Source organism: Ambystoma mexicanum, chromosome 8 (assembly GCF_040938575.1).
Source record: "Ambystoma mexicanum isolate Mex_15411 chromosome 8, UKY_AmexF1_1, whole genome shotgun sequence".
NCBI classification, from domain to species: Eukaryota; Metazoa; Chordata; class Amphibia; order Caudata; family Ambystomatidae; genus Ambystoma; species Ambystoma mexicanum.
Window position 1 is genome coordinate 223,495,707 of NC_090929.1, and position 72,089 is coordinate 223,567,795.

The following is a 72,089-nucleotide window of genomic DNA, read 5'->3' on the forward strand; positions in this document are numbered from 1 at the left end:
GCTCTTCTGTTGACATTTTGCATTGACAACAGGCCAGTGGTTCGTGATTTATTTAAAACCTTCCACCCATCACTTTTTTGGTTGTCATGTGTCTCCCTATGTGAGAGAGGGTATGCCCAGACGTGGGTCCCTTTCTCGCTGTGCCATAAGGAACATAGCTGCACCTTGCTGAGGAGGTCCAACAAGGCTGAAACATGTCTTGGGTTGCTTGCGTTTCCATGCAAAGGGGACCTGGTTTAGCAGTTCGGGCCGGGCTGCTACCATTGGTGGCAGTACCTGACTGATTTGCATATGGCTGGACCCCTTTTTGCAATGGCACAGATGGGCAGACAACGGTGGTGTGGAAGGTTGCCCAGAGCATTGCCAGTGGGTCAGAAGTATTCAAAACCTTCCACCCAACATTTCTTTTGGCTGTCGTTTGTCTCCGTATGTGAGAGAGGGTCTACCCAGACGTGGGTCCCTTGCTCGCTGTGCCATAAGGAACCAAGCTGCACCTCACTGAGGAGGCCCAACAAGGTCAAAACATGTCTTGGGTTGCTTGTGTTTCCATGCAAAGGGGACCTGGTTTAGCAGTTTGGGCCGGGCTGCTACCATTGGTGGCACTACCTGACTGATTTGAATATGGCTGGACCCCTTTTGCAATGGCGCAGACGAGCTAAACAACAGTGGTGTTGAGGGTTGCCCACAGCATTGCCAGTGGTTCAAATGTATTAATTCCACCCATACTTTTTTTTGTTGTTAATTATATGGCTACTATGACATACCAATTACGGTACACTGATCTTGGTCGGATCCCAGACATCATAGTGTGTGAACCACCAACTGTTCTCCATGAACCTCCTACAATAAATATTGTATGTAAAGCTCTTCCCCTAATCCTGGGGGTTTTAGCCACATCAGATGCACTAAAACAATATAATATAATGCAGCCCTTTTCTCACAATTTCAATAATTGGCATACTCTTATGATGGGCCTGTAAAACATTCCTACTGGATAACTCATGAATCAAGCCCTCTCCACCGACATGGGGCATGCCCCATTTCTCTACCCCTCATCCTTCTAAGATTGATACATTGTTACTTGAGTACATTTAAGTGGGGGAATAATATAGCACTCAGAAGCTGGAGAAACCTTCCATTCAGTACTATATGAACATCTGACATTATTATAGTGTGAACTCATGGAAGTAGTGAAACGGTGACCCCAAGTGTTGCTAGTGCCCCAGTGAAGGGTACTTATTTAATTGACATCAGAAATACCAAACTCTGAGCCAGGTTTACAAAAGTCTGTGGGTGCAGTAATGAGAAGGCATATGCCCTCCCATGTCCACTCTGCACTGGCAGACTGAACCTTGCAGGTTATGTTTATAACGTTTCTCTACTGCACAAAATCACTACTGCAGTAGTCTCAGAGCGCCTAAGCTTGTCTGAAAAGTGGGGTGTTGTGCCCCCACAGTGGTGCCCTATTATCAATTCACAAAGGGATCATGCTAAGTAAAGAAAGGCCTAGGTGAGCGTGCAAAGGAGCTGCAGGAAGCCCCTCTATCCATAGTGAAGTGTTGGAAACTGAACTAGTATGTGAACATTTGTAGGATCAGAGACCATATGTTCAGCCTCTTACCCACGTGTGGTCAGTGAGTGCATTTCTAGAAACGGGCCTTAAAGATCAATTCACTACCAATACTGTTTATATATTCCCATCTTTGTTTGGGGAAGGAAGTTATAAAGAAAAAAACAACAATATGTCAAGCGTGAGTATTTGCATTCTTGGCAGGAGTAGTGCTGTCAAGGGATTACGATGACCGATGGCTGCATTGCGATTTCTCCTATGCTTTGCCTAAGATACGGCAAGGCAGACCGGGCCGAGGGGATAGAGATGCAGATCTGCCATAGATAAAAGCACATTCCCTTGTGAATCAGGAGGTAGTGTAAGCAGGTTGACATCTTGAATGGGAACCTAGCAGCAGTGGCAGATTGTCCCTGATGGGCGAGGTGGTCCTGACCCGTCAATACCTTCGCCCATTATGGAGGAGCCAAGACAGCCTAGTGTAAAAACTGAGCGCTCCATCAGCTGCTTTTTCCAGATGGGGATTAGGGTTTCCCTTGACAGTTTCTGTTCCCCAATGCACATGTCCATGGAAGGCCAGGGGTGTTTTTCTTCCCAAGCCTTGCTTGGCCATTGGGATGCAGACTGGGGAATCCCTGACCTACCCGCAAATTAAGACAGTCTGGAGTGATGTTTCAGAAGTGCTCAGGGCCTATGCACATTTGCAGGAACCAGGAAGTTCTCTTTGCTTCCTGCTTGCTCTTCCTGTGGCACTTGAGTCAGAAGGCGTCTTATGTGTTTCCTAGGAGGCAGCGAGGAGCAGACCAGACCAGGGCTGAAGATAAGAAGAAAATCTATTTTTATGCGTGCATGTGTGAATGAATGCGTGAGTGTATGATGCATGGGTGGGTACTGGGTGCGCATATGAATGAGCAATGGTATGGCCTATGGGTTTGTCAGGGAATTCTGTGTGAATGAGCGAGTGAATGATGCAGGAAAGTGTGTGCTGTGTGCTTGTGTGTTTGTGCTAAGTCGAGCCACTGATTTTGGTGGGGAGAGGGTGGTTTGGAGGGGGGGGGGTGTTTGTGAGGGAATACGAGCATCATGGCCATCTGACAAAGAAATCAAGATAAGTGTCATTATGTGCCTGGACTAGCATTTTGGTTCAGGCAGTCTAGCTATTTCTTTGGCATAGCTTTTTTTTACTGGGCAGATATAATAAAGCAAGCATGATAAGTGCTATTGCATGGCTAGACTGGCATTTTGGTGCACCCAATCTAGCAACTTCTTTGGCGTGCAAAGTTTTCATGGGCATTTATTGGGAATTTATGATAAAGCATGCATGATATGTGCTATTATGTGGCTGGACTGGCATTTTGGTGCAGCCAACAAACCTATTCCTCACTTTGGCCCTGTGTTTTTTACTGGGTATCTATGATAAAGCAAGGATGATGTTTTAATCCATGGCTACACTACGCCCCTTTGCGTATGGCCCTTTTTTGCTGCTAAACAAAAAAAAAATACAAACATTCATAAATAAGACTGGCATGTTGGTGCGGCCAATTTGGACATGTTTTCATATTTTGGTATGGCCTTTTTTAAGGGCAAAGCCAAAAGGAATATCTTCTATACTGTCAATATATTGGCAGATCAAGCGTGGCCAGGATTTTGTGCAAAATCAATGCAGGCATTGTGCGCAAAGCAAACATGAGCATGTTATGTTCGGGAATACTGCTATATATTGGTGCAGCCAGCATGTAAATGCATGGGCACAGCCGGCATGCACATGTTTTTATTGCTGGCATGCATTGTGTGCAAAGGCATCATGAAAATGTGTTGGGAAATGCTCTGGTACACTATTGGTGACTTGCAGCTCGTGGATTCTTTCATGTGTTATCCTACAAAACTGATTGAAAACTGTCTGGCTTTCTACTCAATTATTCACAGAAAGCATGCTATATAATGCACCATTTTTACCCATCATTCAATAAAGGTTCTTGGTTGATGAACCCCTCTGCACTCTTCTTGGTTGGTTCGGGTACCCTCGATGTGCTTGGTCTTTCTCACATATTTATGCCCCTCCAATTAGAACATTCATCAGTCAACACTCCAAAATGAAACATTTGACACTAGCCAGGTAACTTTTAATGAATCTAGAGAAAAAATAGTACAGAGTTAACAGCAGATGACAATTGAAATGTATTATCATGCTAGACTGAGACAATACATTCAGAATCACAAATTAAAACTCACAAAGAGAAAGTTTTCATGGAAAAGAGGAGATTGTCCCCAACCCCTGAGAATACTGCTTTAGAGCCCATACTTCGCAGAGTCATGCTTGTGGTTTTGGCATGCATAGCCATAATCAGGACATAGGGGGCACTGTGAGAAACCAGAAACCCACTAGTCCCCGGGGATCCGTCATCCAGGTGCCCCGGACACAGCCATCACTTTGGATCCAGTTCCTGGGGGTGGACCAGTGTGGGAGTGGGACACTCTATGGTGAGGTGCGGTATCCCCTTCCCTGTAATACCTTTACCCCATCGTACCAGGTAGAATATTTAGGAACTCTAACCCCCTTTTACAACACAAACACTTTCACACCGACAGCCCGCTGTGAGAGAAAACAGACTAACACCCGAGCAGTATACCTGAGGTGTCCCAATACAATGGTCAGGCAAGGTCAGTCAGTTACTGACCATTTTTATTTTGACAGACTTGACAAGGGCTGCGTTATTATCCCATCTTTGGATTTTGGATTAGATAGGTGTTTTTCAAACACAATTGAAGTTCAATAAACACCTTTGAACTGTCATCACTTGTGTCTGTCTTACTGTTTTATACCATGCTTTCCTTACTGCACCCAACATATCATTTCCTCTTCCCAAACTCACTAAGATATGGTGATCTGCATCTATTGGAGTAGGACATAGGGGTTCCACAATCATCAATGATAAATTTGAGAAGTGCCACGGCCACCATTTCCAGTTTTAACCCCACATCTTTTCCACGCCCTACCCCTTTGATATCGATTTGATATCAAGTTAATATAATTTTTATGTAAAAATGATATCAACATTTTCATTTCAATTTGATTGAATCCGAATAATTTAAGAATCCCAAGAATGTTTGATATAAAATGATGAAACTCTAAATAAGTCTGGGACGGTTCTAAGGCTCTGGTGGCATTGGTGCGAGGGTCTTATAATGCTGCTATATAGATTTTATGCTAGGTGAGCTCTTCCAGCTTCCCAGTTGCTATCAGGCTTGGTATCCAGGACATGACAAATATGAAACACTACAGTTATGATGAGGGAAAGCAGCCCCCTGAAACCCCTGGGGTTCTGATGATATGTATACCTCTGATTGTCTTATGTTGTATAACGGGATGGAAGAAGATCAGGATTTGATGGGTGACTATGAACAAAAGGGGCCTCATTACGAGGCGGGCGGAATGGGTTTAACAGCACCGATAATGGTGCCGGTGCCGTTAAACCCATTCCGCCCTAATACGAGGTTCCCTCAAGGGACCCAGAAAGGATGTCTGGTCAGACCAGATGTCCTTTCCGGGTCCCGCGAGGAGACCAGGGAGCTAACAACGCGCCCGTTTTTAATGGGCCCGTTGTTAGCTCCCTCCCCATTCCCATTGAGCCCTATAGGGGCTCAATGGGAATGGGGTGGGTAAATTGAATGAGGAATTACAGGTCCTCCAAGGTTGGAATGGCCTGGTAATTCCTCATTCAAGGAACCCGGACCCGAGTTTGGAGGCAGCCATGCCACAAATAGCAACATGGCTACCTCCAAACTCCTAATAGGCCCAATGATTTTTAGGAAGATGACAATGTGGTTGTTGAGCAGCAGCTGGTTGTGGTGCATGGGCGACTATCCAAGGGCAAAGTGAGCTCTGAAGACAATGACTATGAATCTATGGCTTTGCAGGACGATGCAGCTATTAAGCCAGAGAGTGACCCCGCCCCAGGGGACTTGATGAAAAACAGGACCCTCTGTGCGGGAGTGTGGAGCGCCAAACAGTAGCACAGACTATTCAAATTTACTGGGCCTCATTACGAGTAGGGCAGTAAGGGATACCAGGCACCGTTAAGGAGACCGGTGCCGGTAATCCTTTACCGCCCTACTACGAGTTCCCTTAGTGGGTCCCTCCTTCAACACCTGGTTTTACCAGGCGTTATGGACGGTACCCGCTAAGGGACTTCAGAGCTAATAACGGTGCCACAAATTGCGGTACTGTTATTAGCTACTTCCCCATTCCCATTGAGCCCTATGGGGGGGCTCAAACGGGAATGGGGAATGTTTTTTTTCAATGGGGATTTACCGGTCCCGCAGAGGTCGGACTACACCGGTAAGTCCCCATTAAACGAGACCGGTGCCGGTACTGTTATTGGAGGTAGTCATGGCGCAAATAGCGCCATGACTACCTCCAATCTCGGAATGAGGCCTACTGTGTTTGCTGTTCAAATCAACTTGAAACCCAGAGGGATCGTGTTAATAGCCTATGTAAACGCTATTTACACTATTATGTAAATACTGTTTACTATGTTAACGCTATTTACACTATTTATGTTTATGCTATTTACGCTATTTAGCCTATGTAAACGTGTTAATAGCCTATGTACACACTTTGGTGTAAAGCGCTATATAAACTAAATAAACATAACATAACATGTAAGGACTGTATTACGCTGATGGAGGCAAATATCATTAAAGGCAATGGGGTCATTACGACCCTGGCGGTAGGGGTTAATGGGGCCAGTAGAGCTGCCGGCCCTGTTAACCCCCTACCGCCTCATTACGAGGTCTCCTTGCGGGACCCGCTAAGGACGCCTGGTTTTACCTGGTTTTACCAGGCGTCCTTAGCCGGTCCTGCGAGCAGACCAGCATGCTAACAACGGGCCCGCCATTAACAGGCTCATTGTTAGCATGCTCCCCATCCCCATTGAACCCTATGGGGGCACGAATGGGAATGGGGGTGGGTTCCTGGAATGGGGAAAATACCGGGTGCTCCAAGGTTGGAATGGCCCGGTATTTCCCCTCCAGGAACCCGGACCCGGTACCCGGAATGGGGGTTACCATGCCGCAAATTGCGGCATGGCTACCTCCAGGGTTGTAATGACCCCCAATGTTATTATTCATTGGCTTGCTGTTCAAAATGAATTAAAAGCCAGGGGGATCAAGATAACAATCTGTATAAGAAGTGTATCTCTCTAATGCCGAGCAATACGGACACAACAGCTCTCCCCCATGCTTATACCAAGGCTATCCAGGGATTTAAAGTCCTATTGGCAGGGGTGTGTTTAAAACAACACTTTTACAGATGGTGCTCACGAACTAAAACTGCTGACCGCCAACAGGATGGTCATGAATGCTTGGAAACATCTTAGGCAGATAAATCGATACATAAAATATGTCATGTGTTGAGCCCTAAACGTCCTGTAGATTTGTGGCAGTTGACGCAACCGGTAACACAGATAAGGTTTGAGAAAGGGACTGAACAATGCATATTTAAAACATTATGGGCTATACAGTTGTCAAATAACTTTTAAAAAGGGAGCAGTTTAGACGCATGTGTCCGATTGGTGTTGGAAACATCGTTGAGAAAACAGTTTGCATGTGGGAGGGGATAAAGTATATCTAACTGAATTCCTAAAGGAGTGCCGACATGTTTGCTTATCGACACAGTGGCATGCAGTGTGTCGGTGCGGTAATCGCATGTACTAGAGAAGCCATAGCATGACTGATCTTCTTGCAGTAACTGACAAACCCAAAGGATTTATGTTAATACAAATCTGTTGTTTATAAAAACCTGGTTGTGTCTTTATGTTCAGCAGTTATGGGTGAACATGTCTAGGCATGAACCTATCAAAAATATATTACGATGAAGGGGGTGTTGGTAGTTACAGAGGGGTGTTTAGAGCTTTCAGCATAAACTGCAAAAAGAAAAAAGCCAACACTTGAAAAAACAACAAACCACCAGTTATGTTGTGTCTTAACTTACACAGTGTGATTAAATACATTCAAACTGTTTTTGTAGGCCCTCGCGAGTTGTTGACCTGTAAGTGATTAGTTGTTGACCTGTAAGTGATTTCAATTCAGAACTCCAACTAAGTCAATGCCTAGTATGAGATGCCCCTTGGAAACCCTCATTTATATTTTTTATGTCAAAAGTTCTTTTAATTCTGGATGATGTACCCTTATATAACGCCCCTCTCTTTGAATTCCCCCCGTTCTCACTGAACCACGAAATAGGTTTGTTTTGCAAATTAAAAGATTTATTTGAAGAATTGAACAATATATATATCACACTTTTATAAATATGGATAATATCTGCATATCACACTTATGAATATGAACAATGATCGGCAATGGGTCCTAATACAATATCAACAATCTCTTTAATCAATTAGGAGTAGGAATAGGAAGAATAATGTAGCAGAGAATAACTTTGTGTGGTTCAAGGAAATGCAATGATAGGAAAGAATGCAACACAGAAAGAAACTCGATATGAATTCAACCAAAGACAATATAATCACTCTTTCCCCCTGTTGTTACTCACTCCCCCCAATATACAATATGAATAGATGGAATGAGGGCACACAGGTTTCAGGATTAACAATCAACAATTGCAGTTTCAATCTCGATTCCCCCCCAGCAAGCTTAGAGAAAACAGTCATGATTTTAAAACAGGTCAATTGCTTTTAAATGTGGTTGAATTGAATGGGAAAAATGCCAAAATTATTTTAATTCACTAGATTAGGATTCAGAACTAGTGGGAGTGGCTATGGATTGGTTCAGATAGACACTAGCAAGGATTGTTGAATGGTTAGCAGATGGAAAACGAAATTCAGAAGTTGAAAACAAGAAATAGCTGTTTTTACAGGTGGTGAAATTGAGCCAAATGCAAATTTGCGGGAACTTTTCCACGTGTGGGAAATGCGACTACGGAAAAACTATAAGGTTTTGGGTTTGTTTGAAAGCTGTGGATGTTAGCTTTGAAATGCCATATAAATTTCATTCCTAACACATAGGGTTCAAAAGTTACAGAGGTTTTAGTAAAGGTTGTTTTTTTTCTCAAAAGGAGTCAAGATTTCTAACCAAATTGCACTTTGAATTACAGACAGGTTGGCTTACACTAACAATTATCACAGGATTAGATGGATGAGAAAGGATTCAGAATGGACAAAAGAGATTCTACAATGCAGTCTAGATATTTTGGAATGGGTTGGATGGATTACTTTAAACTAAGAGATGACTATGGTCAGTTCTACACTAAATACTCACAACTCTGGTTTAAATGGACCTGTCAAAGATCTGGTCAAAGGTTTGGACTGGACTTCGCTCACCACCGGACAGGATCAGGGCACCTGGACTCTGCTCTCAGCAAGGCACTCTGGTCTGCATGGCCTCTTGGACTGGATCTGACGGGCTTTGGGTTACAGCTCTGCTGGACTGGTCTGGATCTTGGGTTCTAGCACGGGTTCTTGGCCAGAAGCAAAACAGCTCAGCTAGGCCTCTGCTTTAGAGTTCTGGAGTCTGGATCTAGGTTCTAGAGTCTGGATCTAGGTTCTGCAGTCTGGATCTAGGCTCTGGAGTCTGGATCTTCCTGCAGGGTGCTTCGCCAGTGGATCAGTTGATGAGTGAAAGAGTGTGTGTTTTGCCTGTCCTCAGCAGTCCCTATTTATCAATTTTCCAAAGTGGGTGTGGAGGCTGATTGTCTATGCCCAACCCTCTAAGGATCTGATAGGTCAGAGACTTCCCTGTCCCCTGATTTGAGAAAGGAACAGTGTGTCATGAGGTGTCATCATGTGCCAGAGTGATGCTTCCATTTACAATCTAGGGAAGAACCTCCCCTTTGCTTTTACCCAAAAAATCTATTTTTCCCAAAAAACATTTTCAATATGCACAACTTGTTAATAATACATATACACATCACAGATTGCCTGAGGTACGTTTCTGTCAAAATCTTATCTTCCTACCAGATCTGGTTCATAAATGACAATTTCTCGTGCTTTTGGTTGGTTACACATTTTTGGATCTGTACGATTTTTTATACATACATGCACATACCACCTGGGCATATTCCTGGAATTTTTCATGTTCCTAACATAATCCCAATTGCTAGAATATGAACAATTTCATGGTTCAGTCCCTGAAGGTCTCACAGATTCCAGATTAGTTTTAAACTGTGAGCAAAGTTTTCATTTTAATAATCTTAAGTTTCATATTTTTGTCACTTCGGTACAATATTTTATAAGTCTTTTCCTTAAACATATATTTAGTCCAATTTCAAATCCTCATTTTCAGTCTGGCCCGCCTCCAAAGCTTGGCTGAGTCAGAGAGTCACATGGCTTGTCTTCCTGCCAGGGCAGTTGATGTCAGTCACACCCAAATTAACATTTCCATTCAGTTCAAGGACTCCATTGTCTCTTTCCCAGAACAGCAGAGGAAGTCTCCTCCCCCTTCCCATTAGCATCCCAATGCGATATCCTCTCCTTTTGGTGGGAAGGAACAGGGTGGGGTGTTCTCAGGGGAAGAAAGCCTCTTTTAAGTTTTAGCTGATTCAGGTTTCCTTACAGTCCATTTCAACATTGTCCCTTGTGCAAAATTACAGTTACAAATTTAAAATAAGCAAACATATCTTCAATTCCAGTCTTTTTCAACATGAAAATCAATGTGTGGCACCCTATCTTGCATTTGATGGAAGCCCCTTCCTTGGCATATTTAGCTTTTGAAACACAGTTTCTCGTGTCAGATTTAGAAATCGCCAGCATCTGACAGAGGCGAGGAACGGTATTGCACCCATTTTTGACAGATTTCTTTCCAGCAACCATCTTCAAAAGTGGACTTTGTTCAGATAACATATACTTCTGCTGACATTATATTTATGTGGATTCTTGAAGTAGAATGATGTTCAACACCCAAAAGGAGGTTGGATCTTTTGGGTGGTTTGTGAGCCATGATTTTTGCAAATTTGACAACCAAGAAAAAAACGGATTTTCACACAGCTCTGTGTTTCTTTTGCAATCAGCCTTGCTCTGTGGGCAGCCAAGTGATGGGTTTTGGCAGTGGTCTCCTGTGTTACCACTGACATAGGCAAAAGTGGATGGTGGCCTATTTGTTCAGAATTTTACTGTGCATTTTTGGGTGATTTTTAGCAATCGGCATGCTTTCCGGTGGCCATTCTGATGTTGCTGATGCAAGCAATGCACAGGAATGTTGCAGGGCCTGGACTAGTGGGGGAAAACATCCCACAGACCCCAGTAGGCAGCCATGCCCTCCATCAAAAGTAAGAAGAAATCTTATTTTTTTTAATAAAATGATTTTTTGCCAGCATTCTTCCACAAAACAAAAGAGCAGTTTTGGACCATTAATGACTAACCAGATGCAAGCGACTGATGACAACTGATAATCTTGTCTCCCTTTCACAACTCGTTATCGTTCGTGAAAGCGATGTTTATACTGCTATTTAAAATATTGTAATCTACATTAACAATTGCACGTACCCTCACAGAGCTGGTTTATTTCAGGAGAGTGAGCGCTAGAATCTGAAAGGCTTTGAACCGGTAGAGGCCTTTATGAAATTCACTCTATTCAAATAGTGGCCAAGCGCATAACGCTACCTAGGCCAACTTTATTTATGCAGCCAAATGTCAAATAGCATTGGCAACTTTTTTAAATGAGACTGTTACTGCCCACGCCTATTTTAGATACCCTGTGGAGCTTAGACAATATAATATAATAAATTTTAAGCCTGTTCTATTAGCGTTACAAATTGTGTGAATGATCGTGATTGATTTGCGATTAATCCATTTTGTCCAGTTGGAAGCAATGATCTGCAGTGGTAAATGGCCTTTTAATTTACCTCAATATCAAGAAATACAAGGGTCTTAACAAAAAGAGTGACAGAGGTGTATTTTCTGTAAAAAAAATACTAAGAGACCACACAATGTTTGTAGTCTCTTTTGTTCAATGTTGGTGACAGTCTGTCTTGGGTCTGTTGACAGAAACCTGCACAGAAAATCTAGAAAAATGTAACATAGGGGATCTATAGGTGATCTTATAGGATTGAACAGTTTTGTGCAAACCACACACTTTGTGGCTGTTAATTTTACAAACCTCTAAGGTAAGGAATGCTTGTGCTAGATTCCCCATATAGTATTGGAACACAAGCATGGATGTGCTTGGCGAATGAGATCCCGCTCCCCATAAGTCACTATGAACAAGTGGGGGATAATTGTCTACTTCAACCACTAGGTCACAAAGGGACTATGCAGTAATCAGAGCACTTTTGAAAATCTCAAAGCCTTCACCACTGATTCACAAACTTCCAGACTTTATGTCAAAGCATATGGACCTGGGGCCTTTTCACAACATGGGAATATCAGCTCCCAGATGTTCACATTCCCTCTGATGTTTAATATTGCAACACATGAAAAGTAAAGTGACAAACCAACAAATACACTTCAGACATAATTCAATATCTCAGCTTTTAGAAGCGTTACCATTGCTGAAGGCCACACAGCAACAGCCGTCAACACTCTTTTATGGAAAGTGATCACGGAAAGTGTTAAATTATGTATGGTGCAGACATTGCAAGGTGATCTTACAATACATATTTTCCATACAGTATCATTGTTATGCTCTTTGACCCTTTGTCCAAAGGTTGTAAGAGAGCAAATCGCCACATATGACTCACAGGCAGGGAAGCCAAGTAGCTTTCCCCCACTTCATTATCAGATGAGTAATTCTAATGTTTAAAGGTTGCTCTGACTAGTCAGTCAATGCAAACATCTGTTTTGCCATCTTTGGGGACAGTTTCCATCTCTACGCAGACACAGCCTGCTGGGTGCAGACCCCCCTCTGATTTGAGAATGAAAAGTATTTTTTATGGATATTTTCTGTTTCTTTTTTGGCACCCTGAACCAGACAACTTTCAGAAATCAAGGGATGACAAAGTGGAGGGTGGCCAGTATTGGAAGTGAGATCAATCGGCATATTCATAAACTGAATTATGGGATTTGAGTCACACCACCACCACAAAAGCAATGGGGGAAAAAGACCAAAATAATGAATACCTGTATAGCAAAGGCATATGCTATTGTAACCTTGGAAAGGAGCAAGCTGCAGGCATAGTGGGCACATGTGGGAAAACATTAAGAAAAAAGTGTATAAAGTGGGTAAGAGTGACTATTATATATAGCATGTTAGGAATATGCTGACTACAAATGCACAACTGGCATTATATCGTCTTCACAACCAAGTGTTTTAATGCATATGCAAATGCAGAACACTGGCTTGATTTTAACCCAGAAAAATGAATTCCTTATTTTTATGGTGTATAGAGCAGCTTCAAATTTCAAGAGAACAACCTTGAATTGAAATTCATTAGGAAGGTTCATTTCAGTCATATCAGAAAACAACATGTTCCTTTAGGAAGGCTATGCAGGGCAGTGTGCATGTAGTGATCCACTGTCTCAGAATGTGGCATGTATAGATTGATTATAATTCATGCTTGAAGAAAAAAGTGTACAGGGCAGGGGTCTCCAACTTATTTGGAATTTCGGACCGATTGGATTCAAAACCACTGCTTGAAGACCACACCGCTAGATCTATGAAAATTAAAAGTATAATAATACATTGTGGCTGCTAGTGAACTTTTTAAGCAGTGGGATAGAAATATTTTCCTGCAAATAAGTGAAAGTGAGGCAGTGAAGTGAGCCAGTCATAAACGACTCTTAAGGATTTGGAGGGGATTACCCTCCCAAGCTCTGTTTAAAAATGAAAGGTTGATATGTTACCTTGTACACCACACAATGCTAGATAAATTGTATGAAAGGTCATAGGATTTAAAACATTTCTACGGGGGGACATGTGATCTTGTATTTTAATAAAGATTGTAGACGTTTGGCTTGCTTGTAACAGTGTATACCAGGCATGAGTGATGCATCATGGGCCATTTCTGTATTTATTGCACTCAGAATAACTGCCTTCTTGGTTTATAAATGGTGGCTAATTCTGAAGGGTAGCTGCAGAAACAAATACCATTTTGACTTTGCTTAAAAGAAAAGAACTTTTAATGTTAAGATCACTGTTTATTTCTATGGTTATAGTCCATTGGGTACATTTTCACTTGTCACTCCGTTGTTTATCTTGGTTCAACATGCCATCCATAGTCCAGTTGTGCCCCCGTTGCATCTACACAGGATCAGCTAATGGTGAGAGTGTCTCTTTCACATTATGGAAACGTAGGCCACCACGAAAGAGGAGCCTCATCTTTGCTTTCCCCAAGTCTGAGGATGTTTTCCTGCATTGTGTACTCTGTGTGGGGAGCCTGTGCATAGAGGGCCCCCTTTATCCCAATGGCACTTGCTAGGTGCCACAATCCAGACACGCCCCGTTGCTGCATCTAAAGAAAAAATCCATCGTGTACTGGTCCCTATGATCCCTTTGAACCTAGCTGGGCGCCGCAATCCAGCCACCCCTCTTGCTGCATTTGAAGAACAACTCCACTGTGTAGAGGCCCCATCCATTCCATCGGCTGTTGCTGGGGGCTGCAATCCAGCCATGCCCCTTGCCGTATTTGAAGAACAACTCCACGCATACAGGCCCCATCCAATCTTTTGGTCCTTACTGGGGGCTGTAACCTTTCACTGCCCCTTGCCAATCCGACAAAAACATGCAATCCCATCCTCAGGCCCTCAAAACAGCTGATTACGTTGCATCAGATTCACAGTTGTCGGCTGGAACATTCCACGTCCAGAGTGTCTGCATGCTAAGCCATTCAGCTGTTGGAATACATGGTGTGTCTAAAAAACAAAAAGAATATATAATCAGAATAGGACATCTTTAACACAATGACAATCACCTCTTTGAAATATTCAAATATTACATAACACAATTTACATAACATTTTAAGACCAGTATGACACCCTGACACTTGCCCCCTTAAAAAATGTCATCAATTCCAGCACTTTGTGCAAATGAATCTCAGCTACACCATTTCGACAAAAATGTGCGATCTTCGACACAAAAAATCTCAAATCCCACTGTGCACTGTCTGCCAAAATTGGAAGTTTGCATTGCCAGTATTATCACTATTGTCCGAGCCACTGCTGGAGCTATAACTGTATTTAAAAAAGGCTATCACATTTTCTCTCACTGTTATCCAATAAAGAGCTGTGCGCCTTAGCAACCCATTGAACCTTCCACATGTAAAAGATGCAGCCTACCATTCGTGCGCTTCCCTTGCACACAGAGAATAGACACAAAAGTGGCATAAGCTTATTACCGCTTTGCGATCACAAAAAAAAAAAGAAATGTAAAATGTAATGCCTACTTGGAAATAGCAAATGAGTCCACTAGACCCACTGGACAGGATCTAAAATATGAACTGGTACAGTCGTTGGAACTTAAAAGAAACTGGCTTTTACACATCAACAAGCACCTCTTTGAAATATTCAAATATTACATAATACATAGCATCTTAAGGCCAGTGTAACACCCTGACACTTGCCCCATTAAAAGATGTCAACACTTCAAGCAGTTTGTACGAAAGAATCTCGGGTACAGTGAATTCAACAAAGGTAGCAGGCGCCCCTCTCTCGGAAGAACAAGGCATGATAACCTGTTCAGTGGTTGTTATCCACATTAAGAGTTTGCAGCCATCTGCTTTTTGCTCACTGTACCTTTCACAGATGGGAAATATCCATTTGCATATCAGTCTTTGTCCCGCCCACATGGGCAGTCCAGCACCAAAATGCTATGGCAATTCCTCTCTGAACAGAGCTTCATCACAATGTGTGCTCTTCGACAAAAACTCAAATCCCACATTCCATGGCCTGCCACAATTCGGGCTTCACAACAACCCCCCATAAGGTGTCCAATCGAGTCATAATCTTTGAATATTTTGCAAACTTAATATATGTTACCAATTTTGTTGGCTTGGGGGCTAACACAATAGAGCATGGGTGTGCGGGTCTGCAGATATGCCACCTCACAAATTACCATAGAGTCCCTTGCCTTTAAAGATGTGACTTGCGCTAGTGCAGTTGTGGTTTAATTCATGAAAATACTTTTTTAAATGTACAATGTATAAAAAACATTTTCAAACATGCACCGTTTTTGAAGTCATGCGAGCAGCGCTGATCATTGAAAAAGCACTCCATTGCCTAGTGTGCACGTGTGGACCCTCCAAAAGATGAAATTTTTCTCTAAAATGTAATCTCTGCAGGGTGCAAGGTTATAGGTTTGTAAGGTCTGATTTTGCAAAGAATTTCCATTATTTGAAATAGCCCAACCCCCATTTCGTACAGTTGGAGCAGAGTAGGCTTACATAATTGCACAGGAGAACATACTTTGGGTAAATGGCGAAGATAGGATTTTAACACATCAAAAAAGTCTGCATTCATTACCAGTTTCTCCATATGTGAGGCTCGTTAGAAGCGGGTAGAATTACTATTATATCCTCCTGCACCTCCCCTGGCGACTGAGTAAGCAATCGGTGTTTTGCTGTCATTGATGTGCTGCTACATTCTTTCGAACGTAGTATGTGTTCTGGTGTTTTTCAATAGGGCCACCGCTAGAGGGCTTGTCTTCTGTCTCCGTTTCCCGTTCCGCGTGTTGCAACCCGTTTGAAATTTCACTTTGGGTGAGATACTAGTTTTGCTAGTTTTCCTTACTACGAGCCTTTCTGTGCTCTGTCTTCCTATTGTGCTTCTCCTGGCGAGCCTTCGTTCTTGCCTCCTTCCTCCATGCCTTATTTTTCCTTGAACTCTAGCTTTCCTTTTTCTGGCTGCTCATGTTCATCCTTTGTTTGTTTTGTTTATTTTTTCTTTGTTGTGTTCCCAGGGCCATTCAACTGCATACTCCCCTACTTATCTCCTCATATTTCACCAGACACTCAGGGGTCTTCCTGCATGCTTGAGGATCCTGGACTTCTGTGTGCTGTGCTATTGTCTTCCATCTGACATCTCCCTGGAAGGATTATAAGCCTCTGTTTATTTTGGATCAAGACGACATTGCGATCTCTGTGGGTTTTTATGCCTCAAGGCTTTTTCCCCTATGTGGCTGCTCGTGGGAGGTTGCCTCTTATCTAGAGTACATATATTTCTGGCATAGTGGCAGCTCCTCGTGGCAGACCCTACCTCTTCAAGGAGAGAAGAACCATCTGGGGTAAGACATCTGCAGAACCAGCTGAAGACTACACCTCTCCATCATCGGTAGAAGGCTCTGATGGGGAGGAGAGGGGCATTCTTGACATATGATGATTGTGGCTGCATTCAAGAAATGGATTCAAACAATTGCATTGTTTAACTGATAAACTTCATTAATGTAAATTGGAACAAATCAAGCCCAAAACAATATGGCCTAACAGGCTTTAACACGGCCTCAACAAGGGCATCATTGATACACAGTAGACACATCACAACCTTTTAAAGAGAACGCTCCTGCTATAATTATGACCTCATCACAAATAAAAATGGTTAAACACGCTCCAATGTTTTGCAACCCCAGCGCAGCTTAGCATTTGGCATTAATAACAACATTTGTTTCTAGATCAATCCCTGCACCGTCTTTTAAAAAAAATTCAAAGTCTTTGAACCTCTAGACAGAGAATTCTGGGTCTGAACCATCATCATGCGCAGCCCCACCGAACTCCATTTAAGGAAAAGGCCATCGGCTATTCTAAACACATACAACTTTTACTTATAAAACACAGAAATGGCCTAACATTTAGATCCTCCTACCTATGTGTTGCAATTGTCTTTTCTACTAGCAGAATGCTGTTGAACATAGTTATACAGGTTGCTTTGAAAGGATACATTTACAAAAAATATAAAATCCCCTACATTGAAAGACAATATGTGTTTACTCTGAAAATAAAAAGCAGATCACCTTTTTATCGTTGCCAATCTTTAATCTGATCTGTAAATACAGGGGCTGGTTTTTAATCAAAAAGGCCTGTAGTCCTCTGCCCCCTGTCCCCTGAGTCACGTTAAATCCAATTAACTGCTTGGAGTTTCTCAGGCATGCAAGCAACTAGATCTAGATAGGGAAGCTTCCTGGCAGGGCTGCAATCAACTGCTTTCAGTTGGTGGTACAGCAGGGGGACACCAGCACAGGCCTCTGGCAGAAATTCACTCCAGGATAAATCCACACAACTCCCGAACCATTTCCATTGTTTTTAAGGGGTAAAGGCCCATACCCCTACCAGTGCTGTTTCCTGGGTCCTGAGTCATGATGCATTATCAGCAAAGCACAGATTTCCCCCAGATTTCCTGCACCCTATATATTTCTTGCTTACATTGCACAGGCAGGGCTTTCTGTGTCCTTGTAGAAAATCAACAATTATCTGTTTCCTCTGTGGATCACCACCCAGTCATCATTCCTTCATAGGTTGAAAGAAACCCACCCATCTCCGCTAACTACAGCTAAACCAGATGTAGTCAGCAGAGATGATGAATATTATCCATGTGTATTTTGGGAGCCTTGTAATCTGTCGAGTAAAGTGGATTTAAATATAGAACCCCTTAGCATTCCATTGTGTGTGAGTGATCTGCATTCTTTGCTTTTCAGTTCAGCATTCCAAATCAGCAGAGCTAAAATATACCAATCATGGTTCAGCGCAAAATGCAGAAATGCTATTGTGAGTTATTAGAATTCCTGGTATTCCTGCTTACAAAACCCCTGAGTCAGTGTAATGCGTCATCTGTGAGTGAGCTTCGCAAAAGCCTGAAACCCCTCCCCCTGCAGTGCTCTATTTATAGCTCTGTGTCTCCCCAGTTATTTCTCTGTTGCATGTGTCCCTGTAAGCTGTGTTCTGAATGCTGTGGAACTGTGCTTTACATCTGCATTGTGTAACTTTAAAAAAGCAGCACACATTACCAACATCCCATAATGTGGGGTCTTTTGTATTGTGAAGCACACTTGGCGTATAACACAAATTCACCTAGGCTTATTTTGCCCGCTGTCCAAGGTCTGAGGTTGCCACTCTAGCATCTATATTATATATAAACTTAATACCCAATAAATATTACATTCATATTAATGTAATATCAACATATCAATATCAATATTTTTATATCCCATTTTTGGGGGGCATTACATTAATTTTACTTCAAAATGTATACATTTACATATTATGTTTTATATTAATTTAATATTAAGTTTCCATATTAATTTTTATATTATGAATTTGTATATGCATTTTATATAAAAAATATAAAAAATGTTTTATATCATTTTTATTACATTTTAAATTAACTTTATTTCAAATCGATAACAACTGGGTAGGGCACGCAAAAGGGGCAGGGCTTAGACTGGAAATGGTGGACAGGGCAAATGTCAAATTTAACATGAATGATTTTGGTACTCCCATGTACTGCTTATTAGATTTGTTAGTGAGTTACCGCATAATGCCAATTATAAACTATCTGACTTTTTACCCAATTTTTCACTTAATGTGTGCTGTAAAATGTACCATTTTAATCCATTATTAAAAAAAAATTCGGAGGGATGGAGAACCGCCGCCCCCAAATCACACTTGGTTTGTTCAAGCTCTCTCACTATGCTAGGTCATTCAGGCATATTTGTGGAAAATATTGATGACCCTTCAAATTTTAAAAGAAATCACAAGCTGCTACTGCCTAGCAATAGATAAAGATAGGATTTTAAATAGTGACCGTCTAGATTGCACACAAATTTTAACCCACTGAACATTAGCCCACTGAGCTATTACACCAGCTGTCTACATTGTGATGCTAGTGCTACACCTCAATTTCATTTCTCATCTCAAATAAAATCTGGTACTTAAAATATATTCAAATCAATTTCCCAAAAGCTTTTCCGGAATAAGAAGAAAACATGTATTACTCTATAATGTGATATGCTAAATACTGCATAGATCTCCTTCTTCTTCCAATGCCTTTCAAGACGGATTTCCCCCAGTTCATTTTGTTATTATAAAACATAACATTTGCCTTATTCTATATGATGTTGTTCAAGATGGATGAGGAAAATGAAAGAAACAAGGATGAGAATGAAGAAAAGGGTGTTAGACGGGCTGATTTTCTAAATAATTCTACAAATTGCTTATTTGGTCTTTAAAGTGTTCATTGAGGAACATCTGTTTGGAATAGAGTAAACACTGTTATTATTTGACTGTATGGTCTATGGCCTGTTATAGAGTGCGAACGGCCAAAGCATCAAAGCACTGTTTAAATACTGAAGCGGATTTGCAGTGTGAGAGGATGAAAGTTACAGAAATAGGATGGTTTTCAATTCCTTCCTCACAGTCATGATGCTGCGATTGCTACGTAAATCCGTTGGTAACGCGTTCCAAAGCTTGACTGCCAGAACCAGGAATGTGTAAATGCTATGATGACTTCCAATGTAAGTACAGTACATTGTAAATGCCCGGAGGAAAACCAACAGCACATACAAATCATGGTAGTATCTTAACAGCCAATGTCATTTCACATTTTAAAGAGACACTTGGACACTGGCTGTGGCGTGGCCAACAAGAGAATCACACAATTGATACTTAATAAATAAATATAGCCAGTAGGTTAAACCAAATATATATGCATATGTTTAAAATAGAAACATAGTAGCTTCATCATTGGAGTTTGGGGGAGGGCAGTCAGGATGGCAAGCTGCATGAATGGGTGCCGGCCACGGAAGGAAACCATGTGAACAGAGAGAAGTGAGCAAGGGAACACGCAGAATTCAGGCTGATTGTTATATTAAGTAATACATGTCAGAGTGTCTATTGAGAGTATTATTTAGAATACTCAGGTAAGGAGTATAGGGTGAGTAGCATGACTTGGGAGAGAGTCTGTGGAGAGTATATTGTAGTATGTGGTTTCAGTAAGTCTGTTGTGATACTTATTAAGTAAGCAAATTTAATGAGCAGATAGTGAGTATCATTTATTATACTGAGGTAATGAGAGAAAAGTGAGTATTATTTATAATATCCTTGGAGCAAGCCTCTAGTGAGTATGATTGTGAAGACTCAACAGTGCCCCTATTCCGAGTGTGTTTAGAATAATTTGTCTTTGAGCCTAATGGGAGTATTATTTACTCACTGAGCCTAATGGGAGGATTATTTAGTTCACCATTTAAATGTGCTGAAGGATGTTATTATTCAATGTACCATGCTAGTGAGTTTGTGGAAAGTAGTACATAGTATGCCCTAGAAATTAGCTGGAGGATGTTTTATGTTCTGTTATAGAATCCCACAAAAACCAGACTTTCCCCAAAATAGTAGCTTCCTAGAGCTAAAGAGAAAGACTGTGCATAGGAAGACAATATAAAAAAAAACTATGTTGGGAAGATGAAAAATCAAATTATACATGATGCTTCTGATAATTTCTAGTAAGGAATTCCAAGGTTTTGGAGCAGCATGGAAAAGGAACCACCACCATACCTAGCGAGCCTGCATTGTGGGACTTGCATCATGGTTGTCCTTCCAAACCAAAGAACCCTGTATGGTGTATATTCCATTATTTTACTCCATAGCGATAAGTGTCCTAAGTTATACAGAGCCCTGTAAAGGAGGCAAAGGGTATGAAACTCGATTCTTTTTCCATTTGAAAGACAAGGGAAGGAGTGAAGACCAGAAGAAATATGGTCCGCTCTCCTTAGGTGCATTAACATCTGGACTGCAGTATTTGGCTTTAGTTTAATCAATACAACATGTACCCCTGAAGACCTAAACAAATCCTATTTACATAAGTAAGGTGTCAAATGAGTCGCACACTCGCTGCTTGAGCAAACATGGAAGAGTCCTCTTTAATATTCTTAAATTAAAGAATTCTTTCTCAACCACACTAGAAATGTGTGGTGCCATAGATAATTTATTATCAAATATAACAACAAATATAACGACCAGTAGTTTTACTATTTTTAGTGGATCCGTACATATACCTAGTTGCGCCGAAGGCCATGTTTCTGCTGATCATGTACCTAAATGGGTACCGCCAATACAATGTGTTTTTAGTGGTTTATTTTAAAATGCTTTTCACACATCCAATGGTCTATCGATCTTAAGGAGGCAGAAACATTGGACCCTGTTATAGAATATGCAGCTGTGTTCAAGGAAATAGTATGTTGGTAGTAGTTGGCATCATTTCAAACGTTTCCATTGAAGAATGAGTCCAGTAAATCAAAAGAGTACTGTGAACATGAAATAATTAAGTGGGCAGGGTGGAGCCCTGGGGGACACCACACATCATGTGAATCTCAGCTGATTTGTAAAGGGGAACATTGGAAGCCTGAAATCTGTTAGACCAAAAGGACCCCAGCCAATTAGGGTCTATCTCATTTACTCCAGAATTGATTTCTCACACTAGAAGGGTTGAATGGCTAAAAGTGTTAAAATGAAACTAGTACAATGAATCACTAACACCACCCACATCAACCAACCTTTTTAGGTCAACTACTAACATCGTTGCATGCACAGGACTAAAGCCGCATGTTCATTGTTCATAGTTCAAGAGACAACCAGTTTAAATAAGCATAACTTGGTATTGAGTCTCGGGTGATAATTATTTAGAATACCCTGGTAGTGAATCTATGGTGAGCATTGCTTGCTATACCTTAGCAGTGAACATATATAAAGAGTATAACTGATTTCTCTGTTTTTATTCTTCACATTTTCTTTACATGATGCAGTATTATACCTCAGCAATAATAAAATCAATATATAGGACTTAATGCTTTATCAGCACCTTGGGTGGGTGCAACCATCAATCGGTGGCTCAAAATCTGGCTGAGTTTCCTTATCCATGCCTGCATTCTAAGCAAGTTCTCTGCAACTCGCACGCATCCATCATCTTCTCTCCCTTATGCCATCACTTTCTCCATTCACTACTCCCCCCACACTCACCCTCTCGGGCCCACACATAACTTTCTGTGTCTATGGCACTGTTGCACCACTCGGTACCTCACAAACTTCTCTGGCCACCATTGAAATGTAAGAGGACCTCTGCATGAATCGCAGCCCTCCATTTCCATGGGCACCATGCTAGGTGAGGATTTTCAAACCATTTTATTGTTCTTAAAGCCTTCGTTAGAAACCTAGTGTGTAAATAGAAATACAAACGCATTCCCCCAGTTGTATCTGGTAGTACCTGCCCCAGGACCCTTGATAAAGGTCACTGCTATGCCTATGCCTATTGACTAGGGCCACAGGCCATTACCTCCAGTACAACGTAAGGAATTAGTGATTGTTTCTTAATTCTTTACTATGTTGAGCACTCTGATGATAAATGATGTAATTAGACATTTTAACAATACACAATGTATTAACCGCAGAAGGATAAAGGGCTGTGTCTATCTGACCGGAATTTGGTCTAATGTATGCAGATCGCATGTAAAGTAGATATCTGAAACAGGATGAAAGGGACGATTCAAACAATATCCTATTGGATTCCCAATTTGTTTTTCAGGATGGACTCAGCACTGCGAATCTGCTTTCAAATCTCTGCCTGATGCTTGCCAATTCAGTATTCATTAAGGAGGAGCCATTACATGTGGCTTTTATGTACTGTCCACTGTCTTTGACTCTGTTAACAGATCAAAGCTGTGGAGGGTATCATGCCAGCAGGGCCTTCCAGAGAATATGATTAGGACCCTGATGGAACTTCATAATGGCAATAGGGCAGCAGTTAGATTTGGGTATGCAGATGAGTGCACACCATGGTTAACTGTTGACAGTGGCATTCAGCAGCGCTGCATGCTTACATCCCCCCACCCCCTGGTTTCATTGCACACCAACAATTTAGAAAATGCACTTTTGGAAGTTCCAGTAGATAGCCCCATTTTTGGCTCAAAAACATTTCTTGTCCTGGTGTTCGCTGACAATGTAGCACTTATGGCCAGGACCCCTCGCTTCTTACATAAGTTGATAACATTAAACTTGTTTTAAATCTATTTATTTATTTGCATTTTAGTTTATATTAAACCTTTAGCAAAACATAAGGAATTATGTCCCACAGATTCATCTCCTATCATTTTCTTCCCCATCTTCGTGCCTGCTAGGCAGTGTTTCTTAAATTAGTTTGTACTGTCTCCTGGAGGCAGTTCATGAAGTAGTTAACAAATGCAATTGTCACAGATGTTTGTTCTCCTCTCAGCATTAATCAACACCAGTCCTCAGCTGGCATAGTTTTATATCCTTCTAAGAAATGTCCAATATACTGAGTCCTCACCTGACCAAGGGCTCGGCGTGCGGTAAACAGATAGAAGAGAGTTTCTATCGAGTCTATTTTATTGCAGAATCTACACGATTTATCACTGATTTCCGCTTTAGCTCTCACAGATATCACTTCTCTTGTCCTACAAAGATTAAGTCTAATCCTCATCAATATGGTTGTTATGTTCGGATCAGGGCCATTCCTTAGGTATTGTTGGATCTCACCTTGCTTTCTTACTTCAGATGCTAGGTGTTCATGCTAGGTATTGATAACTAGATACGGTGGGTTTATGGCCTGTCCCGCACTAAAAGTAAGCGCTGCCAAATCGGTGGTTGCCTGCTTTGCCCCCAAAAATATAACAAGAGGTGTTTCATCTCTGCCATCAGGCCCAATGAAACCATCACTGAAAAAGATAATTTCTCTTATTTGGTGGTGATTGTCACAAACAACCTGAGGGGTTCTGATCATTTGAGCTTAGCCGTTAGAAAGAAGAGGCATTCATGCTCTGAATACGTTTAGAACAACCTTTCAATGCTAGCCAATAACGATTATCGTGAGTATTTATACAGCCCATGTTAAGGGAATAGGGAGGTATGGTGCTGGGTTATGGGGTTGTGAAGATCCTTCTGAACTGCAGGTTATTGAAATTAAATTCTTTTTCCAGGATTCTAGGGATACCAACCTGTTCTTCGGGATATAAATTGTATATTGAATTAGGTATCTCACTGATCTCACAACTCTGGTGAAAACCCAGCTCAATTTGTGGTTATCAACACATTCTAACACCAAAGCAATTTTGTCTAATATTATTTTAGACTCTATCTCCCCTAATTCAAGTGTTAAGAAGATTCTTTGGCAGACATGATTTATTTTCTCTAGTTTCTGCCCAAGCTTTAAATGTGTGATCTAATAACTGTGAGTACTAAAGAATTGAAATAAAACAACTCATTGTGAAGTTGTGTGTCACCCTCAGAGGGATTTCGGATGTTGGTGTGGCTAAGGATGATGAGAATTTAGACTATCAAGTTATTTCCTATAAAGGTATTCAGACCTGCTTATGCTTCTCTGTGCATATGTTTGCACATTGGGCATTTATAAGGCTCCATTTTAATCTCCCTCCATTAAACACATGGGTTGCTACCTGGAGGTACCAAAATCCAAGGCCAAATAGTTATGGCCCATTTTGTCCTGATAAGGAGGAGATTACTTTTTATTTGTATGTCCCAAATATGTTAACAACCGTGCTCGCAATGTGTTTCCAATATTAAATCATTTCAATGGCAGGAAATGTTTACCTGCTTTTAAATCAATGATTGTATGTAATCAAATGTGAGTATTTATTTAAGAAATGCATTATGACTGCTGAGGAGCTGAACGTTTCAACATGATGTACAAGTGAATATAGACATTTAAATTATTAATAATGATTTTTTATCATGCTTAACTCTATTAGAAATTGTTTTTTGTACTTTCATTGATTTTCTCGCACAATTCAAATAATGTTTTACACAGGATATCTTAAGCAAGACCTTACCTCACTGAGATATCTTACCAGCAAAATGTGAAGCTTGAGGAAAATGTTTTCTGTTTTCAATTGATATCATCCTGGTGATGCATTTCTCCAAAGTTCAGCCACATACCGATGACGTAAGACATCCCACAAATACAGTTTAGACATATCGAGAAAGCTGTGGGTTGATGCATTGGTAAGTGAGCAGTGTGAGCATTAATTGCGATCTTACGGGCACAATTATTGTGTACATGATATATATTCTTTTAAATTATATATAAATATATGCTTTAGCAAACTTACTAACAATCTCATTAATATTTACAAACACAGTTTAATGTTACTGTACATTTGTTTTCCAAGGTTATTTGTTGCATTAATTCAAGATTGGTTAATTTGAACTGTTGACACAAACGTGGCTGCATCGCACATATGGCAAAGAGGGCAACACTGACTGCTAGCCCTCTTATCTCCAAATACAAGCCTAACTTCCCCAGTGGGATGCCACAAACCTCCACCATTGAAGCCTTGAAGTAGGTGGGCTCTTGGTGATGTGGAAGGGACCATACCCTCTTCTGAGTAAACAACAGACCCCACAGGACTCTCTTAGACAGTGAGGGCAACAGGCAGACACGCACACCAACAGCGATGGGGAAAGCTGGTTGTAACGCTTGGGGCCTCATCACAAGTTGGGCTGTAGCCCTTAAATGCGGTGGTAACGGTATTACCGACACATGTAAGGCTGGCCCTATCACGAGTTGGGCGCTAAATCTGCTGTTTTACCTCCAGCTTTTTTCTGGAGGTGAAAATCCCTGTTTTTGGCTGTATTACAGCCGGCTATATTAGCCCGCAGTATTAGCACCGAAAACTCCCCATTGGATACAATGGACACAATCAGGAATGGGGATTTACCGTTAAGGCCCAATCCGTGATCTCGTGGTAATACCACCGGACCGGTCGGTGCTAGGGCTCTTACAGTCGGCGGTATTACACCCGGGAATACAGCCCAACTCGTGATGAGGCCCTTACGGCCTCATCACAACTTTGGCGGTAACGCCAGCGGTATTACTGCTGGCGGTATTAGCCCTACCGCCGAACTCCCCGGCGCTAATAGCGCCGGATCACGTGTTTGGCGGTAATGTAATTCCCCATTCCCCATTGAGCCCATTCGGGAATGCTCCATTCCCCATTGGGCTCAATGGGGAAAATTTGCACTCTTACCGCCGGCGGATTTCCCGCCGGCGGTAATAGCGCAAATTTTCAGAGGATTTCCCCCCAGCCAAGAGCTGGGGCGAAATATGCCGAAGTCCTGATTTGGTGGACCCTTTATATCCGGCGGTAATAGCACGACGCCGGATTTAAGGGTTACCGCCAAAGTCGTGATGAAGCCCTTAGTCTGGAGGCAGTAGCATTGTTGTGGTCTGACACAGGTCAGAAGGATCAGCATCTGCTTATGACAGTGGTAATAAAGGTTTGTAATGCTGAGCCCCCCTTGAGTAATAATATTGTTGCAGGGCCCCTCCAGATACCATATCTGATTATATTTTCTATTAAAAGTAGTCATCATACTCCCTTTTTGAAGAACTTCACTCGCCCATGGGCATATTTTGTGCCCCCATAGGGGTGCAAGCTCCACAGTTTGAACACCACTGGCATATGACTAAGGGCCTCATTACAACCCAGGCGGAGGACCATGGTGCTATTAGCACCATGGTCCATGCCGGAGTCCGCCATGGCGGAATGGGGAATTACCACCCCATTCCGAGGTTGGCGGGGCGGTAATTCCCCATGCCGCCATGACCCTTCCCCATTCTCATTTTTGCCCCATAGGGCTCAATGGGAATGGGGAAGGCGCTAATTACGGTACCGCAAATTGCAGTACCGTAATTAGCACCAAGGTCCCTTTGCGGGTCCCTACTTTATCGGCTGGAAAAACCAGCCGTTAATGTCGGGTCCCGCAAAGGGACCTCGTAATCAGGTGTTTAGGGTTTAACAGCGCCGACACCTTTTACGGTGCCGTTAAACCCTTAACGCCAGGGTCGTAATGAGGCCCAAAGTGTTTTGCTGAAAATACTGGCGGTACAGAGAAACCTGCAAATTTTGCCTTAAACTTCTCTTTGCGGGTTTTACAAAAAAAAGTTTAACACGCCCCAAAACCACAGAGCGAGAAGCCCTTCGCTGGTGAAATTGAAAATATTTAGGGTAGGAAGGAAGTGGCTATTCACCAAATTGAGCACATTTTCTGTGAAATCCCACAATATTGTCGAGGAGCTAGTTCACAGGAATTTCCCCAGGCCTTCAAAAAGACCAAGAACCCGCGTCGCCCTCCCTCAGTGCCATACATGAGAACGCCCTGGGCATAATGGGTGGCTCTTAGGGATCTTTCAGTAAAGCTTCCAAACGCCGTGAAGTGTGGAAGAACAGCACCTTTCACATTTGGATTCAATGCCGTTTGAAGGTGAACATGTATCAGGAGCTTGTGAGTGCGGTGTCCTATGATAGATAATGCCAGATAAGGAGAGCTGAAGCAAATTCATAGCGAGATTATCAGCAATGGCCCTTGGCATTCTGCTGCCCGTTATGTATCAGTTCAGGAGTACATTCATCCAGGTTTGCTAGATCTTCACAATGGCTGACCCACTTCCTCCCCCCATCATTTCAGATTCCCTGACCCTCATCGAAAAAATAATCATTTAATTCTCTCTATGGTTCTCTCAGGCTCTCTACTGCTCTTCCTCCCTCTCTCTCTCTTACAAATGCTCTCTCAAGCTCTCTCTTCCACGATTTCTCTCTCTATCAATCTCTCTGGCTCTTTCTCTATCTGGCTCTCTCAGGGCACAAGTCGAGGGTGCACACGGGTGGACAGCGTCCCATAGATGCCAACTTTTCACAGTGGGCTTGACAGTCACTAAAGCATTGCTCACACTCCAATAGCTTGCATTTCAAAAATGTACATAATCTGTGTAGGTGCGCCCACGTCACTAACAGGACAACATTCTCTGTGACCCCACCACATCGAGGAAAGCTGCATTAGAAATAAATACAAACTAGTTGTATTTACCTTTTGTAATAGTGTTTAATAGTATAGACAAATGTATTTGCCGCAAAAGGGACGACAGTTCCTTAGTTAACTGTGATGTGTGATTAGTTTGACAGAGAAGCACTTCATTTTATTTGCATCACTCTGCTCATATGCATACAGCATTGTACTTTTAAGGTACCCTTTGATAGGCATTCAACTGAGAACGTGTGTTCACTATCAGTAATTTGAACAAATGGACACATCTGTAATTAATACATGTAGATGAAGCAAAGCAAACACAAGCATGTAGACTTACATTGAACCCAGTTATAATGAGGTCCATGGTCTTGCAAATGGTAATATACGCCCACTAGAGATGTGCCCCTAAAACTTGGCGCTGTCACGTGCTGGGCTACATAGGCTGTGCTAACCATACCTAACAACTTGAGATCCCAGTGGCATTGCCCGGCATGCATCAATTCCGGTGTGTTTGAAGTATTGCCATGCTATATGACCCTCATGTCTCATACCGCCTCTCGTATGCTGATTCCTACTATGTTCAACCTTAGCTTTGCCCTAGTCTGCGACATGAGTGTTACCTGTCATGACCCAAAGCTGTCATTATGCATCATTGCTCTGTAATGTGCAATATGTTTTGCCCACGGCCAGGTGTATATATCTGGTGCCGTGCAAACGGGCTACACGCAAAGGTGGGAGTTGGTGAGACAAACAAATAGGGGCACAGCGAGTGTCATGACAATTGAGACATGAATAGTGAGAGAAAAAGAGTGAGTCTGACGTAGAACATGAGTCAAATTGAGAACTTCACAAATAGAGAGGTACACGGAGAGTGAGATTAATAGCTGTGAGGCGGTTAGCCCTGGCAGGGCCTGAACATGACTGTACATTTCGGACCCTGCCAGGGCTGAGCCCCTGCCCACTTCAACCTACACTGGGGAGCATCTTCACATCTTTTTTCCATTCCAAGCACTGGGCATAACAATATCCTGTAAGCCCCATTTTATAGACAAAGAGGCATCATTACGTTATCCCTGTTTCCTTCAGGAAAGAGAAAAAACCAGGGCACAAGTCCTTAATAAAATCGGGGGTGGGGGGTGACTAATTACCATATTCATTGGAAAATGTACATATCAAAGTGAAATGTGCAAATGTCCTTCAAATGGCGTTGCATAATTGAAGACAAAGCACAGGATGAATGAGTGTTTGTCTTTTCTATTGTTAACACTGAAAAATAACTTGAGAAGGTTTTGAGTTGAGTTCGGAAATTATGAAAGGTCGGCACGTTGGAAACCCAAGCATCGCTTCCACAGTTTTTCCCACACAGTTCCTTTGAGACATTTTAACTTCAGGGATGCCTGACATTTCATCTGGTCATATTGTCTACCACAGAAGTGTTGGAGCGAAGGGCTTGCTTATCGCGGTTCAAATCTCTTGTGTATCCTGATGCAAGCACAGAGTTTGTTGAAGTTCAATGAATTAGAGACATATCACTTATTTCTATTTCCAGACAGAAACAAACGCAGGGGAGGCATCGCCGCTCTCTCAAAAACGTCCATAGCTTAGATCGATTCCTTTGGGAGCTATAAAGATAGACTTGGGAGCTAGTTTACAGTGTGGCGTGAAGAACACCATGATACTGGCTGATCAAGACTAGTTCTGCCACCCGCCAACAGAGAAAGACACACTTTTGCGGGATCATGAAATTTGCACTGCTGCCGCAGTGTTGCAGTGTGAACCGTGATGGCGGATTTATATTTCTGACAGCGGACATTCCGACTCAAATGATGGAAACCCATCCCCACCAGCGGAAGTGATGTCAATTAGCTTCCGGCATTGGTCAGACCGCTAGTGGAAGTGACATCAAGCACCGTTGGTCAGACCACCCACAGAAGTGACTTCAAACACCTTCCGGCATCGATCAGACCGCAGGCGGAAAGCATGCTGCCACAACCTGTGTTACAGATCTCCTGCGAAAAGAGTCAGGAATCAGTAAATAGCCCAGCACAGCTGCAGATTGGAGAGCTGCAAAGGCACAAGACCCCATACAACAACAATCCAAGGCATCAAGCATGGCAGGTACGTGGGACCCCATGATTTACAGACACCGAACTGCAGGTAATGATGGACAAAATGATGCCAGTGGAGGCACGGCTCCTTGGTGCAGTGATGCATACATTAAGTGGCAATGAAAAGAAGGACATGCGGATATCAATGGCAAATGCAACCGATGCAGTGTCCACTGTGTCAGAAAGAAGACCTATGTAATAGGTGGACTTACCTCGATCGTGCCTTGCAAAAGAAGATATCAAAGGCCCAGGAATCCAAAGACAGCACTGGTGAGAGGGGATCTGAAACAATTGCATGGACCACCTGGGAACAGGTGCTTCCCATGATTGAATTGGAAGGTGTGACAGGCCAAGAAGAGGGACATGACACAGGTGAGTGAGAAATCAGCAACAGCAAATCCTCACATACAGCAACATACCATATACACACATACATGCACATTGACACACATATATCTATGTACACATAGAGTTGCTACACATACCAACCAACATATCCCCACACCGAGCACCACACCATACACATGCATGTCGAGTGCTGACATCACAGACATACCAACATACTGCCTGAGCATAAGATCAAACTATGCATGTATGCTTTATGCCATGTAGGAAGCATATTCCAGCATTCCAGTGTCAATAATGATGACACAAAATGGTGTTGTGCATATCATTAAAAGAAAATCTAGGAGAGAGTATATTACTAGCAGTCGACAAGAAATGCAATGGCTCACAGCCGTTGCACATGTACATTTCAAGGCAGCTGTACTTGTTCGCAGGCGCATTCATGGAATGGTACAAGTCTATCTTAAAAACATGGTGTCATTTTACGAGCCTACAAGAAGGCTCTGATCATCGACACTAGCGCTGGTCAGAAATGCAAGCTTCAAGCGGGCTAATGGCCTAGGAAGAACATTCCCAGTCACTTCAGCCAAGATATGGAACTCCCGCCCCCCAGGTCTGAAACAACAAAAAGTTACACCGACAGTTAAAAACTATACTCTTTGAGTGAAGCCCCCTTTTTTTGTGTGCAAATGCCGAGATCTAATTAAACCGTATGTCCCATCTCTTTGTTGTATTCCTGTGTTTATGTTTCAGCACCCCGATGCATGCAGGTTTTTGGTGCCTTATAAATAAATAAATAAATAAATAAATGCCAAACTGCAGCAAAGAAGCAGTGTGTTGCAATGTCAAGACACATTATCTCTTCAGGAGAAAACACACATGCCAGTGGCAGCAGAGCAGAAACACCCACATTCACGGCCACAGTGGGATTTAGTAGCAGTACTGCTAGCACTCAGTTAACCTCAGCATCTGCGACCCAGATTGCAGTATCCATCGCAAAGGTGGGAGCTGTGGAGCAGGAAGACGTGTTCCCACCTGTGGACCTTGTTGGCCAGGAGCCTATGCAGGAGGGAGAGGATGAAGACACACATAGAGAAATGCAACAGTTTTCAGATGACGGGGCTGACGATTGATCCACCCCTCCACTGCAGACATCAACCCCAGCAAAAACCTACTACACATGATGATGTAGAAATAAAGGATCAGCCAACCCTGTTAATAGCTGGCCAATGTGACCTTGTCAACAAGGCCAGATATCATCAGAAAAACAGCTTCATATATGGGAGGGGATCCTTCAAAAGCTTGAGCAGCATTACCAGCTTCTCACAACACAGAACGAAATCCAGGTATTCCTGAAGGAATCCCTAGACAAGCACACATCAGCTAGCATGAGCCTTCAGGAAAAGGCAACGGTTGTTAGGCAAAGCTTGTATGCAGTACCCTCTGGGAACACTACAAATAACTCTGACTACAGGTATAGGAAACCTAACCTATGGTATAAACTTGTACTACACCGTTTTGGTAGTGTGTTGGGAAGCCAGGCTTATCTCAAGATGGGTCAATGTGAGCTGTAGGGGAGTTACACAGAGATTCACAGTGACAAGTATTCAAATAAACTCACTGAAGGTTACTTCAATAAACAATTCGTAAATTATTCATCAGTTAGTTAAAATAAGCCTTCTTCAGAAGGGGGAAATATAATAGTAACACATACACTTCAATACTGTACACTCTTAGTTTCAAAATCAGTAAAGACCCTTTTGGGATGGTCCACAGACACATCCTACACCCTCAGGTGACTTCAATAGCTAGGTTGCTGGGGACATTAATATCTTAATGTTTGCATTTAGAATACTGTTATAAGTTGGTAAAAGGAAAAGGTTATTAGAACTACAAGAGACCACAAATATTCTTAAGCAGGCAAATACTTTTGGTTCCCCACAGCAGAGTCATTCATTATAACAGGCTAGGCCAAAGTCAATGGGAAAATGTCTTGTATAGGATGAAGCACTCTTGGTAGGTAAGTAGAAAAGTATTTGCACAATGTTTTAGAAGGCTTTGAAGAAAAGAAGAATGAAATGCAGGACCACAAGCTGACTAGACTTGTGAGTAGTAGAATATGCAAGCAACTCTACAGCAAGATGTAAGTTCTCTCAGACATTGTACAGTACCTTTGATTTGAAGAAAAAGTGCAGCAGATGACTTCTGTTCCTGTGCAGCTCTGCAGATGTCACTGTTCCTGGGCCCCAGTTGTGGGGACAATAGGGAGGACTTCTGGGGACTCCTCCACTGCATTGGGACGGTCACCCCTCGCAACCGGCAATCTTCAAATCAGTGGCTGTTCAGTGTTTCAGCTCCTAGGGTCTACCACAAATAGCAACACTGTCGTTCCTGGCTGTCGAGATGGACTTTCCTTGCTTCTGGGGTCCTGCACTCTGTTGATGGGACTCAGGCTCGTTCAGTCCTGCTTCCTGGGAGTACAGAGGATGAAGTTCTAGGCCAACTTAAAAGCAATGCACACACTCTAGTATTCCTCTCCCTGGCTATAAGGTTTCCAGAAGAAACTCTGTGGAAATTCAACCAGCTCCGAGAAGGATGTCCAGGTGGCTTACTTTGGAATTGATTGGGTTGATTGGTCCCACCAACTCAAGGGAAGACGTCGTCCTTGCAGGGGCTTCTCTGCCTATACAAATTTGGAGTTTCAGCGCAGCAACAGGCCTTCACCGGGCAAACCAATGATCCAGGAGTTGCCGCAGGCATCCTCTTCAAGTTCTTCTTCGGTTCCTTCGTCCAGTGGTTGACTCAGCCTTCCAAGCCAAAAGCCTCACCTTTTATTCAGTTCTCTCCCATTCATTCCATCCTAGCTGCCACTCACTCAGCAGGCTGGCTGTCCTTGCTGGACAGCTAGCCAGCCAATCACTACAGAGTGCATTTGGATCTCCTATGAGACTAAGCACAGGGAGTTTCGGGCACCTCCCTCACTTCCTGCCTACCCCAGACACCCTGGAGCCAGAGGCGGGCATCACTCGTGAATCCCGCCAAAGGCAAATTGAACAATGGAACCAAACTGGTTTGGCGCGCAGAGTAAATCTCAGGAAGGACCTTTCCTCAAAGAAATGGTGAAAAAAGAAGATCAGGGCCATTTTGACAAAAATGGCACTCTTGGGTGCTTTACTCCAGCTGCGAACGCAGCCCGTGGTAAATGCACACAATGTTAGTTAAAATGAAACCACTGCCACCAGCCATTCAGTGAGGAAAGGGTAACATAAAAATGTTACATGAGAAACTAGACAACAGGGGATACTAGGTAACCCCTCCAGCACACTATTGTAAGATAGCGTGTGCTGGGTCTAGAAAGTTACAAATGTAAGTAAAGCCGATTTCACTTTACTGCTCTGGGAAACAGTAGTTTATCCCAGAGAAGGTATTTAAATCTTTGAGAAATCTGAAAGACTTCCGTGTGCCACTGCACTGAAGGTTCTGTGTGACACAATGTAAAAGATGATGCCTACTGAGTTTGTCAGGCTCCGTAACCAAAAGAAACACAAAGCTCAGAAATCACATTAAAATATATGAGAGGGTGGGAAAAAGGGTCTCACTCTCTCCAGGTTAAAAAAATCAAGTCCTCAATATCCAGAAAAGTTGATGGGGGTCTCTAAGGTGGAGGGAATTAGCACATTTCTGAGAATTCTCCCTAACAACGGTTGACCAATTACAGTTCAGCAAAATCAGGAGGTGGCTGCAGCAAAGCAAAGCTGGACTAGTAGCATCAAACAGGGGCTTCACCTGTGGTGTATCAGCTGACAGTATCATGCAGCATGGCATGCATCTGGACATTGGTCACAGTATAGTGGCTGCCAATAAGTTGCAGGAGTGTCAGTCATTTGCACTTGACCGGCAAGGCCAGTCACTGCAACAAGCCCTTCTGCAGCTGCAACAGGCACTGTTGTCCGCATCTCATGGGTCTAGAATACCCTCCTAGGATACTGGCCTGCCCTGTACATGCAGCTGCCCCACTTCCACACTACCGTCAGAGGGCCAGGAACCACATGCAAGGAAAAGATGTAGAAAGTGAACAGACCAAGGGAAACTGCATGAGGGTGTGCTATCAATGACATATTGTCATTGCACACATATGAAGGAACGTGTATGCTCCATGGACCCATAGCCCCACTTTGGCCAAATTGACACCAGTCCAGGATGCTGCAAAGGGGGGAACGCTCATGGGGTGCTGGTAACCTAACAATATTGGATGCATGTAGACGCCATTCCTGGACGGGAAGTTGCACCTTCAAGGGGTATGCTGTCATACTTTGAACTAATCTCCACTATTCATCTGATTGCCCACATCCATAGCTAATAACAGGCACATGAAATTAATATGTGTACACATTACTACCTACTGGGCAGGGCCCCTGAGAGGGGAAAGCAATGTTGAGTCAGCACAGATGATTGGTGGTAGTGTGACCCCACTTGTGTGCTGAGCTACTGATGAAGGTACATAATTTGTCGAAGGGAGAAGTTCTGGGTCTCTGCTGCATTCTGTGCCACTATAATCACCTCTGGAAGTAATCACAGATCATTGCGTATCACGTGGCTGTGTACTCTTCAGGGTGTGTGGGTGATCCGTGTTTGGTCCTCTATGTTGTCTCCTTTATCTTTGCTGTTACTGTCCACATCCTCTGACATTGGCACACCACTATGCATTTCAATGTTCTTTAGGATGCAGCACTCCATAATGATGCTGTACACATTTCCGGGGACATATGTGAGCTTGCCTCCTGTACTGTACAGTACAGACAGTGCCATAATTTCTTCAGCACTGCAAAGGCACATTCTATCAGATTGCTTGTCTTCCTATGTGTTTCATTGTATCATTGGTCTGCTGCTGGTTGTGGATTGTGCACAGGCATCAGGAGCTATGGTCCGCTTGGATAGGCAGCATCACGCGTGGAAAAATATGGACACACATTCGTATGATAATACATGGTCATGCAAATAGATCATACAACTCAGAAAAGGTGTGATTCTGTGTTTCAAGAGTTACAAATCATCCATGCTCTGCTTTTGGTCATGTTACACATCAATCATGGCACAATACTGTTCTGCATTGCCATGGCGTGATGTGTGGATACCAGGAACCTTGCACATATATGAGTGCATATCATGTTTACATCACACACAGCCTGCATGTTGATGCTATGGGAACCTTTATCATGTCTATATATGTGTTCACATGGCTTTGGGAGCATGCATGCAGTATGTGTTCCATCAATTATACCTACAATGTTGGGTAGGCCAGCCGCACTGTAGTCTTAATGGTGTTGATGGTGTTGGTATCTGTTGGGAATATGTGTTCCCCCAGACATGAGATTGTATCATCCATTAATTGTGTGAGAATGTACTGAATGTGGGCTATGAGATTCCAGCTACACGTCCCACAGAGTTCTGGAAAATCCACTGGCACAGAAATGCAATACACTCTTCAACTTCAGGATTGGAGGAATAATTGTGACACTGTTGATCAGTGCCTCTAGGCCGGCAGCTATACTATTTGCCAGTTCCAAAATGGCCTTTTTGTTCAAGCCTGTAGATGTCGAGTGTGTGCCCTGCTGGAGACATGTCCTTGACATATGGATTTGTGGTCTTCGCTTTCATTTTTTATGTGCCCTGGAGGGTGTACAATTTTGAATCCCAATAACCAGTCTGCATATTTATATTCATTTTATACTTTCATGCACACCCCATTTGGAGAATGTCTCAGGGTACACAAATAAATCACACTGGCCATGCACCATAACAAAATAATTGGTTCAGTACATGGATGTGTGTATTAGTGACATGTTTTACCAGCCCTGTAAGAATGTATACAGTAAGCCTGTTTCCCTGTCCTTCCTGGCACACTGCACCCCACACGTGCATGCATCTCCTTTGCTTCACTCACCGCACATTGTGTGCTGCATGGCCATCTTATTCTACTCCATCTTTAGATGCGCTCTCTAGTGCTGGCATTCTCGCTGCTTGCCTTGCTCATTGTTGTCTCCATGTGTGTAGGTGGAAGGCCACTAATGCTAGGTGTGCCGCTGAAATCGCCATCTTGCTAATTGTATCAGGCAGGCACGTATTTCTTAGTTTTTTTATGCATTTTACACCATATGCATTGTGGCACTTGTTCCTGGCAGTAGATCTGACAATTTCATGGCCTATCAGCCGCTCCTTATTAGCTGTCGCATGTACACTGATCGAGTGCTATTCCAATAGTGGTCCGCCATTATTCTATCAGCGCTGTTGCATCCAATTGGCTGATTGGCGTTACTTATATCAGTGCATTGGACCCTGGTTTCAACAAACCCATGATCAGTGGTAACATGGTGGTTTCACTTCCACCACTTTTCTGACAGTTTTTCGGCACATACATGCCACACTCTTAATAGGCACCTTCTTCACCTAGTTCATATTCCTGTTTTGAGGACTTAAGGTCATAGGATGCCTTCATGTTGGCCGCAGATTTCTCTGGGTTTGGTTGGGTATAGGCAAATGCACGTTAAAGGACATTTGAAGCTTTTCAACATATTCATGAATTGTAAAGGAATTCATTAATATCAGTTCCTGTTTCCTTTACACAGATGCTGAGGTAATACAATTTTTCAGCCAGTCATGTGATCAAAAGTGGGCAATCAGGTGTCTGAAGTAGGCGGTGGATCTCAGAGCCATCAGAAACAGTGCTAATCATAAGTCCCAACTCAGTCCAGAGTCCACAACAAATCTTTAGAATTTTCCCAATTGACTTATTATATCTTCCTACCTCCCTTCCACAAGTATAAGCCAGGTGGTAGACTACTTGTAATTTCCTCTTCCCTCCTAAAATTTCCCTCATCTTAGTCATCACCTCACTGATAAAGTGACTGCCCATTTGGACTCAGTCCTTTGAGGAAGATCAAAATGAGAAAATATGTGGTTAATTATTAAAGTGGCCGCAGTATCTGTTTTAGAATTTGGGGCCAGCAGATATTTTATTTGGTAAATAAGCAAGTAACAGTCAACATATATTTGTTCACACGGGCAGAGTGTTTCACCAGTACAATGTCATCGATCTGTAGATCAGACCATATTAACTATATTCCTTTATTCTATAGTGGACTCTAGTGAGTGGCAGTACTTGGTTGGAACTGTGCACATACCAGGCACCCCTTCAAATATCTGTTTAGGTCTTGACTGATGTGTGGCCAATAAGAATCCTTGCGTAGGATCTCAATCGTATTTTGAAATCTACTATGAGTAGTGATACCTGCATCATGGGCTTTGTTTAGCATTATGCTTTGGAATGAAGTATGAACTACCCACTGATCGTAATCAGATTGGGGTTTCCTAACCAACAGTCTATCCTCAATTTGTAACATCTTCTGTAATTTCGTTAATGCTCTCAAATCTTCCTTGCCATGGTAATTTTGTTCTGATAAGGGGAATGTTGCATGGATTTTATTGTCATGCGCCTCTTACTTTGGCGCTTGTGGTCTAGAGCGTGATTGGGATGCTATGGGTTTGGCCGCCACATTAACCACGGCGGGTAGCAGTCTAGTGTTTCCACGCACGCTGGACGCTACTTAGCCACGCCTATTGTGCTCCGATTCGCGTTGCAACCATTTCGGTTACTTTCGCTGCTTCGGCTTCCTAACGCAAGTAGTTTTCCTCTTGTTCCTTGCTAGGAACCCCTCTGTTCCGTGTGTTTTCCTCTTTTTTCCTTTGCCTCTCTCTCTGCTCTCGTGGATGGCCAGCGCTCCACTGATTACTCACGGCTCTCCGGCTGCTCTATCCCTTTCTCGCTCTCATTCCTGTTTACTTTACTGAAACCTCCCGCTCTGACTCTCCTCCTTCTGCAGTAGCCTCTCCTACCTTCCGGGATCCTTCCCGTTGGCCACTCTGTTCCTCTGATTACTGCTGCATTGTATTGTGTAACTGTCCTTTGGATTGTTTGTACATCTTCTTTGGCAATTCCATCTCGCCGCCATAGAAGCCCATCTTCCCTTCATCCTGGTGATGATCTTCTGCTGAAATTCTCCGTACCTGTGATCACAGGGTTTTTCTAATGCCTTAATAGGCTTTTTTCCCCCATTTCAGTCTCCTTCCAGAGGGAGGTCACCAGGGCAGCTGTTACATAGCTTCAATTGTGGCTTCACTTTGGGAGAGATATTGGGCCTCATTACGAGTTTGACGGCAGCCATGGAGCTATTACCGCCAAACCGGGCTCCTTTACCGGGTTCCCAGAATGGGGAATTACCGGGCCATTCCGAGTACGGAGGGACCAGTAATTCCTCCCTCTGGGAACCCGGACACGGACCTTCCCTATTCCTATCTGAACCCCCATAGGGCTCATTGGGAATGGGAGAGGAAGCTAACAACGGGCCGATTACGACCGACCCATTGTTAGCTCCCTCTTCCCCTCGCAGGACCCGCCTGGTTTTCGGGACCTCGTAATTTCGTGGGACGGGTTCAATGGGTCCACCTTCATTAGCGGAGCCCGTTAACCCGTTCCGCGAAAGTTGTTATGAGGCCCATTGTCTTCCAAAAAAGAAGGTGAGGATTATAACGCCCGCAGACCAGTGTTATATACCAGCTCGGGTCCTGGATCTGCAGGTGAGGAGAAGAAGGAGGGGGAGAAATTGAATTTTTGGAAGGCTGGAGTATTGGAAGTTGACACTTATAGACATTGCTAACATTTTCCAATGATTGGATATTCTTTTTGGGCAGTAAGAAAATCATTATCTGGAGTATGTCTACTCCATTGAAAAGTGAAAAGTTCAGTTTCAAAATAACATAGATTCACTACGTTCATTAGTCTTTTTCCCTGGGAGTTTTTCATTTCAATAGATGCCCCTTGAAGAGATCCAGTGTTGTATAAATGATATTTCAAATTATGTTTTGTTAGGACTATCTATCAGAATGACCTTTTATTTTATTTTATTTGTACAGACCCCCCCAAACCCAACACCGTCTTCATCGGAGACTTCAATGACCGACTCTTCAATGACCGAGTCACCACCATGTATCTCATGCATGCCAACATCTTCCTATGCAACTTCAACATCCCAGACAACAAGGCTACCATACTGATGAAGGAAGCTCCCTTTGGCCTTCTTGACACACTCAGCCTCCCACAGCACACAAAAGATCCAACACACGAGAAAGGTAACATCCTCGACCTAATCATCATTGCACTGCCTTCTCTCCACAACAGCTCTTCTCCCCGCTTGACTGTCTGACTGCCTGGCCTTGCCTTTAAACATCCTGCACACCACCCCAGTCAAACACTCCCATCAGAAACGCATCAGACAAACCTTCAGGTCCTTGAAGAACTTCCCGGTGGAAGCACTCACAGAAGACCTCACCAACCTCCACTTCATATGGACCGAACACCCCCAACCGAACTGTGACTCTCTACTGGAAGCAGCATTCAACACCACCCTCTCAGCCTTTATCTAAACTAAATCCAGCGATTTTGATTAATCAAAACTGATGATATCACTTGCGATATCAGTCTTCTGTATACGGGAGGTAGGTAAGGGAAAACCAAAAGACTCACATTGCAAACTAAAACTTAAGTTAAAGAGTGAGTTATTGTCAATAGGATGCAACAAAGCATGTGCCACGTGCGACAAGGGAGAATGGGTTGAGGACTACTGAACTGATTATGTAACTATGGGCTTCATTACAAGTTTGGCGGTCCGGATATAAGGGTGCCAGTAGAGACGTACCGGCACCCTTTCCGGACCTCCAAACTAAGAGTCTGCCGATAGGGGCACGGAACTTCCAGCAGGCTTTTCCCTGAAGCAGTGGAACCATTATTAACCTACGGGACGCCATGGGAACGGGAAATAACCATCTGCCACCGCCTATGATATCCCGGTGGCACCGGGATGTCAGGCAGCGGAAACACTGATATGGGGTCGGCGGCAGCCAGCCGCCTACCAGCAGGTTTTACCATCGACCCCGTAATGAGGCGCAAGTCATTACAGAATTCACATTATCTGGCTTGTTACATAGGTTACACGATTAAAAACAGGCAGTGAGTTTCCCTTTGTCGATCACTGACGAAGATAAGAGCTCATTTGCCTCATTGACCACAGTCCTGCCAGTCATATGTGCAGAATAATGATAAAGCTTACCTACCGTATAAGGCCAAAGCCACAGTCCCCTCTTCGCCTGCCAGTCTGCATTTGCTGTGCACCTCACTTGATGTGATTCAATTCGAACCACAGCTACAAAAAAATTGAGGCAAGAGAGAAAATGCCCACAGCACTGTAACACCGTCTGCCGGTCTGCCCTTACTGTGCACTTTACTTGATGTACACATGCAATGCGTGCAAAGGAGCTCATTTTATGTGGAAAATCCTTCAATTAGAACCACAGCTGTGCAGAATTGAGGCAAGAAAGAAAACAACAACACCACTGTAACACTCCCTGCTGGTCTATAAAATGACAGAGGACATTTCCTGGGAATCAAGAAACATGTGTGTCGATTGTTGTTTTTGTTCATCTGTCTCACAGGCATCATCTAGGCTGATCTGTTATTCGACAATTAATGGAAGCAACATCAATTTCTGAAGTATATATATGTTGGATGGAGAGATTTCTTTTTATGGTATCAGCCTGGAGGTTTACTTAATATTGATGTTGTTACTGGTTACGCAAAACATTATCTCATTCTCCAAAGTATCAAAGGTAACATCCTCCATTCCTCCATCCTATAAGGTCAACGGGAGTATACCATCAAATGTCCCCCTTGTCAGGTGTAAGAAGTCTCTGGTCTGACATCATCAGTATTGTTATAGCAATCTTTAGGTATTTGACCAATGATAGGATTTGTTAAGTCAATTGAAAAGTGTTGTGAAGCGTCCATCATTCCAATAAAGGTGTAAGTGGATCAAGGTCATATGACATCTCCCCCACCCACCTGTCAAACTATGCTAATCTTTTGGTGACTTCTTGTTTTGATGCTCTTATTTTCCCTAAGTGATATAGATCATGACACCTCTGTCCCACCCACCTGTGAATCACTGCTAATATGTTGGTGCCTTCTAGTTTTGCCACTCTTTCTTTCCTGTCGAATGTAGCATATCAGCCTACTTTTGTTGCACTTGGTAAATTGGAACAAGAGGATCTAGGGTACATGACCTCTGTCCCAGCCACTTGTCAGTCTTGATTTGCTGCAATTTTTTCCTCTACTTAAAAATCCATCCAGCCTCTTTTCATTTGCATTTGATCATCTGATGCAAATGGATCTCTGTCATGTGACCTCATTCCCACCCATTTGCTTAGCACTGCTCCTATAATTCCTTTCTTATTTGTTAGATTACAAGATGCCACTAGCCTGAGCATCCAGACCGAAGGGCAAACAAAGAAAACAGCAATTACTGTTTTCATCTATTGATAATTAAAGGACCCAGGACCAGAACCCCTGCTCCTCAAAAATCAAGTAAGCTCCCTTGAATATGTCTTTAACTCATCTCTCCCAAAAGCCCATGCCCAGCTTCACCACTCATTGCAAACTATGCTAATCCCCCTCAACATTATGGACACTGCATCTCATCAACCTCACCCACATCACAATAGACCACATCGCCACACTATCATCCACCACTACACAAAAATTGATGTTAGCCAAAGTCCGCTCCGAAATCATCCATGTAGCAGACATCGGCGAGCTCATATTCACACATGACTTGCATGTCATCCTCATTACAAAGACCTGGATGCTATTCCCCTCCAACCACATCATAGACGTCCTCATCGCCAATGGCTACAGTATTCTACAAAGTGACTGTCCAAACAAGATGGGTAGAGGCCTCACCAACTCCACAATGCATCATGGACATAGACCCATCTCTACGATCACCTCTTTCAAAACCTCTCCTGACACTTCCTGCTCTCCTTAACAGACACAGTCACCCACCTTCCAACTCATTTACAGCCCAACCCCTTCTTCTTCAGAGACTTCACAAAACCGGCCACCACCATGTCTCTCACAGAGACAAACATCATCCCCCTCTGACATGTCAACATCCCTGGCAACCCAGGCATAGATTGATCGCCACTGTCTTATCTACACTGTGAACCACCAACACACAAGAAAGGTAACATCCATGACCTCATTATCACTACGATCTAATCCTGCTCAGCTGGTCCAACGTAATGGTATCACCTTTTACATTAGTCACATATACCCATCAGAAATCCAGCAGAAATCCAGCAAACAAGCCATCAGATCATTCAAGTGTGTGCTCCCCAATAAAAAGGTTCATGGAAGAGCTCATCACCAACCTCCACTTCACGTTGACCGATGTACCTCAGATGAAACAGGACTGCGGCTCACTTCTCCAAGAAATCAACATCACCCTCACAACCAATATCAACCACCATGGTGAAACAAAGCACCCTCAAGGCTAAACCTTCCAAACCCTGGTTCAATCAAGACCTGAACTTCAACAAACCAATCATCAAAAAACAAGAAAAGACTTGGTGATAATCCTGCAGCACATCTGACTTCACTCTGCTTCAGGAACCCTTCACTACACACAGACCAGAGATGACCACTTCCTAGGTCAAATACTACCAGAACACAATAGTCAAGCCCAACAATAAAAGGAGAGCCTTCAAAGCGATCAACCATCCCCATGACCAACCCGTACCAGCATGATCTTACGGCACAACAATGCCAGAACTGATGAACACCACACACCCCACCTAACAAAACCACTACTACATCGACAGCTTTCAAGGAACTTATCATGGAAGGCCTCATTACAACAATAGCATCCCTCAAGGCCACAACAGAGGTGGACCACATCCTCTTTGCTTCCATACGCAAGACCCTTCTGACTGAAGCACTCCCCTTGTCTAGCAATCATCAATGACTCCCACACTGAAGGCATCTTTCTCTTGACCCTCACGACTGTATAAACCATCATCGCTCTCAAGGACACAACACTAGATCCCAATAACCTCAGCAATAACTGCCTTGTCACACATCTTCCCTAACATCTGTGCATGGAGATCAGCAAGACTGTTCTCAGCTGCTTCACATCCTACCTTGCTAACCACAACAATTTGTCAAAATGGATTCCCCAAACCACTAACTCTACCCCTCCCTTGTGGAGTCCGGCAAAGCTCCATCCTCTCCCTCTTTATCCCCGTCATGTATATTTAACTGCTCTGAACCCTCCTGACTCCCTTCAAAATCCACATTCACTATATGCAGATGACAAGCAGCTCTAGCTCAAGATAGCATCCATCAAAGACACCACATTCTCAATGCCTGCCTCTCAATGATGCAGTCCTAAATGTCCAGTGCTTACCATAAGCTCAGCCATCCAAGACCAAATTCTTACTGCTGTCAAACAACACCAAACACCCTGCCATTCAGACCTGGTTCTCTGCTATGAACCTTGAGGGTATCATACCAACATTCCATCTTGTAGAATATTAATCTGCCAGCAAACAACTTCAGATCTGCTGACCAAGCTTTGCCCACTCCCCCATGGATGGTGTCAATGCCCTGCTAGAAGGCCTTCAGATGATGACTTTGGCACCCTTTAGATGTGTCCTGCATGCTATAGCAAGGCTCATCAAAATACTCAACCCTCACTGAAGTGCACTGGCTCCACTGCAAGCACCTATCACCTTCAAATCCTGCTCCATCATTAGCAAGGCCATCACGTATAAGTCCCCAAGCTACCTCACTGAAAGCTCAGCATCCCTGGAGGCCTATGATCCATCAGAAGCAACGGCATGTGCAGACTTGAACTCCCCCAATGCAGAAAGGAAAGAACCAGAAGACATGCCTCTCTGTCCACACCCTCAGACTCTGGAACCTCCTTCCCATCAACACTAGACATGCCTCCTCTCGTCTACATTTCATGAAGAAGCTCAAGACCCCCCTCTGCAAGGAATGGCTCCTTACTAACAACTAGGGCCTTGCACCCTCCACTCCCCACCTAACCTGTAACTTGGTGATCTGATCCCCCATGTTTACTCCCCTGGTTGCTTGTAAATCCTTTAGTTCAAAATGTCCTACCCTTCCCCTCCCCTATTTTTAGCTCCCTGGCACCCTTGTATTGATCCCTTGCGATCTGCTTCCCTCCCCGTAAAGCATTCAGTTGCTTCTAGAAATGAGGGCCACACTCAATAATTACCATAATAATAATAATAATAATAATAATAACCATAATAATAATTACAAAAATAATATGTTATGTTATTGTGATTTACTCTGCACGCCACTGCCATTTTCATAATCTCTGATCTGTAGAGACAGGAGGGCCGGGGTGGGGGGGGGGGCTTAGTTCGAGGGATAGAGAGGGAAAGCACTAGAGAGATTTGACATGCTGTTGGTAGCTTCAGTTCAGAAAAAACGCTCATTGTGTGCTTAGTTTATTTTTAGTTGCTAAGGGTTAGGTCATGTTTGTTGTATGAGTCTGAGTTTGAAGTTTTGTGTGTAATTGGTTTAGTATTCTGTACTGTGTTGTGTTTAGTTGGGTGTTGCTGAGTGTGTGCCTTTTGTGGTGGTTTTAGGTTTGTGCTGCATTAGAGGTATGTGTGTGTTTTGTTTGATGTTTGAGGGTGAGTATTAAGGATATCAAAATGTTTTTCGTAGGGTTAGTTAGTGATGGTAATATTATGTGCCCTTCTATGCAATGGTTATGTTGCTCTAGCAGGGTTCATGTTTATCTATGGTGGTTTGTGTTAAAATGTGTTATTTTGTTGGGTTACACAGGTTTCGGTTCATTAGGTGTTGGTTGTTTTTGGTTTTTATCTTGTGTTGTGTTGGCTGTTTCCCTTTGACTGTTTTTCCTGTTTAGCTCAGTGAGTTAAAGAGACAGGTTTTTAGGAATTTTCTGAATTTTAGGGTGTCTTCTGTTGTTTGTATTTACTTCAGGAGTGAATGCCATAGTTTTGTCAAGTAGCAGGAGAATGCTGATGCACCAAATCTTTGCTTTGAAAATTATTGTGGCTTGAGGCGAATGTTGTTGCTGGACCTTAGTGTTCAGTTTGGTTTGTAGAAAAAGATTTGTCCCTGTATGAACTCCATTCCTTAGCCGTGGATTGTTCTATGGGTTATGCAGAGTGTTTTGAAGAGGATTCTCTTTTTGACTGATAGCCAATGTCATGTTCCCAGTTCCGGTCTGATGTATCCTCTATTAGTGAATCGGAGGAGTAGGGTTGCTGCTGCGCTCTATGTTCACTTTAGTTTTTTGGTAAGGAAGTCTGGCATTCCGAGATAGATGCCATTGGCATAGTCTATTCTTAATATGATGAGGCAGATGACGGGTGACTGTTCTATTTGAGAAGGTGTAGAAAGGTAGTATCCGCTTGAATGTCTGTGGGTGGAAGAAGCATTTCATTACTACTTGTTGACTTGCGGTTCGAATGTTAATTCATTGGCCACTAACATTCAGAGGTTTTTAACCACTTTAGAAGGTTTCAGTCCATTTCCCATTTTGGTAGGCCATGGAATTTCGTGTTGGTTCAACAGAGTATTAATAATAATAATAATAATAATAATAATAATAATAATAATAATAATAATAATAATATTATTATTATTATTATTATTATTATTATTAATCATAATAATAATAATAATAATAATAATAATAATAATAATGATAATAATAATAATAATAATAATAATAATAATAATAATAACAGAAGTGTCTTGGAAGAAATGGACACTTTGGGAATTGTTACTGTCAAACAATATGTGAACAGTATCATCTTCAAAATTGACTAACTGATTTTGATGTAGAGAATGTCATTGTTGATGAAGACTATTATTTACATTAATAAAAGCTTTTAATAAAAGCTTCTTCATTAAACAACCTATGCTCTTTTCTAGTTTTTATCAGCAAAATATAGTGTTTGGGGAGTAGTGACTTGTTCTTGGATTTGAACTTCGGAAGCATATGGTAGCAATTGAGCAGACCAAAATGCTTTATCGTGATGATCGCAATCCATGACGCTTTCACTCGATTCTGGACCAGACTTTGTTGTTAATATAAAATTGCAAATTTGATGTTAATACCGACGTAACAATTAGAAATTGCATCTCTTACAACTTAGCAGTTATGATTTATTGTTTTAGATATAAGTGTGATCTTCCCCATAACCCTGCTAGTGATCAGGTGTTTCGAATCGATAGTACCAAGGTCAGATACCCATTTATATAGCATGTGGGGATCTTCTCATGTTTCTGAAATTGCAAGAGCAGTTTTTTCACTGACAAATCTTTGTTTGAGTTAAACAGACTATTGAGTGAACCAAATCCTTACCTCCATTTATTTGAATGGGAAAACATATTAGCTCTCATTTCTTTTGAATAGCAGCCAGACTGCATATTTAATCTCCTGAGTTATCCACCGGTTGACCGAGGCCCTCGTTAGCGGTTTGCCACGGACAGAACGTCAATGTATTCCCAACCAGAGTGGAGAACCACCTCCTTATTTGCTGGAAAATTTATTTTTAAAATTCAGTGGTGACCCCTTTGCCCCTTTGCTCTTATTTTGTTCCTTCACACATTTGAGAGTATGGGACTTGAGTCATTTAGAAACACATTTCCACTCAAAAATGATAATAATAATAATGTATTTCTTAAATAGCGTTACACACTGATAGGTCTCAGAGCGCTGAAATAACAGAAGACATTATCAGCCCACAGAATCTTAGTCAGTTTATAGACCTCGGATGGACAAAAGGCTGAGTTGACTCACCAGGGATTTGAACCTGCCACAGCTGGCTGCACACAGATATCAAGGATGAGTGCTTAGCTCAATGTGCAATCTCACCGGCTGCATTCCAATTAAATCATAAGTACCATTCAACCTAACATGATTGACATTTTTTCTTTACTTAAACAGGCAGTGAGTTTGAACCAAAAGGAGCTGGTTCACATAATTTATTAAGCCTTCAAAATAAATAGTTGCCCAATACGAAACGTGTGCACTGAGCAGCTATGACTATTACTTGATGGGTGTGTTGATGTAGAGCAATTTTGATTGCTATGTCAGTAACTCTATTTATTGAAACCGCCTTTACTTCAAAGTTGTATAGTTCCCCCAAGGATAGATTTGAGGGCAATGCAATGATGTTAACCTCTTCCTTTGTTCAAAGTGTCAAATATTTCTTGAGAGATCAAGGTCGCCTGGGACCATCTAACTACGAGACTAATAAGTAACATTGACCCTCATTCTAAGTCAGCCGGTCTGGTAATAAATTGCTGATATTGATGGATAAAAGCACTTTGCTAGACCTGCCGACTATGGGTTTGCCGGTGGGGCACCTGAGTTACCTCCAGCTAAAATCTGGAGGTAAGACCGGCGCCCTACCAGAAATAAACACTGTCATTACAGGCACCGGTAATGATGGCAAATTCCCTATGCGACTCCCTGAATGAGGATTAACAGCCTACCTCGGCACCCGTAATCTGGCAGCAATGCTGCCGGACTGGGTGCTGGAAACGGTAACAACATTTGCCAGTATCCTGGCGGCTCTGCCACCTAGATACCAGCAATGTTAGAATGAGGCCCATTGTCCCTTAACATGGGTAGCTCAAAAAATCTCTCATCTTTAATTTCCAACTTACTGAGAAGAAGTGAATAAGTGGACAGTTCCAAATGTATCTTTCTGATGGTTGGGGTTTCATGACATTGGGCCTCATTCCAAGTATGACGGTAAGGCAACAACGGTGCCAGTAGTGCTACCAGCACCATTGCTACCGTACCACCATACTAAATGTTCTGCTCACGGGTGCCGTTGCAGCCACCAGATCTGACCTGGTGGCCGTACCGGCACCCACAAGCAGAACATGATGTAGCACCGGTACCGTTATTAATGGTACCGGTGTTACCACACACCGCATTCCCTTTTGAGCCCTATGGTGTTCAAATGGGAATGGGGATGTACCAGGCCCGGCACCCGCGAAAGGGCAATTATCGGGTCCGGCTGGGCCGAAATAGCCCGGTAATTGCCCATTCGTGGCTGCCGGCCCCGATGCGAGTTTGGAGGTAGCCTTGCCGGTTTTACCAGCAAGGCTACCTCCAACCTCGTAATGAGGCCCATTGTCCTTGGGCCGCTATTGTTTGGTCATGGTATTAGACAGTATGGTAGCAAGGTCAGCATATACGCCCTGAACTAGAACAGCCTAGAAAGGGTATGCAGTGTAGGAGATATTGACTATTATCTAGCTATAATTCATTTTTGCCAAGTGGGCAAGGCTTAATTTAATGGTTATTGTAAAACAATACCACCTCACAATTCTGGAGACAATAAAACAGAATGCTTTATCAATTATGATATTTGTTTTATTAGTTAAAGTAAAATCAATCCAGAGATGGCACCCAGATGTATGCATGGGAAGTCACCATAATGTTACTCAGTCACAGGCAACTTGTACACAAAAAACAAAATGTGCTGCCTTCATGAATCTCAACAATATTATACAGTCACAGAGGAGTTTAGCTACAAAAACAAAATTGACCTGCAGCTTAAATCGAAACCTCATTGTACACACACATCCACCTATATAGTCCAAAATATATTGTCTACATTAGTCTACCAGCCAGTCTAACAGTGCAACAGAAAATGGACAAGCTGGAAAGAATTAAAAAGAAAGAAATGTCCAAATGATGGGAAGCTATGACACTACACACCTACTTGGAGGTGCAGAGAATCACGAGGGGCCTGCGAATTCTGACCATTCCCACATTTGAAGATATGGATCCTTTACTCATTGAAGAATAGACTTCACATACAAATACATGTTCATACAAGATGATGGAAAGTTTTGATAAAATGTGGCAAACTGGAGAGAGTCAAACTTTTAAAATGTGTAGATATCATGGAAGAGAAGCTCTTCACCTCTGAAGGAGATGAATGTAAAAAACAGATAACGAAGTTAGAAGAAAATCTAGAGAGATTTGAATGTGAGATTAAATTAAGGAAACAACTCAAATTTAAACTAGATGGGTTGGATTATGAGCAAGGGCGTATATACACCTTTGCCAAATGTTTTGATGGGCCTATTAAAGCTAGGCTCAGCAATTCAGCAACTATTCCTAAGCCAACCACGGCACCTTCAGAAGATCCCAGTAGCTCAGAAGTCGAATAATCATATCCTGATGTCAGAACAAAGTGGATGAATGTTTCAGATGAGTTCAAGTTGCTCCACTTGGACAACAAAATGAACGAGAAGATGAGGGAAATTCATGGCACACGTAAGAGGAACAGAAGGAAAAGTAGGTAAGAAAAACTGAGTAGAGGATGTCGATCAAGAAGAAGACTGTGTGACCAGCAGAATAACACGATTTGGGAGAGGACAGAGGGGGAGGGTTTGAGGAAGGAAGATTTACAATTATAAATGTTCAATATATCCTCGAGAACCCTTGATCCCATTGAAGAATCTGGCCACAAATTAGGGCTTCCATTTTGCCCCACGTATGCCTTTGATTTCACATCAACAAGAATAGATGTATTTAAATGTGTATGTAAATTAAAAATGACCAAATATTACGCTACCAAAGTTCATGAAGACAGGCACTGGTGTACACAAGATGATAGAGACATATCTCCTCTCATAGTTGCAGATTTGACAAGTGTTCCTTACCTAATGCGACTGCAAGAAGATCCTGACAATGTGTCCACTAGATAGCAGGCCATTGACAACACCACTCTGTTACAAAGATATGGCATACAAACAGGCATGAGTACACATTCTAAAGTTAAGCCTAAACCCATATTCTGTCCTAACATTACTAAAAGCCAAATATATGTGTTTTACAAATTGGTCTTGAAAGATCTTAAGAACGTATCATCCTTCATTGAATCAGCATTAAGAAATCTCTCCTATCTGAAGAAAAAAGCGCTCAATAACTTGCGAGAAAATGACAGAATTGTATTTCAGCCTGCAGATAAGGGAGTAGGAGTGGTTGTGATGGACAAAAGCATGTATACAAATGAAGCCAATAGACAACTGAGTGATGTCACTTCTTACCAAATTGCAGACAAAACTCTCCTGTTAGAAACTAAAGATCAATTCTTTACTTTTCTGAAAGAATTGTTGGACAGAGAACTCATTAATTAATCAAACTATCTATTGGTGTTCCTTTATCTGTTTTCTTTATGCACGTTGATTCAGCATCAACATTGGCTTGGTGCCTGTCATCATTTTTTAGAATCTAGATACATCAGTAACCGTCAGCACAATGAGATGATACTGGACATGTTACAATTCTGTTTAGAGCATAATCATTTTATAAATGATAACATCTTGTACAGACAAATACAGGGAACAGCGATGGGCTCATGAATGGCCCCAGCTATGCAAGCCTTTATATGGGGTGGTGAGAACAGATTGGAAGATGGAGGGAAGATGTGGAAGCATATACGCAGCATATACTAGTATGGTACTGCTATATAGATCATGTATTTATAATTTGGGATGATACTGAAGAAAACCTTTCTAGATACATTGATATCTATACAACTAATTACATGAATTTAAAGTTTACCACTACTGTTAGCCCTCTAATTAGTATTTTAGACATCAAATTCCAAATAATTGATAATGAATTAATATCTACCCATTAGAGAAAAATCACCAGCATCAACTAGACACTCCATGCCAATAGCCATCAGCCACATCTCTCAAAAATTCAAATCCTTATGGCCAGTTTCTTAGAGCCAAGCAGATGTGCACTAGAGATAGTGATTATCATAAGGAGGCCAAAGAAATTGGAGCACGCTTCCATAACAGAGGTTATCAACGTTCCACTCTAGCTAATTCCTTCAATCAAGCAAAAGAGAAGAATAGAGTGGACCGATTCAAACCCACTTGTAAACCTCAAGATGACATAATTAGATTCATCACATGCTGTACACATCACGCTAACAATGTACAGTCCATTTTAGCCAAACATTGGCACATATTGACCAGGGATAGAGTCCTTCAAACAGTGTTGGGCCAATTTCCACAGGTATCCTTTTCAAGTGCTGCAACTCTAAAAAACATATTGTTGCTTAGCTCGATACACTCTGACAGAGTACCCACTAATTGGCTCTCTAGTGGGTCTAATACTACTGGCTTTTCAAAATGTCAGAAGTGTAAAATGTGTAATTTATCTATAAGAATGTGTTTGAAATACAAAATGGAAAACTGTGGAATTACAAACGCAAGATTACGTGTTTGATGAAATGTGTGGGTGGTGTATGTCATTATATGGAATCGTGGTCTGATATACATTGTGCCTACCATTGGCCCATTAACATTACATATATTGTAAAAATACAGAGGAATACACAATGCTTATTTGCGCTACCCTGTAAAACAACATTTTATAGACAAACACAGTAGTAATGTTCAGAATATGATATGTCTGGGTTTAGCTCATATTCCAGAGCATGACAGGAAGGGTAATAGAGAATTGAACCCACAGCAATTAGACGCCAAGCTAATATGTAACAAAAACTCTTTGAAAGCATTTGGGTTGAATGTAGACTCGGGGGCGAAAACAAAAAGTCAGGTCAGGTCAGGGGAACACTGACGAGACACAAGGTAAATGCAGAGAAACGTCTGATAAGAACCAAAGATCCTAAGAGTATCTGAGGTCAGCCCATGAGGAAGACAGGCCAGGACTCGGGCGGACCCAGATTAATCATTAGTATTAAACAAAAGAGTCTTCAAAGATTTCTTAAAGTAGATGAGGTCCGAGCAGTTACGAAGTTCACTAGGAATGGCATCCCACAACCTAGATGCAACAACATCGAACAAGTGCTGCCAAAACGCTCCAGTTTTTAGCGTGGCTGAAACAGTTTACTAGAGAAGTTGGAACAAAGGCTTTGGCTGGAGGGAACATACAGAATCCTTTTAATCAAGTAGCCAGGAGCGTTTGCTGCCAGACATTTGTGCGTCAAAGTTAACTGTAATTGATATGTTGTTTAACAGGGAGCCAACGCAGAGATATACATGCGTTGGCAACATGGTCTCTTCCACTGAGACCACAAACGGCCCTCACTGTGTTATTTTGAGCTATTTTCTTAACCACAATGTTATATTTAGAGCTATTAGCTAGCAGGCTATTGTAGTAGTCAAGTCTGGAATTCACAAAGGCCATGGCAAGATAAGCTGTGTTATGTTTGGACAAGTAAGGCTTAATTTGCCTAATTTGCCTAGTAGTGTAGGCTCAAGAAGTCTTGAACTGTCCCACATGTTTCTTCATATTAAGGTGAGTGTCTAGATAGACATCCAGAGTTTTAACCCAAGGACTGACTTTGAGAAGGTAATCAGCAATTTTAAAATGTCAGTATCTCTGGTCAAGTTTGACTAGACATTGGCTGTATCCTATAAGCATGATTTCAGTCCTACTCCTATTAAGGGTCAAGGAGTTACCATTCATCCATTTTTCAAGTCATACGTATCAGTGATAGTTTGTTGGTCCTTGCCATATTCACCAGTCAGTTTAAAAACACATGCATATCATCGGTGTAATTGGTGTAACTTACAACGATACTATCAAGAAGATCGAAGAGGGGGCTAGTTTATAAGTTGAAAAGTGTGGGTGAGGCACAGGATCCCTGTGGGACACCACAAGTAAGGCTTTCATGCAACGAGTGAAGATACTGGAGGAAACACAAGCAGTTCTGAGTCCTAGGAAAGAGGCAAACCAAGAAACTGCAGGTTTGGAACAATTAGCAATAGTAGCCAGCCTCTCCAGCAGCAGTGAATGATTAGTCAAATCAAGCAACATGAGTAGCATGATTTGTCCAGAATCGACAACATGGGAGAGGTTGGCTTTTAAATCAAGTATGTCAGTCTCTGTGCCATGCAAAACTCGAAAGCCAGATTGATAAGTGCCCAACAACTGGAAAGCCATTAATATTATTCTGCAAATGAAGATACGCAATACTATCCAGAAGTTTCAAGAGAAAAGGGGCATTCATGATAGGGCGATAATTATTCACAGAAGTAGGATCAGGGGTTTCCTTTTTTAGAAAGGGGGAAATCCAGACATTTTTCAATGACATGGGAAAAAAAGGAAGTACTAAAGGAGGTATTAACGATTCTAGTAATGAGAGGTGACAAACGGCAACTGTTCTCCTTAACAATACTTGGGGGAAATATATCACCAGGGCAAGAAGAAGGTTTAAGAAGTTGAGCAATGTGTCTCAGATCGGTCTCCAGGATTTCTCTGAAGTCAAATTGCAATGGTGTAGTACAGGTATTCTCAATATTGGTACTAGAATAGGTGGGCGATACCAAATTAATTTGAAAAGCTTCAATCTTGGCCCAGTGAGTATTCACCTTAGTACTGTAGGGTATTTTGTGGAGATTTGGGGCCTGACGGTATTTTCTTACCGCCGAAAAATAACTTAGCAACAATCACTCCTTGTATTCAGATTGGGCCATGTACAACAATAATACAGTGGACATGCATTATTTCAGCACACAGACATGCGTATTTGGTATGCGTGGTTGGTATGCGTGGTTGGTGGTATTTTGGTGAGCATAATTCCCTTGTTTTATTTGTGGCCCCAATATCCAGAACCCCTTATTTTTGCTTAGATTTTTCGTGTAATCACTAGAGAGACCTCAGGCTTGCATTTCAGGAACACCACATTTTCATTTTTAGTGTGCCACCATGGGCAATTTCTCTCTGTCTTATCTACGGCAGCGAGCTATCATGTGGTATTTTCACTATCTTATATACGGTAGTGAACTATGTCCCGGGCCTCCCTTTTTGCCGACTCATAGACCTCCGACAAGCTACAACACACACACTTAGTTATAATTGCTCATACTGAATTACATTGTGCACAGGGCTGCAGCAAATTCGACGTTTAGCTACCTTGAAAATGAAAATTGCACTGTCTAAACATCTCCCCACATCATCAGCACTGTATTGGTAAATATAAAACACACCACCCGTCTGCTTTCAAATATTTTTGTGTATTATAAAAATTGCATTTAAACACGATCTCACACTTTACAGAAATAAATAAAATAGCACAGTAACAGCATTGTCTGTGATACACTGAAAAGAGAGTGGCGGAGACAAGAACTCAATTTGCAACATTAAACATGTGATTAAAGCATAGGAATCTCCTTTCCTACACTGACTGAATATTCTCGTACACACTCAGGCCCCACACTTCTGTAATTACCTTATCTGTTCAGCATGAGTTTTCTTCAGCTGTTCTCTTTCTGAATTTGGCTCCCTTGAAGATTAACCCCAGTGAAAACAAGCGTTTTTCGTTCTCAAACCGGGGTTATTGCCTGGAATTCTCAGCTTTTGCAGCAGGAATGCTTCAGCCAGGAAACAGGTCCTTCTCCCAGCTCTGCCAAATACCGACTGTCCTCCCCCTCTCTTCAAGCTCCCCCAGCAACACTCTCATCACTGCCTCTAGCATGATACTTGCTATGACGCTGCTCCAATCAGAAATCAATCATGCCATCTCCTCCCTCACTACACAATGGCTCATTTCTACAGTAATTATTTGTAACCAACTGATTTCCTGTTCCTTCGAGCCCTTTTGCTTCCTGTAGTTATATGGACAGAGCAGCAGAGAAAAAGAAAAAAATGAATGTGCGTTTAAAAGTTCACTTTCAGAGTAGGCCTAATTCTGCAGTGGAGACACATTTTTATTAGTGGGTTATGTTAAATGCAGTTTTATTAGTCAGGTTATTTATTAATAATGTTAGTTATTAATTTTCAAATGTGTCTCTTGCACCATAGGCATTTCAGGTGAAAAATAGTGTGCATTTTTGAATGTGCACGTGTGCTTTTAACTGTAAAAATAGATTTGCATCTTATATGTTAAAATCGTTTTGACTGAATAGCCTGTCTTTACTTATATGTCCATGTTAATCTGGCAACACATATAGCAATGCACCACACCCATGTGGTGGTGCTGCATCAAAAATAAAATTGGTACCTGTGCAGTAGTGCTGTACTCTGTGCTGTAACATGCCAAATATCCTTACATACCCTCCTTTTGTTTTTAGAATTTGGCTACGATCCACGCCAATTCCTAAAAACGACTTGTTCTTTTTTTTCTTTTAAAATGCATGTGTATTGGGATATCTTTCTCTTCCTGATCTAGCTAGTACAATCAGTAACATTTTCATTTTTACTGACAGCACAATCAACCATCCACCCATGATTAGCACCAGGACAGCCAAACCCACTATTGAGCGTTCCCCCCAGGTTCCCCAATTAAATCTTTCCACTTCTCTTATCCCCAGATTACTAATTGTAATATTGTTTTTTCTCAAATTCATTTTAATAACGTGTCTTTCTTTGTGATTCAATAAATATTCCACATCCGGATCTATTGGAAAAGTATCCCTTTGAAAAAAATCGCTATTTTCCACTTGGCTTTCCCAAACATCATTTGTTACATGAAACAATGTTAACCCCCCAATTGACACAATTGTATCCTTTGGAACCTGTAAATAAAAAACATTATATTTCACCTGTTTAACCACGTATGTTCCATGGTTTAAATGTACTACCGTCATGTTCTTCAAACAGGTGCTGACCAACCATTTACCTCTGACCATCTTAGCCTGTGCCATTTCTTCACTCCCCATATTGCTAATACTCACTTCACATCCCTCTGATATACTTGGGTCAGATTTCAAACCACAAATAGAATCTGTGGCATCAGGAACAAATGGTTTACCTGGACACATATAATTTTGTTCTTTAAATTTTACACATGTTTCCAGGTTTGGTATTAAATAAACTTCAGGTTCCCATGACTGAAATGCCACCACTTCTGGAGTCTTAATCTTAATAAATTTGTCCTCTTGCCAAAATCCCACGTTGTGTACCCACTTCGTTTGATAAATAAGTTCAGGGGCTACACATGGGATGCATAGCAAAAATCCGATCTCTAGTCTTTCCAAGTCCACATATAACGGCATTGCATTACCCATTTCGAATGCAATTTTTACCTGTATTATATCAATTTCCCTCCTGGTCAATCTTTCTATCATTTGACGAATAATATCCTGCGAAACAAAATACAAGGGGATATGTCCTTGAATCAATTGTGAAACTGCAGTTTGAACTTCTCTCATATAATTTGTTAATAGTCTATCAACAGGACTCATTATGTTCAATATTTCATTTAAAGTTCTGTCATGCTTAAGTATTATTTTAGTTGCCCGTTGCATCCGCTTGTTCATTTAGAATGATTGCAGTTTCATTTATGAATCTTACTTGTTCATCCATTCCCCCTCTAATTCCATCTAATGTTTTTTGTATTATTTCTAGGTCAATACTCAGTTGTTGCGCTTTAGTACTCAGTGTTCCTACCGAAATAGAATTGGCTGTTGATATTGTGGTACCTATTATGGCTCCAACTATAGACATTACCAATGATATCGCGAGAATCACCGCACCTCTCTTTCCTCTCCTCTTCTTAATGTCTGCTGAATTCACAAATGTTTTTTCCAATTGCATTAATATATCTCTTATTGACTGCTTAGTGTCCTCTTTTCTTATTTCCAGCCACTCTTTAGTCTGTTCAATCTTAATTCCGGTATTGTTCAAGTGTTTTTCAACCAAAATCTCAGGATTCAATGGTATGTATATATTTTGGAAAATCATCCTTCTATCACTCATGATGAATCCTGGTGCCTCTTCCACCGCGATACCAGATGCTGGTCCAGGTTCAATGACAACCTGTGCTTCTGAATTCTTGAAGATCCCTCCAAATATCATCATCATTAACCATATCATCGGTATCATCTTCAATGCTGATCGCTTTGCAGCCTTGGTCTTCACCCCTCTTTGGGGCTTTCCCGGAATCCGTCCACGTGGGCTCCAGGACTCCATCGTCTCCCGTGGGCTTCGATCCCGGAACCTCCGACCAAATAATGTTAATTTTCTAAATCAAATAGAAAATAAACAAATTAAGTACATAGCACAATACTAACTTCACCCTTTTGCCAAAAATAAAACATGCTTGGTAAAAATATTTCGTTTTTTTTTTTTTTTTTTTTTTTTAAATTAAACACAAGTTAAAAAGAAAACAAGCACATATAAAACAGCATTCAATATTTAATACATTTTCTCTCTGCACACCAACCATGAGCTTCCATTATAGATATGTATATATTTATTTTATATTATATATTTTTATATATATTACAGTGTTTATGTGCCATTATATCAACTTTTTAACTTCTTTGTCACTGCCTCCTGATTGTACCCATTTATTTTCTCTTTTTGTGTTCAAGGGACTTTATCTGTTTCTACATGCTCAAGCTGCCTGATCTCATGTCTGGGATGGCATGGTTTGATTTGATTTACATGGACAAACTGCTCTATTGCCGTTTCACCTTCATTTTTCAAAATTTTATAAACTACAGGAGAGACCTTATCTATAATTCGAAATGGCCCCTGCCAGGCTGCTAGAAATTTAGAATTTTTCTGTTTACTTTTTCCAAAATGAAACTTGTACACCTGATCCCCTACACTGTATTCCTTTACTGATGTCTTTTTGTCATAATAAGACTTTGCACTGTCAGCAGCTCTTTCCAGATTTCTCTGCACAAAAGCAAATGCATGTTGCAAATGCCTCCTCAGTTCATCAATATATTCATGAACTGTGGATGCACTCACAAGTGTCTGCTCATGTGTTTTGTACAGTAGGTGTTGTGGTAACACCATTTTCCTACCTGTCAGGACCTCATGGGGGCTAACACCTGTTGCTTTGGCAGGAGTTGATCTGATTGCCATCAAAACCAACGGTAAACGTAAATCCCAGCTGGAACCCGCTTCTGCCACAAATTTCTTTAAAATATCCACAACAGACCTATTGCTTCTTTCAACTGTACCTGAAGACGCTGCCCGATATGCGATATGTAGTTTCCTTTTCACACCTAGTATTTGCCATACCTTACTCATTAGAGTACTTGTGAAATGACTTCCTCTGTCTGACTCAATTCTTTGTGGCAACCCAAACCTTGAGAACACATGGTTCACTAGCAATGTGGCTGCTGTTTGTGCACTACAATCTGGTGCAGGAATGCATTCAATCCACTTCGACATCAAACATACCACACTCAAAATATAACGGTTTCCCCTGCTCGACCTTTTTAAAGGACCTACATAGTCTATTTGCAAATCTGACCATAGGAGAGTTAGGCCTCTTTTCATCAATGGTGCTCTATGCATTGGTGAAGCAGGTTTAAATTGGGCGCATGCTAGACATCCTCTAGTATATAATTCCACATCTTGGGACATATGTGGCCAGTAAGCATAATCTTTTAGTATTTCTAATGTTTTTTGTGAACCTCTATGGCCTGCAGTTATGGCATCATGTGCATGGTGTAGCATTAGCCCTCTGAATGAAAGGGGTACTACCCACTGTATTTGTCCTGTTATGGACTCTCTATCATGAGTCCATCCTGTAATCTAATTTGTGTTTTAATAGCACCCTCAACTCTTCTTTTCCCATACAATCATTTTCTGTTAAAGAATTTTGTTCGGGATCTATCAAATGATTATAATAGATTCCCAAAATTCGATCATTCTTTTGTGCCTCAATCAAATCTTGGTCTGGCGTGTCATGACTCCACTGCACCACCGGTTGATCTACCTCCTTTGGTGCTTTAGAACGTGTCACTGCATCAATTTGTATTTCACCCATTAAATAATCAATAGGTAGCAATTCTCCCATTACAGCCCCAATCTTAGCCAGGTGGTCTGCCTTATCATGTCCCTCCTTATCCTCTCCTGGTGTTTTTAAATGCCCACGAATTTTTCTCCAGTATATTGTTAAATTATTCTCTGATACCAATTTGTCTATGGCTTGTATCATTTTTCCATGTTCAAGTGACTTTTTGTTGTATGTAACCATGCCTCTTGCTTTCCAACCAGGCAAATACTCCACAAAGCTATTCCGTGCATAGTCAGAATGAGTCACCAGGACAATTTCACTGAACTTTTTATCAACTGCAGTAGCAATTGCTTTATAAATAGCTGCCAATTCCGCCACCTGACTGCTCCTATCTCCAATCCTCATCCCTATACTGGGGACACCTTCACATTTCAACCAGACATTTCCTATTCCTGCCACTAATTGTTTATTACTGTCATTTTCAATGTGAAAAGCACAACCATCCACATATACAGTTGGCAAATCCTTGCATGTTTTTTCATCAAAAGGTTTGTGTGGTGATTGTTCAAATTCCTGCAAACTAGTTTCCACTTCCATTTCATTTGGTATTTGTTCAGCTGCACAGTCATGTAAGTCAGCTAACCCTTGAGCAAATGGGTTCTTTTTATTTTGTCCATATCTCACTTCTACGGGAAAACATTGTAATGCCAGCGTCCATGAAGTGATTCTGGATTGCGCTAGATTACCTGATCTAATTCTTTTACTCTCTAAAAATTGCAAAGGTTGATGATTTGTTTCAATAATCACCTTTTCTCCCTGAACAATGGGGCGGAAATGTTGTAGCGCCCACACAGTGGTTAATAGGGCCTTTTCACATTCATTAAATTTCATTTCAACTTGGGAAAATGCCTTACTTGCATATGCAATGGTTTTGTGATTCAAATCGTGTTTTTGTGATAATACTGCTGACATACAATGTTCAGAAAAACCTATTTCTATAAAGAAATCCCTGTCCTTTATGGGGTATGCTAAACATGGTGCCTTTACAAGACATTCCTTTAATTTAGCCACTGCATCAGACTGTTCTTTTTCCCATTTCCAGGGAGTATTCAGTTTAAGCAGTTTAGTCAATGGTTGAGTGATTTCTGCATAATTTTCAATGAACTTTCTGTTATAGCCTGTCATCCCTAATAAACATTTTACTCCTTTCACATTTTTAGGATCTTTTAATCTTTGTATGGCCTCTATTTTCTTCTTTTGTGGATTTAGCCCATGTTCAGTCACTTCATGCCCTAGAAAGTTCACTTTTTTCTTGCACCATTGTGCTTTTTGCAAAGATACTTTTGCGCCTGCTTTCTGCAATTGGCCAAATACATGTCTTATTTCATCAAAATGGCTTTTCAGGCTTTCATTTTTTATCAGGACATCGTCCACATAAACTATTGTTCCTCTTTCCGCTGCATCCGTCATGGCCTTTCTCAAAAATATGCCAAATTCACTCCCACTATTGATGTACCCGAACGGAGCTCTAAGCCAGGCATATTGAGTCCTGTCAAATGTAAAGGAAAATAAATGTTGTATCTCCTCTGCCAATGGCACGCACCAATATCCAGAGGTGAGATCTAATGTGGTAAATACATTTGAACCATGTACCTGAGCTAGGCCCTGATCAATGAATGGCAATGGCCATCTAGATACTGGTACTCTTTTATTTAACTCTCTCAAGTCTTCACACAGCCGCCATTGACCATTTGGCTTTAACACACCTAAAATAGGTGTATTGGATGTGCTATGAATGGGCCTGATGATTCCCCACGATTCCAAATTTGTAATAATCTCTGCCAATGATTCTAAACATGCCAGCGGTAGTCTATACTGGCGTACAAACACTGGATTTCTGCTACACCCTTCTGGTAATGTGGCCACATGTAAATCAGTTAAACCACAATCATAAGCATCTTTTGCAAATACATCCTTGAACTCCATAAATATCTCCCTCACATTGTCCCTATCCTCATTGCGTTCACATGCATCCGCTAAGGAGATCTGCTCTTCTACCATTTTGGAAAATTCTGGAAAATCTTCTGGTAAGGGAATCTCGGCGCTTTCCTCTAACTGCGTGGCTGTGTCTTTTTGTAAAGCTGCCACTTTTAAATATTTTGGCATATCAGCTTCCACTTCAATGGGCTGATTTTCTGTTTCATTTTCATTTAAATTAAATATTATGCAATTCTCTTGATGGCAACACACTGTCTCATTTGAATCATAAGGATACACAGAATGAATTTTAAATATTCCTTTGGGCTGAGAGTCCAGGTGTTCTGGCAACTCACCCTTGGCATCTACATACTTTTCAGGAATATTTCCAATCACCATGTGATTTAAATCTGCCGTATAATGTGATTTTTGTATGGCCATTCCTAATGGGGAGTTTTCCTCTAAATGAATATCCTGACAACCTTTATTATTTACCATAATTTTTACAGATCCTTCACCAATATCTACCAATGGAATGTATTCATAATCCAGGCCTTGCTGTTTTATGGATTCATTCAGGCATACAAATGCATCAGAGCCTTTCATCTGCTGTCCATTTTTGCATTTCAGTGTTATTGCAAACTGTTTTGTAAATGCAGGAATAATAGTAGCTTTCCTCATTTGTAATTCGATTGCATAAGGAACCAGTTGTGCACAATGATAAGCCCTTCTTTTGTCTTCAAATTCAGGTGCCGGACCACTTAGGCGTGACCATATTTTTTGATTAAGGAAATCTAACACCATACACATTCTGTGCATGATGTCATTGCCCATGTAAAATTCATTTTGTGCTCCACTCACTATCCATGCATGATGGTAAATTGTTTTCTGCCCAATGCTAATTTTAAGCATGCATCTGCCTGCAATTCGGTTTTCAAAGTCTGGATTGTCCAACCCAGAAACATATTGGTTTTTAATCCTAAATCTCGGGATTTCTTCCCTCTCCATTATTTTTGCAACAATTTCTCATTAATGAAACTCCTTTCATGTTCCAGCGCTAAAGTGGCTTTTATTGTTTTAAAATAGTCATTTATACCAACATGAACCCATGGTTGCTCATCTTCCATGTGTATTTCTGCCAGAGTGGTAATGTGTTTTTCTGAATCTGTTTTAGGAACAATATTCTGTTTGCATGTTTTCTCTTTTAAATAAAAATGTAATGTGTGCTCATCTATGGCAGTCTGCCAATTTTTCCTTGGGTCCAAGTATATTTGTGCAGGTAGTTTTTCATTGTCGCTCTGCATTTTGTCTTGACACATTAATATAACAGTGACACTAGGTATGCAGCTATTCTGGAGATATACCTCCACAGCATCACTTGTTTTGGCAACGGTGTGACATTCATTTATATTGCTGTTTTGTGATTTTAGTTTCTTAGGCCTCAATGGTTTTTTGGTTAAGGACCACAGCACTCCATTCACCCCATCTATTAGAGGAGACAATCTTTTCAGGCAATCTGTCCCCATCAGAAATGGAATTTCACAAATAGATGTGATCAATACCTCTTGTTTCATTCTGTGCTTTCCTATTTTTATGTCCACCTCAGTTACACCTATGATGGGCACCTCCTCCCCATTAAAGTTATGCACTGGGCGTTGATTTTCCTTCACTGTGATCTGACTCTGTGGGGGTCTCCCTTCATTGATACTCTTTACCAGCTCCTTGGACATAATTGTGGCCTGTGCGCCAGTGTCAATCATAGCAAAGGTGTGGCATTTTTCTTCTACAGTGATGGGTGCATAATATCTGTCCTCAACTTCCTCTAATACACATAAGAAATGTGAATTCTTACTGATTTCAGGGCTCACCTTTCTCAGGTCTTTTTCACTTTTGGCTAACCACATTGGTAAATGGAAAGACATTTTCCCTCCTTTTTACCCATTTCTGCGCGAGAGACTTTATTCATTTCTCCATGATCAGAGGTTTTTTGGAGTGTGGCCACTGTTCGCCCATCCATTTGGGTAACATCAGAGACCACATTACAACCTTCCAACTGAACATGTGTAACAACATCATTCAGCAATTTGTCATTTTTTAATTCTGTGCATTTGTGATCATTTAGTGTGATACCAGCCCTTTCAGCCTCTTCAAAAATATGTGGCTCAAAGAATTCTTCAGGTGATTGACTTGTACCCTCATTTTGAGTATTTCCTTTTCTGTCTGTGTTTGGTCATTGTTTTGCTTGCCCAGGGAAGGAGCTATAGTATCCCCACTTACTCCCTGTTCACTGGTATTCCCCATGCATGAGTCATTTTTCTTAAATCTGTCCCTTTGTTCTTTCGGAATTCCTAATGTTTCTTTTTCATTTGTACAAATCTTTACTGTTTTATTTAGCTCTAGGTTAAACCGTACCTCTTTTTTAGAAGTATTTGCACTTTCTGTCACAGGTTCATTTACTGGCACTTTCACAATTAATCCATTAGGCATCTCAAAGTCGTTGTGCAAAATTATATCAGAGCAATATGTCATTTTGGCACTGCAGTTATCATGAGTACTTAGTCACTTTTCGGAAGCCCCCCGGTCATTGCTATGGCCATCAGCCACCTCTTTGGAAGGTTGTTTTTGCGCTGTACAGAGCTTTCCTATTTGCTCAGCTAACATTTTCACTTGGGCCTCAAGGCACTGGAACCTTTCCATCTCTCTAGGATCCTCTTTCTGTGGTCTAGGTCGATATTGGTTGTTTTCCCCCTGATTGGATCTATTCTGATACCTCTCAGGTGATTGATGTCGGTTGGGATGGTTTCTGAACTCTTGATTCATTTGTGGAGGGGAGCGGGTTGCACCCATCCTTTGATTATAGTCCCCTGGTGGGGAATCATTGTATTGACGTGGATTGTAGTTCACGTTTTGCCTCATGTCCTGTCTCTCAGATTGTGGGTACTGGCCCCTAGGTTGATTTCCATTATCAGTAAATCGATCCACATATCGGGGCCTATCCTGATTACCATATATCATGGTGTTGGGATCAAATCTGCTCTGTGTCCCCAATGACTGGTAGGGACCATCATTTCTTTGATCTTGATTTTGTCTCTGGTTATTGTTCATACCTGCCATATCAGGCCGATATCCTACCCGGGGTCTGTCCCCTAAATACCTAGGGCTGATGTAGCTCTCTCTATTACTAGGATCATGTGATTGGAACATTGGTACAGGAAATGGTGATCTTTGTTGATTACCCCTTTGTTCAGGTGTCACATTATTTTTACCTTGGCTTTGAGCAGACTCAAGGGACATTTTGGCTGACCTGATTTCCATTACTGTGGCTGAGGGTTCTTTAGATTTAGGTCTTGTATCTTTCATTTTATCACTTTCTCTACCCTGACAATAGAGTACCTCATATAGTTTTGTGCTTTGATGTACAATCCATTCAAGGGACTTGTCACGGTCAAATTCACGGACCAATTGGGATATGATGTCTTTCTGTAGCCCATAGAAGTATGCAGTTTTAAACTCATTGGAATTTGAGTCAAAAGATACATTAAAGTGAGAAAATGCTCTTTTTAAGTCTTGTAAAAATTGGCGAGGGGATGTATTAGGTCCAGCAGTAATTGTGTAAGCGACTTTCTTTGCCTCCTGCAATGACTGAAAAGGAGAAAAATGACGCCTAATTTCTTTTTCAAACTCCAACCAGGTCATATTCTGCTGTTCATTTAATCCCCTTATGATGCTGGCCGTCGGGGCATCTAAAGTTAAATGAAAATATTGTCTGTACTGTTCCTTAGGTATCTGGAGTGCTTTAAAAATGTCATGCACCGCTTCTAAGTGATCCTCAATGCAGCATTCACCTCCCTTTTTAAATGGTTTGATCAGGGCTTTAATGGATTTCATTATTTTTATGGGGCTACTTGTTGCAATGCATGGAATCGCACTATTTTGTGATTCAATCCTGTTTTCAGGTGTATGAGATTGGTGGCTGTCTCCAATGGGAGTATCAAATCCCCCAAGGGCGCTGCAACCAAGTTCAGTCACCGGCCCAGTCACTGGAGCACTAGCTCTTTGGGCAGATCTAGAATTCACCTCCACTCCATTGAATGTGGTACCCTGCCGCCTCTCCTGGGACCTGGGAATGCACATTTGCTGTTCTAAGTCCTTACACTTTTTAAGGAGTCTGTTTGCTTCATTTTGCAAATAGTTGTTTTTCATCACTCATCTTATTAATCACCTCCTGCATGTCGCACATTTGCATTTGGCATTCATGAACTCTTTATTTCTCTTGTCTCTTTCTAGAATCATTTTAATCATGTCTTGTTCTGCACTCTGGAGAGCACATTCTTTTTCACAATGTTCTTTTTGTAAAATCTGCATTTCTGAAACAACCTCATCTTTATCCTGTCTAATGTGGTCGACTAAGGCTTTTAAGTGTACCAATTCTTGCTCACTATCCTCAAATTGTTTCTTGCTTTTGGATAACTGAGTATCAAAGTCTCTGCATTTTAATTGCATGTCTTTTTGGCATACATCCAATTCTGCTCTCAACATTTTCTGATTTTTACTTGCCCCATCTAATTCAGTCTTTAACCTGTTAATTAGCTGAGTATCATTCTCCTGCATTCACAGGGACTTATTCAAAATAAACCATATTTTGCCGCATAGCCGTATTAAACAGTCTTTCTCTGCACTTTTATCGGCTGCATTCAATAATCTTGTAAGGCAGACCTGAATTATGCTGCCTTCTGCAAAAATATTGTCTAGTTTTTCTTTCTGCACCTCACCCTGAATGCGTTCACGCCATTCTAACGTGCTATTCGACGACCAAGTCCCATGTGCAAACAACTTTGCCTCTAAATATTGCACTAGGTCTGAGAATGTGGTTTCCCTTTGTGACATTCTGAAATTCGTTTTTAGTGGCACACTGCTATTATAAAATGGGTTCCCTTTAATGTGCAAATGGCAGTGTGAGACACGCTTGCCACGCCCAGTAGGTACTCTATGAACACTTTCCCGGCCTGCAACGCACCATAAATATGTAGGGTATTTTGTGGAGATTTGGGGCCTGACGGTATTTTCTTACCGCCGAAAAATAACTTAGCAACAATCACTCCTTGTATTCAGATTGGGCCATGTACAACAATAATACAGTGGACATGCATTATTTCAGCACACAGACATGAGTATTTGGTATGCATGGTTGGTATGCGTGGTTGGTGGTATTTTGGTGAGCATAATTCCCTTGTTTTATTTGTGGCCCCAATATCCAGAACCCCTTATTTTTGCTTAGATTTTTCGTGTAATCACTAGAGAGACCTCAGGCTTGCATTTCAGGAACACCACATTTTCATTTTCAGTGTGCCACCATGGGCAATTTCTCTCTGTCTTATCTATGGCAGCGAGCTATCATGTGGTATTTTCACTATCTTATATACGGTAGTGAACTATGTCCCGGGCCTCCCTTTTTGCCGACTCATAGACCTCCGACAAACTACAACACACACAGTTAGTTATAATTGCTCATACTGAATTACATTGTGCACACGGCTGCAGCAAATTTGACGTTTAGCTACCTTGAAAATGACAATTGCACTGTCTAAACATCTCCCCACATCATCAGCACTGTATTGGTAAATATAAAACACACCACCCGTCCGCTTTCAAATATTTTTGTGTATTTTAAAAGTTGCATTTAAACACGATCTCACTCTTTACAGAAATAAATAAAATAGCACAGTAACAGCATTGTCTGTGATACACTGAAAAGAGAGTGGCGGAGACAAGAACTCAATTTGCAACATTAGACATTTGATTAAAGCATAGGAATCTCCTTTCCTACACTGACTGAATATTCTCGTACACACTCAGCCCCCACACTTCTGTAATTACCTTATCTGTTCAGCATGAGTTTTCTTCAGCTGTTCTCTTTCTGAATTTGGCTCCCTTGAAGATTAACCCCAGTGAAAACAAGCGTCTTTCGTTCTCAAACCGGGGTTATTGCCTGGAATTCTCAGCTTTTGCAGCAGGAATGCTTCACCCAGGAAACAGGTTCTTCTCCCAGCTCTGCCAAATCCTGACTGTCCTCCCCCTCTCTTCAAGCTCCCCCAGCAAAACTCTCATCACTGCCTCTAGCATGATACTTGCTATGACGCTGCTCCAATCAGAAATCAATCATGCCATCTCCTCCCTCACTACACAATGGCTCATTTCTACAGTAATAATTTGTAACCAACTGATTTCCTGTTCCTTCGAGCCCTTTTGCTTCCTGTAGTTATGTGGACAGAGCAGCAGAGAAAAAGAAAAAAATGAATGTGCGTTTAAAAGTTCACTTTCAGAGTAGGCCTAATTCTGCAGTGGAGACACATTTTTATTAGTGGGTTATGTTAAATGCAGTTTTATTAGTCAGGTTATTTATTAATAATGTTAGTTATTAATTTTCAAATGTGTCTCTTGCACCATAGGCATTTCAGGTGAAAAATAGTGTGCATTTTTGAATGTGCACGTGTGCTTTTAACTGTAAAAATAGATTTGCATCTTATATGTTAAAATCGTTTTTGACTGAATAGCCTGTCTTTACTTATATGTCCATGTTAATCTGGCAACACATATAGCAATGCACCACACCCATGTGGTGGTGCTGCATCAAAAAAAAAAATTGCTACCTGTGCAGTAGTGCTGTACTCTGTGCTGTAACACGCCACATATCCTTACAGTACTCAAGCTAGATTGAATACCAGAACACCAATCATCGCTTTGAACATAGCCAGATGAGGATTACTTTTCCCCTCAAATTCTCTCAGTATGCTAAAGAGTTTTCTTTGAGAGGAGTTAGCAATCTGGATCCTATTTTCATAATACTCCCAACAATAGGTATAATCTACCATGCAGGAGCCACAACCATTGCAGGTCACTACATTGCATATATAAAAAAGAATTGTGGATGGTTTGAATGTAAAGATAGTGCCATTACTCTAAAGCAGAGATTACCAGGAAATCTTATAAAATGATTTAATATTCTTAAACCCAAAATTTTATAACTAATCTGTGCATAAACATTAATAAAACTTCAATTAGAAAACTATAAACAGTTAGAATACGCCAACAGGTATCTAACTGCCACAAGATTCTGCAACAACCAAACAGATAAATCAATACCACTAAAATATAACAAGAAATAAACAGTTAGAATACGCCAACAGGTATCTAACTGCCCCAAGATTTTTCAACGACCAAACAAGTAAATCAATAACACCAATAACTAATCTGTGCATAAATATTAATAAAACTTCAATTAGAACACTATAAACAGCTACAATATGCCAACTGGTATCTATCTGCCCCAAAATCCTGCAACAACCAAACAGATAAATCAATACCACTAAATTATAAAAAGAAATAAACAGTTAGAATACGCCGACATGTATCTAACTGCCCCAAGAGTCTGCAACAACCCAACAGTAGATTAGCAACTTGAGAATATAAATAAAAAAACTATAACCAGTTACAATTCGACAAAAGGTATCTAACAATCTGCAACAACAGATAGAACATTAGCCAGAAACAACAAGAAAACACTGAAAACAAAGGAAGAAATGTACTGTACAGTAACAAAAAAAAGTTTTTTTTTAATCCAACATGGATTTTCTTTCCCCACAGACCCATTGATTTAAGCAACAAACACAGAAACTGAGCAAATTGCACAGTACACTGGTTTGTAAACTACTAAACATGAGGGTCGAAATAAAGCAGAAATGTCTATTATTCAATGTAATAAGTCTTTATAAACTACTTACACTAACATGATCTTTTCTTTTATCACAGAAATTGAAAAAGAATATATCTGCTCCAGTTACCCACGTCATGAAAATAATATATCCAATCACAAAAAATCAAACAGTAAATATATTATAATAAATGCAACTCATAAATACTGCTCCACAACACAACCATTGAAGCAAACATCTAACCATACACCACATTACAAAATGTTTACTTCAATGGATATGTTATACTGCAGTGCTTATCACCAAACTCTACAATCTTAATAGCCAAAACTTCACATACAAACTATACAAATCAAACAGTACACAAACTGTAGATTTGCAAATATTTGATAGATATTGGATTCTATGGATGTGATCTATGGGTGATATGCTGCAGTGGTTGTAGCCAGGGCCTAGAGTCACACCCATAGATCGCACCCATAGAATCAAACATTTTAACTGGCTATATGGGCTACTGCATTGAATTTTTTATGTCCGCGTACAGCCACGGTGACCGCAGACATGACGAACACATCAGGGGTGCTTGCCACCTAAACAAATACAGCATTTGACCCATCTCTTACTCCCCCACCCTCCTCAAGCACTCTTACACACCAACACACTTGCCGAAGTTGTATTTCTCCACCGTTTGTCACAGCACTGTCTGCAGATGTCCACGGATCCAAGATGGTGGGCGCATCGAAACAATACAACGCACCTCACGCTTAATTCCAGCCAATCAGTGAACATGTTGCATGTCCGCAGACATGACGCAAGCCGATTAGCCAATCGGTGTCCTGTCCACAGAGAGAACAGGGAAATGTGTCAGGGAAATGTGCCCGCGAAGCGGACATAGATATCACACATTTTTGGTGACCTACTTTTTGGTCTTTTTTTAAAAAACTACTGGACGGATTTCCACCAAATTGACAAAAGCATGCTTTCGGGACCAAGCCGCCACTCCTGATGCACATTTGGTGAAAATCCGTCCAGCGGTTTGGTCTGTAGGCGTGAGCAAAGTTCTTTCCCCATTCGATCTATGGGAAAAAAAGAAATTTTGGGACCCCCCCTATAACTTTGCCCCCCTATACCAAACCTCACCAAACTTTGCAAAAAAATTCAGAGTGGGCCATATACTTTTGCAAAGTTTGGTGAGGATTCTGTGGCTGTGTAATATATATATATATTTGAGCAAAACACTTTAGTTGCAGGGACATTAAGGTGAGCTATACAGTGTAACAAAACCATTGACCTTCATGGAAAAAATGTTAGTTCCAGGGACATTAAGGTGAGAATTTAATGCAACAAAAAAAAACTAAATTTCATTTAGGTCCACCCTAACTTTGCACCCCCTGTTGTGCTGCCTATAACCACAATCATGTCACATGGCCGCCTCGGACTGGGAACCGTTGTTCCTTCTCCCTTTCCCTCCCTGGACAAAGTTGATGTGGTCCTATTTTAGTGCAGAGAAAGTTTAGGACAAGTGCATGCAATAAACCTTTCACCACAGAGGTAGCTGTCAAACTCTGTCTTTTGTCTTGACATTTCTTTTATTTGTCAATCCATTATTTTCTTTTTTTTAAATACTTTTATTTTTTCTGTTTTTTTTTTATTTGTATTGCATTTTCCTCCCAGGTCAGACATTGTACACCATGTCTGACCAAAGCAGTAGCAGTGACAATGCCATCTGGGTCCCAACACCATCCCTCCCCAAACTGTGCAAAGAAGTGTGCAGAATGAAAACAACTGCAGACAGCTGGAGGTACTTCATGGTGGAGGAGCACCATTCGAGAAAAAGATGTAGAACAGCTACAGTGCTGTGGTCCCATTTATTGCAAATAAAGTTTAGGGCAAGTGCAAGCAAATAAACCTTTAACCTCACATTAACCTCAAACCCTCCACAAGACTAACATTCTACATGGACCAGCGCACCAAAGCAATGTATTTGCAGTGAAGCACAAGAAAGGAATTTGTCTAAACTTTAATTCTACTATAACATGGCATTGATTAAGAAGAAAAGGGGATGCGTTAAATATGTAGATCTTCCTGAATCTGAAAATAAATATCTGTCAGAGTGCAAACAATAGTTTATGATAGATCAGGCTCTGAATCAAAGGACAAAAGCCCTCTCAGAGTTTCCACTGCAAATAAACCTGTAAATATTTACTGACATTTACTATCTAAAATGTTATCCCTTAAAAGAATGTACCACAGCATATCATTTTAATCAAAAATCTAATTTGTAATCTTCAGCAACAAAAACAAATAATTACTAAATATAGCTTACACCCAAACACACTGCAAATAAACCTTTAAATATGTAAACATTTATGACACTTACTTTCAACTAATAGAAAAGATCCCAATATTTTCCCATCAGCCACAGAGTTGACACGTGCACACTGTGAGTACTGCAATCAGAATGGCAAACGTCTACACAATGGTGCCTATGATGCTTTCAGATATCAATGACACAAAAAGATGGCTATAGTAAGCAATCTACTAAAATGACAGCTACATTTTCACTGCAACCTATCACAGGCAAGTACATAATTGCAACAGTAACACAATCCAATTGCAAACGCCAAAACACATACATTGTGCATGCCCCACTCCTTCGATTAGTAGAAATTCAAACTAAGAAACATTTTCCTGCAAACAGAAAAGGATTGCAGATATCATAGCTGGTTTTAAAACTGTGTGCCTGATTGGAGACCGTTGCACTCCAAATGTGTTGTGTACCCCAATACAGTCTCCCTATTACATACATATTACAGGATATCATAACATACACAACTTTTTTTTAACCATCTTTTTATGAACGTGGCTATTCTGTTCATGGCTATGAACAGCTTCTTATAGCCGTGAATACACATACATGTTTTACATACTCAGAAACACACATTGCCAAGGTTTCAAAGTTCAAATGACACAAGGTTAGAGAGGAGGGCATGGAATCAGAA